Source organism: Diadema antillarum, unplaced genomic scaffold (assembly GCF_040938485.1).
Source record: "Diadema antillarum isolate AM-2024a unplaced genomic scaffold, OU_Dant_1.0 seq00000481_RagTag, whole genome shotgun sequence".
NCBI lineage: Eukaryota > Metazoa > Echinodermata > Echinoidea > Diadematoida > Diadematidae > Diadema > Diadema antillarum.
The window spans coordinates 54,343-126,431 of record NW_027271445.1 but is presented as its reverse complement, the minus strand read 5'-3'; the positions used below and the strand labels follow the sequence as shown (position 1 = coordinate 126,431).

At 39.5% G+C, this 72,089-nt stretch overlaps 2 protein-coding genes across 2 annotated transcripts in view; one reads left to right on the top strand and one right to left on the bottom strand.

Moving 5' to 3' along the window:
- LOC139733506 (asparagine synthetase domain-containing protein 1-like) overlaps nt 1–35,317 on the top strand; it is a 64,930-nt gene extending 29,613 nt beyond the window's left edge. Inside the window, exons 6-13 of the mRNA XM_071644317.1 lie at nt 1,190–1,296; nt 9,564–9,670; nt 11,290–11,324; nt 17,913–18,078; nt 24,940–25,007; nt 30,005–30,088; nt 32,285–32,375; nt 35,123–35,317. Coding sequence (XP_071500418.1) covers nt 1,190–1,296; nt 9,564–9,670; nt 11,290–11,324; nt 17,913–18,078; nt 24,940–25,007; nt 30,005–30,088; nt 32,285–32,375; nt 35,123–35,317 — 853 coding nt within the window. The remainder of the gene's footprint in view (nt 1–1,189; nt 1,297–9,563; nt 9,671–11,289; nt 11,325–17,912; nt 18,079–24,939; nt 25,008–30,004; nt 30,089–32,284; nt 32,376–35,122) is intronic.
- Nucleotides 35,318–44,776: 9,459 nt separating this feature from the next.
- Nucleotides 44,777–71,356, bottom strand: LOC139733505 (uncharacterized). The gene is made up of 13 exons (XM_071644316.1): nt 71,261–71,356; nt 66,137–66,333; nt 65,263–65,443; nt 62,081–62,195; nt 57,981–58,193; nt 57,112–57,310; nt 55,758–55,920; nt 55,325–55,551; nt 53,829–53,965; nt 53,076–53,282; nt 50,467–51,140; nt 49,699–49,813; nt 44,777–45,277 (listed from the first exon to the last, which is right to left on the bottom strand). The coding sequence occupies exons 2-13, from the start codon at nt 66,282–66,284 to the stop codon at nt 44,777–44,779; spliced, it is 2,880 nt and encodes a 959-aa protein (XP_071500417.1). The 5' UTR covers nt 66,285–66,333; nt 71,261–71,356.
- Nucleotides 71,357–72,089: the final 733 nt, after the last annotated feature.

Here is a 72,089-nt window from a genome sequence, read left to right as displayed (position 1 = left end):
TCTGTCTCATAATTAAGTTTATTTTTGCATACACTGTAATTTGCCTTTTCCAACAGAGTATATTGTGCTTGTTTTGCTGCAATGCTCATATGAAGACATGCACATAGCCATTGAGCCTGACCTCACTAGATTGTGACTTTTGCAGACGCCATGCACATGCCCTCATAGCATAGCAAAAGAATTTGTGAGCCCAGGACATGTTTTACCAATATCTCATGTCCAATCGATATTTTGTATTGTTTGATGGCACGTACAGTTTACCATGGAAAGGGAATCATGTACTGCTTGACCGCTTTCGCAAAGGTGGATTACCAACCTGTCCATTCTTTGTCAATGGGCAAAAAGAATCTTGTTTGGGGGCAGTGAAGGATCTTCAAGAAGTGGTGGGTGGAACAGGTTAAGGAATCCTTAAAAATCTTCTGTAGAACCATAAGTAATAGAGATACATGTAAGGAAGTGTTAAGCATAAGTACATTTGGTGACTGTGGTTCCAAGCTTGCTCATGGTGGATCTGGGGGTGCCCCCCTTTTGGTCTTGTGGGCAGGACGATCAAATTTGGGGCCAACTTTCACATTTTCATCTTCTTCTTGAAAACACATAGTCACATTTGTCACCAAATTTGTCACATATTATCACCAGGGTGATATATTGTTCAAATGGACACCTTGTCCCCCTGGGTGTCCCCAGGAACCCCAGGGAAACCAAATTTGAGAGGCATTCAAAAAAATCTTCCTCTATATAACCATGGACCTATTCCATGAAATAACCTGAAATGCTCAGATTTAGAGTACACCAGTGAGTCTACTTTTTAAGCTTCAATCATGGCAGATCCAGGAGTGGCCCCTTGGGGCCAGACTAAATTTGGGACCAGTTTCACATCTTTCTGAATCTCTCCTTTTTGAAAATGGATGGGCAAATTTTCTACAAACTTAGTAGGTACCATTGCCATTGTAATACAGCAATTGTAGAATAAATGGATACCATACCCCCACGGAGGCCCCTGAAGTCCCCCCCCCCCCTCCCCCCAAGTTTGCTATACAATGTATAATCTTCTTGGGTAATAATCTGCAAGAATGCATGGACATTTGCCACAGTGTTTGACTTTACTACGGATATTGTGTGGCATAAATGTTCAGTTTTTCTTGTGGTGTTGTATCAAAATACCGATATTAGTCATCTTCTCTGGTAGGTTTGTGCCTGCGGACCATCCCATCGATCTGTTCAATGTTGCATTCGAGCAGAGGAAAAATGTGGCCCCAAGGAGAAAAGGAAAAAGACAGCAATGTACCTCTGGGCGGGCCAAAAGGTGAGGCAATTTTGGTTTGTTTATTTGTTTGTTTATATGTATGTATGTCTGTATGTATATATGTATGTTTGTTTGTTTGTTTGTTTGTTTGTTTGTTTATTTGATTGGTTGGTCCCGTTGGTTGGTTGGTTGTTTGTATAATCATTGTTGGTCAGGTGAAAAAGCAGCAACATAGCAGAAGCTGGAAACCTTTTTCATGGTCTTTGGGGAGGGGGGGTGTTCTCACTTTGAGAAGAACCTAGATTCATAAGTTCATTTCTGAAAGTTAGGTTATGGAGTGTTCGGACATTAAAATGAGTCTGCCCGTACAACAGCAACATATGTCACAACCTGCTTGCCCTGCCAATCAAATGCAAAATCCTTGATATGCAAGAGTAGGTACATATTATGTACACAGAAGTGAATACAAGGTCAAGCTAGGCTTCACCTCAATTTTGATTTTAGAGGTCAAACTATTCTGCCACAATCCCCAGACTCGGTAAAATTCAACTTGAAAATCAGTCCAGGCTGCGATTGCCCAAGGGTATCTTGAGAAGCGTGTTTGGGATGCAAGGACACGATTCGGGTGCACTGTTGCAGTGTCAGGCTGACAAAAATCACTCCATTTAATAATAGTATGAAACTTGTTTCTGTACATGTTTACAAACAAGTTCCTTCTTAAAGTCTGAAACCTCTCTCAGTCACAACCTTTTTGCTTTTTCTCCAGTCAGCAGGATGTGCGTGCCATGTTCCTCTTCCTTATCTTAAAGCTAGTGTTACAAAGTCCGCCCAGTTTCCGCACAATTCCTACTGTAAACTTGTGGCAGCACACATCAGAAAACAGTGTGCTGTGCCAAAAAATTCCAAATTTCAAAGGACTGAATCTACAGTTTGTGTACATTGGACATTTACAAATCTTGGGAGGCCTGGGGATGTAATGAGGAATACACATGTTTTCTGCCTTTGCTCTATTTCTGTAGAATGCTTGAGGCATTTACCAGTCCCTTCAGTGTTGGAACGTTCCGGCTTGTATGTTGTTTTTTTGGGAGTGTGTGTGTGTGTGTGTGTGTGTGTGTGTGTGTGTGTGTGTAGTATGTGCTTGTGGCAGTGTGCCAATGAACCCAATAATGTGTAATGTATGAGAGAGAGAGAGGGAGAGAGAATGGTGAGTTGAGCCTTAAAGTTGCACACCCCATGTGAAAGTCTCCTCACTGCTTGACAAATGAGGGCTGCTTGATGCAAAAAGAGAAAATGGAGTCATACATTTTTTTTTTAAAGATTTCAAATTCTATTACTATTATCCATATGACATGGACTAGTTGCACCTCCTTCATTTCAAATTGTATGTTGATGCACTTTGAGGGGATTTCAGTGCAATCCATTCTTTTTCCGTCTTACAATTAACATTTCTCGAATCTTTTATTTAAATATACTGTATACGCTATATATATTTAGCAAGTCTAAAATTTTGCAAATTGGGACTTGCGGACGATTTCGCGAGGGGTTAAATTCGCGATCGTAGAGTACTGTACTGAATGGAGAAATGTATACGTGTGCGTCACATTCATATAGGGATCAGAGTCATTTATTTTCGCGTGTCTTTAATTTTGCGAATAGCACCCGACTCGCGAAATATTCGGCGTATACAGTATGAGGGATCGATGATGTCATACAGGAAGGACATTCAAGAATATTTGTGTCAATTCACATGAAATCAGTATGATCTCCAGTCGAAACCAACCTGTTTTACTCTCATTGGTACCTTTTTTACACATTGTACCTTTGAGCATTGAAACAAATTTCATTGAGTCATCTCAATAAGCCAGTTTGGGGTTCCACGGTGACTTCTTACACATTTGAGGAGCAGAAAAAGGTCATTTGTATCAACAGGCATATTAGTTCTTAAATTTACTTAATTAAGCATCTGCGACATAATGGTTATTCCTGTAGTCCTTACAAATGGTGCCTGCAAGCACATCTACCTGACAGCAGGCGTGGTATGGTATACCCGAATATTTCGTTTTTTGCAGATTTCGCAAGTCAGGTGTTATTCGCAAAATTAAAGACATGCGAAAATATTGACTCTGATCCCGATATGAATGTGACGTACATGCATACATTTCTCCACTTTAATAGTACAGGACTCCAGGATCGCGAATTTAACCACTCGCGAAATCATCGGGAAGTCCCGATTCACAAAAATTTTGACTCCCAAAATATATTGTCGCTGGGGCGACAAGACCTGGTATCTACAAAATGTCAAATGTTCAGGAGAGCCAAAAAACATGGCGGCCAAAGCACTATAGCGAATGGGATAGCCTTTCCTTTGACAAGCCGTGGTGGCTTCATTTTTGGAGTAAGACAGTTGGGATTTGGACAGAACATCACTTAACCCATTATTTGACTATTAATCCAAAAAAAATCATTTTTAACAAAATTGCAGATACAAGGTCTTGTCACCCCAGCGACGATATGGTGTATACAACAGGGTCTGATCCAAAAATAGTGTTCACTTGGACTAAATTTTCATATTGACACTTGTATTTCATGTTATATATCATATAAAAGCTGAGAATCTGCAGTTTTCAGAAAAGTACGTGTCTAATATATTTGACGTCAGACTTTTCCGTAAATTACCGATAAAACATGAAAAGCGCCCTCTTTGCGCGACGGGACGGACTTTACTTTTTCAAGTAATTTGCACAAAAACTACAAAAGTAGGGGAAACATCAATTCTTATAGAGTACCCTTCCTAGGAGCAATTCATTTCTGGTATTCATTTTTCTCATTATAGTTGAATTTTGGGTCAAAATCTTCATTTTTTCTTTAAAAAATATGTTTTTCAGTACTTTGACACAAAATTATTATTTTTTCTGTATGATAGACTTGAGTTTGGTCACTCATATTCCATAATGTATCAATGAATTAGTGGGGCTCTATATCCATGACACTAAATTAAATAATTCGCTATTCAAAAGAAAATTATAACTGTCCAACATAATGTCCGTCCCGTCGCGCGACGGGACGGACTTTACATAATGGTAGGCGCGACGGGACGGACTGCACATGTAAACAATGGTAGGTGCGACGGGACGGAATTTTTATACCACAATGGGCTAGAAAAAGATTGTCCCTAACTTGAACAGAATAAAAAGACTACAATGAAATTGGCAAACTTGTGAAAAGAGTAACCATTGTATGTGGTCAAGGGGTTTTATGGATCCTTCATCTTCCCTTCAGTTCTTAAATTATTATATGTATATCTCTACCCCCATCCCATGATCTGATTGACTAGTGAGGTTGACCAATTGAAGTTAAAGAGATGGTATAGTTTTGGTCAAAATGGGGCATCAAGTTTTCATCTATTTTTGTGAGGTAATGAGAAACCTTTTATGAAATATAAAACAGCATGTAACTCTTGGAGGGATTTAAAGTTTATTTGATGAAAATTGGTTTTGAAATGGCTGATATATGCAAAACAAAGTAAAACAAAGCCAGGTGGGTTCCACCTTTTTCGGCAGTGGATATTATTTGTTTTACTTTGTTTGAGATATTGTCAGCCATTTCAAAACTGATTTTCATCTAATAAACTTTAAATTCCTCTTAGAATTGTACGCTCTGTATTATTTCATATAGTGGTTTCTTAGTATCTGGAAAAAAAGAAGGTATCAGTGTAAAAGCTCAATCTTCATCTCAACCAAAACTGTACTCTCCCTTAAAATTTGATGTTCTGCTGATTTGTAGTTGCATTCATTTTACATACGTACATGAATAGCCTTTTACTGTTTGGAGTAATGTACTAAGATCTATGCTTATTTTTTGTTTCATTTTGTCCGTGATGTAATTCACCAACTTATTCTTAGCAAGGCAATTCCCATTTAGACATTTAAAAAACAATTATTGTAAATTACAAATGCACAGTCTACTCTGGTAGTCAATACTGCATTTTTAGATAAATCTGATTCTCTTGTCCATGTGTTCGAACTGTATTTTTTTAAAAAAATGAGATTACTATTTATCAACATGCAGATTCCTACCCTGTCTGAGAAATAGGGAAGAAAAATTGCCACAAAAAGTTTATGAGAAAAATGGGGAAAAAAGCATTCTTAGACAATTGTTTGAATTTCAATACTGAAACACTGATTTTGAGCATCCCCATAGTGGAATGCACATGGGGAATTGACAATTCAAAATTCTTCATCTAAAAAATACATAAACCTGTTTCAATTCTTAGACACTTCTGACATACAAGTTTAAAAATACAATTTATATAAAAAAAAGAAATGTCAACAGTATTACTGCAACTCAAAAAAGAGGTGAAGTTTTAAAACTGAAAAACTACAGCATGGTTATCAAAAACTGTGATCCTAATATATGATGCTCAACCCCTTGTGGATGGAAATGGAAAAAAAAAAACAGCATCTGGATACTAAGATAATCAGAAAATTACTTCCCCAAAATGATTTGCCACTACTCTGAGTGGCACTGTTGCTGCTGAAAACTTGTATAGACTTTATAGCACAGTCAGTCAAATCATGGAGGTAGAATCAAAGCTTGTGCAAATGACGTGCAACGTAATGAGTCTCATTTTCACTCATTAAAAAAAAAATGTTCCTAGGAAAAATATAATCAAGGATTACTACACATAAGTGCAAGGATTTTTGTGTAATGAAAATCTTTAACTATGATAGTGATAACTGCTACTGAAATTTTCCATCATTTCTCAGTAGTTTAAATCTTGGTACTCTACACTAAAATGTTATAAAACTGTTAATTACAGGCTTGAACACATTTTGATAAAAATTAGTCAGTGTTGAAAATTTCCCATTCATTTTGTACATAGTGCATATCGTTTCGTCCCGTTGGGATGGAATTCAACACCTTTCGAGGAAATTACTTAAAAACTATAATATATTAGATCTGTATATTAGCTCTTTTGTTGAAGTAATGTAGGGAATGGTAGTAAACAATGCCACATAGAATGGCAAGTCTTGCTCATCAACATTGATACAATTTTCCTTTGAATTTTGTTTTAAAAAAAAACAGTGATTTTTTTAATTCCGTCCCGTCACGCCAGTAAAATTTGTTGTTTCCATGGAAACAAAACAAATGTCTGCCTTGTTTATTGTGCACTTTCATGCTTTCATGTAAGCTTCTATCATGCTAACATTTTTTTTCTTTTTTTAGCAAAAAAATCTCTTAAATTCCGTCTTATCGCTGTCCCTTGATTTTTGGGATCAAACTCAGAGCCACATTTTTGTTTTTCTCGCTGGAAATTGGAAAAAAAAATGGAAGAGAATACGAAGAGTATCCACAGTTGCCAAGATCGTCATTAAAGACAGCCTTTGCATTGGTGATCAAATCTTGGTGGAAAGATTCAATCTTTGGGCAAATGAAATGCCATTACAACATTATTACTCATGAAAAGTAATTTTCCTCGAGAAAGAAAATCAAGGATTACCGCACCAAAAGTGTAAGGATTGCTGCACCAAAAGTGTAAGAATTCTTGTAAAATGAGAATTTTTGGCCTTATGATAATAATTGTTGATCAAATTTTTCAGCACTCATTAGTAGTTTGACTCTTGGTGTGCTTAATCTACACTAAGATGTTATGAAACTGTGTTTTCCAAAGTTTAAATACATTTTGATGAAAATTAGCTGATTCTCTAGAATTTCCCATTCGTTTTGTACATAGTTCATTTTTGTCCGTCCCGTCGCGCGACGGGACGGACTTCAACAGCTTTTGAGAAAATTACCTAAAAAATAAAATCTATTAGATCTAGATGTTTCTCTATTTGTGCGAGTAATGTTTGGAACATTGACAAACAAACACCACATGACATGGTCTGTATTACTCATTAACTTTGAATTTATTCTCCTTTGAATTTTCTTCACAAAAACCAGTGATTTTTTCAGTCCGTCCCGTCGCGCTAATAAAATTTGTTGTTGCCATGGAAACAAAACAGATGCTGATCTTGTCCATAGTGCAGTGTGATGTCTTCATGTAAGCTTAACACATTTGTAGTAATAAATGGCTGCTAACACTTTAACTCTTTTTGTTTTAAATAAAAAACCCATTCAAATTCCGTCCCGTCGCGCTCCCTTGATTTTTGGATCAGACCCAACAGTATTTGGCAATGTTAAGAGAATAATGTTTGTCAGTACATTTAATGCAAAATAATGAAATGGATACTTCCCCAAGTACAATGTATTAATTGACAGACCACTCTAATCACCTGGTCTACACAAGTTTGTAATTCTTTGCTTGAACATGAATTCCACAAATTGCCACATTGGGCAAGCTTTCGCATTATGTCGTTTCGAAAATGAGAAAAGTGCCTTTCCCAACTGAGAAAAAAGAAAGGCAATTTGTACCTATTTGTAAATGGGCTATTTACTCTGAACCGGCTTGGTAAACTGCCACAAAGAACCATTGCTGAAAGATTTGATAACAGTCAAATAGCCAAAATTCTTTGACATGTATACCACAAAAGTTGTATGCCCTGCCTACGGCATCCAAAACAGATTTCCATCTGTGGGAGAGAGAGTCTCCTTTAAAGAGTCATTGCAGCATTGTTCGCTGAGTTCATGTGCAGTTTAATCAGGAGATGGATATTGGAGTGGTGCCAAGAATGTGTGCATGTGTGTGTGTGTGTGGGGGGGGGGGGAGGGGGGAGGGGGTGATGGGAGGGGTAAGCTTGTGTTGTATATTCATGTTTCCTTTTCGTTGTCATGTTTTTATTCTGTGGGATGCTCTCCGCTGCGCTAACTGTGTCACCAGATGTGAGGTTAGGGTATTCTGGAAAGCTGTTTGAAATACTTCACTTTGCGTGCTGTTGATCCATCATGTCAGCTGACACTGACAGGATCCCTCTTCTAGAGAGAGTTAAAGAGAGTTTGAGAGAGAGAGAGAGAGAGAGCATGAGAGAGAAGGGAAGAGAGAGAGGGAGAGTTAATAAGCGAAAAATTGTTCATATGTTTGAACTATTAACTTGGTAAAAACCCCTCTGTCATAGAGAGACATGTTGAAGACAGCAATTGAGGGAAGCACAGAGAGGGAAGATGGCATCAACCGGGGAACTTTTAAAATTTATGATTTGATTTAAACTTTTCTTGGTCAGAAAAAAACAGAAAAGATAGCAGGAAAGATATATGTATATATATGTGTGTGTGTGTGTGTGTGTATATATATATATATATATATATATATATATATATATATATATATATATAATGCATATATATATATTATATATATATATATATATAAGTCAAAAGTCAAATATATATATAAGTCAAATACAACAGTCAAAACTCATAGTTCTCAGAAGGGCTCAAAATTAATCTTCCACCATCTAAGAATTTGCATAGTAATACATCAAAAAGATCTACCGAGAAACATGTCTGGCTGATGTGATTTGCCAGGATAATGAGTTGTTTAGGAGAATTTTGAGATCAAAAGTGTAAAATGATTTAGATCATAAATATGCACACAATGTTTATTCATGAAATGCCCTCCCCATTCAGTAGGGGGTAGGTCAAACATTATGTGACGAGCAATCGTGCCCGGGCAATTGTATTTCCTAACAGTCTGCTTGCAATTTACTCGAACGCAACAGATCGATGGATACTGCTGCTGTGGCTTGATTTGGTGATTATCAATAATTATTTATAAAGAATATGTATTACCCACAATCGGTATACAATGTGCTCTGCTGAGACTGCAGTACTTTGGAGAACTTTTTAACTTAATATTTCACATTTTGTCATTACCCATTACAATGAAATTGTGTTATTACAGTGTTATTTAACACATATTTAATGCATATCTGTTCACTTTTATACAGCAAAAATGTTGTTTTCCCTGTGAGAATGATAATGTCTTTTTACTTCCAGTCAAGCTGATGCCCATTCACCCACTTGCAAAGATGGAAAAAGTCAAATCAGATAGAGGCAAAGAGAGAGATAAATGAGGATTGAGCTCAATATCCCCCATCTCCCTCTCTCCCTCTCTCTCTCTCTCTCTCTGAGAGATAAAGGTGTGGAGTAGGAATACACAGAGGGAGCGAAAGGATACATTTAAGTTGCCTACATATGAATGCAAAGTGGTGAAAATGGATCCATAATAGTAGTAGTGGATGGGTTGATAGATAAATGATATTAAAGAGAAACAGAAGAGAGATAGAGAAGATAGGAAGTTATATATATGTTTTTTCATTGCCTCCCTTCCACTTTCTAATGATCCACAGAGAGTGTTCCTCCTCATCCTCCTCCTCCTCCACCACCTCCTCCTCCTCCTTTGATGTCCCAGACCGGGAGACGGGCAGGGCGGGGCTGCTGGAGCTTCAACGGCTAAATCCACAGAGGAGATGGAATTTCGTGGAGGTACATGTTGAGCCAAGAGGGAAATGTTTTTGTAGATATCTGTCACATTTCCAGTGAGGTCAAGGCAACCACCAGTCCTATCATCACAGTACACACTTCTCGCAAAATGAATTCCACTTATTTATGCCACAACAGTTGTTGGTCTGTGTTCTTGACGGAGATACATGAGTGTATGTTGTAACATGATTCTCTATTACCTGTCATGAGATGGATAAACTGAAAGTATTGACTTCAATTCCTTTGTCACCCCTTTTATCTAGCCTTGTCACTTGATGTTAACGTCCATTTTGAGATGGGTAGGTTCCAATTCTTGACCTCTCCCACGTTTTATTGTACTTGACAGTGTATACCTTTAGCATGAGCACCACAACAAATCTTCACTGTAAAACCAGACACATTCGCGGCATGAAAATTCTGTACATTGATACTAAGAACTTTCACGAATCACCAGTGGCATTCAGTGCAATGTGTAGACTAACACTTTTGCATGCATTGTACTTTTGCGAATCTTGGCTCAGACTCGCAAAATTTGAAAAAAAAAATGGGAAAAAAAGTGGAAATTCATATCCAGCTTCTAAGATTACATGTTGTGCAGTGACTTTCAGATGATATAAATGTTTTATTCAACTTAGTTTGTGTAGCATGGAAATTCATCCATATAAGTTTGTTTGATGGGAATATATATATATATTTTTTCAGCATGTTGCCATGGTCAGGGGGTCAAAGATCGAGGTCATATTTTACTGCATCGCTTCTAATGCAGTAAGATTCTTGATGTAATGTCATGAAATTTGATAATGCTCAATGTAGAATAAAAGGTCTATTGGCCTTTCTATATTTAGGGCAGAACTTCATATCAATCAATCAGTCAAAGATCATTAACAAAGCAGGTCCTCTCTAACTCTATTTTGATAAATGCACCAAAAATAGAAATGACTAGATTGGAGCAGTATTAAAGGGTTTAACATAAAAGAATGAAGCTTTTCTGTGCGTGGGAAGTGGAGAATGCCACATCATCATTGTGTTTTCACGAAAGATGCAGAGTTTGTGGAAATGGACCAGACAATGACATGAATTCATCCCTACACCGCATAATTGTGTTTGTTTTGGCTTATAATATTCATATAATAGCATCATATTTTTTCCAACTGAGTGGGACCGAGAAAATAGTTGGATGGGAAATCATCTGAACACTTTTTATTGCGCTGGTTCCGAGTAGTATGCTATACCGACGCTGAAATGTTTGTTGTTTAATGACTACATACACCTCAACAACAGATGGTGCTCTACTCAATGATCCCATATGAGCACGCCACATTTTCCTTCTTCTTCTAAATGCTCTCCAACCCACCCCACCCCACCCCCAAGTTTTATGCCTGAAAAGTGTTAACGGAAATATAAAGAGAAAGTGAAAGTACTGTTACCTTGAATGAGTTCATTCAATGCCTTTCTTGTAGATTCCAACTGCAATGCAATTTATTCTTTTCTTTGTTGCTCGTGACAAACAATGCTGATTTTCTTTTCTTCTTTTTTCTTTTGGTGTTGTTTGGTTTATTTTTGTCCTTTTATCTTCTCTTACCCCCATCTTTGCACGCACCACTTTCCGTGAAACCATCCAGGTTAATGTCACGTTGGACGAGCTCCAAGAAGCAAGGTGAGGGAACAATGCAACATTTCTCCTTTGTTTATTCTTTTTACGAATTTGGAAAATTTCTTTGGCAGCAGGTCGCAATGGGATGATGAAGTGACGAAAGGTGGGACAGTGCTCTGCAGAAGACCAGATGTTAACAGATGGAGCTTGTATGATGCGAATGTGGTGGAATGTTTCTTTGGAGGAAGGGGGGTGGAGGTATTTTAGAATATAGAGGTGCCTAGAGGGGAATAGTATCTATGAAGAGCATAAGGGGTTTTGACTTAGATTTGGCAAGAACTATGGTATCTTTATGGGGGAAGGGGGAAATGGGGTTGATGGGGGGCTGCATTGGATGGCTGGTAATGAAGAAATATGGTCCATGCATCGATGCTGGTTAGGAAGATATATGGTCCATGCATCAAGTGGCATTAACCCGCTCCTGTCCTCTAGGGGGCTGCGGATGTTCATGTTTGTAGTAGTGATTGTGAGATGGAGCCAACTGATACCCAGTGGGGTACGCCCCGTGGGTATACCGAGTGGATTTGCCAACTGAGGCAAAGGTGCTGTGATGGCGAGGGAGGGAGTTTCATGATGTACATTGTAATTGTGATTTCTGCATAGTTTTCTTGATAAAAAAATGAATAATAAACTATGAACGTCCTTTTTTATCAGAATTTCTTGATACCAACTATTAATTTCAAAAACAAACAAGAAAGTCAGGCATTTGGTGGTATGCAATGGCTACTCCAAATCTATACCACCCTAAAGAAGTAGCATGAACTATAGGGTGTGGATATGATGCTGACATCAAATTTTTAATGCTAATGTCTTCCTCTTGCAGTCACATCAAACAAAAAGAGTGAGGATTTTTAAAGCAAGTGAACTTGAGACTTATGAGGCTGTAGCAATAATTATGACATTGTCACATCATCTAATTTGAATACCACAGGGCATGTGACTTTAACTGATACCAGTTATTTGCTGTTATTTAGAAATTTGTGAAACTTTTTAACAAATCCATGGCTTCCTTCTTTTGGTCCAGTTTTACTCAAACTTTCCTCCAGTCCCCTTGTTTGATTCTACTCTGTCTACAAGAGTCAAATTGAGCATACTGTGCAGATTCACTCTAAATTTCATCACCTTGCTTCAAAAAAAAGAAGAAGAAAAGAATAAAGAGGTGCTTCAGTGTCATTTGTTATTTGAAGCAGCCACCGCTTTGCCATCTGACATGCTCTCATCTTCCTGTTTTGTGCCATTTTCCAGGAATCCATGTTTAGAGCATGCCAGATATTTCATTTCCCGCGCATGTACAAATCTTCTTCTTCTTTTGTTGGGTGCGTGTCCGTGCTGACACAAAATTTGGCCAGAGTCAAGGAATGATCCCGTATAAAGCCCAATCTCCCCTTTCTCTTTCATTTTCTTACCACTTTCTCTCTCTCTCTTCTGTAAAGAGCAAAGAAAAAAAAAGAAAAAAAAAGGAACAATGTACGAAAACAAGCTAAAGTAAGAATTCCTCCACCCAGAAAATCTTGGCTCTCTTACCACTAGCTGGCAAGGTGGTTTAAGCCGTGTGTAGTAACTTCCAGCCTGTTGGTGAAAGACACTTCTAGAATGCTGTTGACAGGCGAAATCATGCGATATGCCGGTTGTAAAGTGTGTCTTGTAAGAAAAGCTGTCACATGTCCTTGATTGATGAAAAAAAAAAACACAACAGAATGAACAAACATGGCTTCTAGGAATTTGATTTAGATTCAGTGATTGAAACATTCCCATTTTTGATAGTTCCACTGCGTGAAAAATATGAGAGAGAGATAAAAAAATAATCTATTTGTTGCTACAGTCACTCTCTTTACTTACATACAGCTGCCACAACATAATCAGGACATTTTTTATAGGAATATATCCTTTGTCCAGATTTTGCAGCTATCCTGATTATGGATAACAGATTAGAAAGCATTACAAGAAGGTTGGAGCACTGGTTGGCGTTTGATACCCAGCTACAATTTGTTCTATTAAATGTACTTTTATATGGTAACTTTAGTAATACTCATGTCCATATTTTCATCATAATTTTCAAACTTTGTATTAGAATTTTGAGTGTTGTCATATCTATTTCAGCATCATTACCCCGCTGTATAGTTGGCAAAGTTTGACAATTTTCCTATTATTGAACCACTGCAATGTTATTGTTTAAGTCAGCCAATATCTTTAAAGTATCATTTTATGTGTTTATGTTTGGATGAAAGTAGGAATTATGCTAATTGTTATGATCAAACCAGAAAACAGTATAAAAATCACTTATTCGGGAAAAAAAAAACATTTTTACAGTTTATTTTGCAGTTGTGAAAGAATTTGAATGAGGGTAGGCCAGAGCAGGTGGTAGATCTGATGAAGGTCAAGGGTCAAGGTAATTTTTGAAATTTCATGGATTGACCTTGACAGCATTTTTTTTCTCTAAAGGTCATAATGAGTTTGATATCTCTGGAGGTCAAGGGTCAGACATCAAGGCCAGTCTTTTTGTTATTTCATTGCGTAGCTGTAGAAATACATGTAGTGAAAGAAATGTCATACTAGCTCAAAGTATGAATAATTACAGAAAGCGTCACTTGTCACACATCGCGAGTACAGTATCCGATGTTTTATCAGAACACCTGTTTTCTGCAATAGTTTTGTGAGGTTTTTTTTTTCTTGCCTATGTTATGACGGAACCCCTCTCACACAGCTCACGCTCAAAATTGTGTATACTCCTGTATGGGAATTTGTGGTGCACTGCACACGCTTTTTTGGGGGGGTTCGCCCCAAATTTGGCTAGTTCCTGAGCATGACAAACAGTGCAATTTCGTGACAGGTGTGTTTGATTCATAGTATCAGTTGTCAGCTACCATCTCTGTAACTTACAGCTGTACTTTTGGAAAAAGGGGAGGATTGAACAGAGTACATTGCAAGCGTAGAATTTTGCAGTTTAAAAAATGTTTGATGGGTATAAGAACAGGTAAAAGAGAAAGAAAAAAAATTGCTATTGATAATTATATATGTATGTCTGTAACACTTGCATCTTTCTTCATTTACAGTTTTAAAAACTGTGTTAAGTGGAATTCGTAAAAGCTGTGAAATCTTCAAATGCTTTCATCATGAAAGCCCCAGTTTGGAGACGTGGTGCCTCATTTGATTTTGAGCCTACCAACCCTGCCCTCCCCCCTCCTATTACCACACCCTCTCCACTACCCTCCCTGCCTTGTCCAACCCCTACCCCCTCCCTCTCCCATCCCCCATCCCCCAATGGCTTATTAATGAGGCACAATCATTCATCTAGCATTGTCTTCAAGACTTGCAATTTTTTTCTTCTTCTTTTGACTGTGTTTGCCAGCATTGTGATTGGATTATGTTCTTGAGTCAATAGACGCTGAGTTATGCCCATTGTTCTAGGGCTCCCCAGTAGGGGGCAGGTTAAATGTTTGCATTGAGAGGAGATCCCGCCCAGCTGGACAGATGCCTGGTGGTGAGATTGCAGGAGGACAATAACAGGATGAGTAGAAATCTAGCTGTAGCAGAGAACTCTGATAAAAAATGTCGCAGCAATCGTACTAGAGAAGATTTTGATTGCCAAAAAAATGTTTCCCAGGTAGTTTTGCAGGGACGTTAGCCAGTGAATGTCACCATGTTGTCTGACCCGTCGTGGCCCTTTTATCACAAAATGCCATTGTTTGTCCTGCCACTCTTCAACCAGCTTTATTATCCAGGACAGTTGCAGGTGTTTTCTTTCAGGGTTATTATGTTGTTTTCGGTCACATTCTCTGCTGCTTGCTCTCTCTGTCAATCTACCGCCCATCTTATCACCCCATTGTGCATGGAGACCGATGTCTTTTAATCTAGCAAGCAGCTTGTGTCAGAATGATAGTCACTGCCTATAACAATAGCCTAACTGTGTCAATGCCCTATGTGTTGTTGGTTTTTTATTGTCAAAAGAGAAATGTATATGTTCCTTTTGTTATGGGTTACATATTCTTTCCTGTCGTGCTTTTGTGCCAAGGGAGTAAAATCGATTTTCTCAAAAAGGGAAGTATTACCAAGAGCACTACAGTGTAACTGTTATTACGCTCCGCCTCTCTCTCTCTCTCTCTTTCTCTCAATATAACATGGATTAAGCAAGCCGAAACACAGAAAGGAACTATTTTATATTGTAGTGGCAAATATCAAAGTGACTTTAATTCACATCCATTTTCAAGAAAGTGCTGTTTGTTTGAATGTTGGTACAGTAGTCACCGCTTAATCAGGTAGTGGAAGAGGATTTTTTGCACAATTAACCCAACTAATTAGGCCAGGCTTTTTTGGCTATGCTAAAAACAGGGGGCGGATTCGATTGTTTTTCGACTTTTGATTTATCTTCGTTTTTTTATTGGAAATTGTCACTGATCACTTTTCTACTATGATTAACATAAAATCAATCAATCTACATGTATTACGTGATTAATAGTAAAAATAAGCAGGTTTTTATGAGTTTCGTGACAGAGCACAGTTTTCCATAGGAAATGTACACAAAATCACAACAACAAAAAATTGTTCCTGTTTTGGGGTGACATGCCATGACAAAAAATGGGCGTGGCTTTGTAAAAATACGCACTGACATTGCAAATTTGGTCTCAAAAGTTGCACATGACTTGAACAAAGAAAGTCAAGAAGCCTCATGACGAGGCCGCCTCGCGTTTCAGAATTATTGCGTGAAACGTTGAGGAGGGCAGGCAGATTCTGCCCCCCTTCCCCCGCCCCTTTTAGGGTCAAGCGGAGTGTACCCAATTAAACAGAGAATACTGTATATAAATTCTGATATTACAATATGGTTGGAGCAATAACTGGGATCTGACAGAAAGAAAAGTTCCATGCTGACTAGAAGTGAATTGAAAACTTAGGTGCAAGGTTGCAGCATGACAATTTTACCTTCATGCACATAAGTAACAGATGTATTCGAGTTCAAGGGGTGTGATTCATTTAACACCTGAATTACTTAACACCAGAGAGCTGATTCCATACATTGTGGATGCACCCTGATCCTTGCAATTGACAGTGGGGTTCATAAGTACTTTAAAGACATTGGGGTCAAGAAAACACCCCTTAAGATTTTTTGCAAAGATTTCCATTGGTTTCTGCAGTGTTGATCTGTGAAGTAACATCTGTGATTGTAGTTGTACTTGCGGCTGCTGCTTAAACACTCAAGATGTGCTCCAATCCACTGGAACAGTTTCCCAATCACTGCTGAGATGCTGTACTACAAACATTGATATTAAAGGACAAGTTCACCTTCATACACATATGGATTGATTGAATCAGCAATACTAGTAGAACACATGAAAGTTTGAGGAAAATTGTTCATTCCATTCAAAAGTTATGATTGTTTTTTTTTTAAGTTTATGCGCAGTCACTGCTGGATGAGAAGACTACTACAGTTTTTTATGTCACATGCGAAGAATGATATAAGGAAAATACACAAAGAATTTCACAAAATTTCTTTCTTTTTTTTAAAGTACACATTCCCTATACATGTCACATGTTACTGACGCATATCAAAGGTAATGTCATTCCCCTTGCCTTCTGAAAGAGCCAAGTCATGAGCTCTTTCATTATGCGAGAAAAGTGAAAATATGATGAATTTTCTTGATATTTTCCATATATCTTGCGTTCTACATGTGTGACATTACAAGCTGTATGTAGTAGTCTTCTCATCCAGGGATTGCGGCATTGAAGCGTCAAAAATTCATAACTCTTGAACGGATTGTGCAATTTTCCTAAAACTTTCACTGAGATGGGTTCTATTAATATTGCCACATTCTCTCAATTTAGAAGTATATGATTGTGAACCTGCCTTTTAAAGAGGTTTTTGGGGAAAGGAATCTAAACTGCTTGATAGCTCACCTCAAATCTTTGCCTGCAGTGATTCTTGTCTTCCATCCATTATATTCAGCATTTCCTATCAACATTTGTCATTTCCCTTTAGTTTTTGTTGGTTTGTTGTTGTTATTGTTGTTGTTGTTGTTGTTGTTGTTGTTGTTGTTTTGGGGGGGATTAAAGATGGGGAGAGAGTGAGGAAAAGACGCAGAAAATAGTGGTTGAAGTTTTGTAGGACTTCTAAGTCTTGCTGATTTTGCAAGCTGCTCCCTGAAAACATAGTTACTGTGGTTGTATATACTTCTCCGATGTTGTATGATTATTTGAATAAAAAAACTGGAAATAAACTCACTTGTTGCAATATTTCACCAATTATCAACTGGCTTCTTTGATCTTGTACTTTGACCGGATGACTGAGAAGAATTTACATCAGTCTATTTTTCTAAATATGTTCTTGGTCAATCATGCACTTACCTGAAGAGAAGTGGCACTCTTTGTTTTTCCTCAAACCATGTGTACTACAGACAACTACATTAACGAGTCATTGAATGCTGTTTTGAAATGCTTAACTACAGCATTACGAAAGCGAACACAATAATGTTCTTTTCTTTAAACATTACACTTGTAGATCTCGCAACAAATTGTTGTCTTTGTGGGTAAAAATTCTTAGTATATTTTTCAAACAGAAAGAGAAAATCATTGGATACTTTGGTGTGTGTTGAACTGCAGGTCTCAGAGGCTCTGTCACCTGGTCTACCCTCAGCAGACAGTCCTGGACGACAGCATAGGGTGCGCCATCTGGTTTGCAGCCAGGGGGCGGGGCCGGCTCATCGTTGCTGCTGGTGGCAAGACGGAGCGAGCACCTCCAGGGATTATCTACAATAGTCCAGCCAAGGTACAATATCAATTTTGTCTTTGTCCTTTCTTTTTTTTTTTTTTTTTGAAGCCACAGTCTATCTCATCTACCCATATACAACATACAGTTAGTGTCCCTGCACATTTATACAGCAATAGTGTCCCTACATATTTAGTGGCGGATCCAGAGGGGGGCGCACCGGGCGAGCCCTCTTTATTTTTTCGATAAAACTAAAGAAATAAAGAGGAAAAAAATGGGGGGGGGCGCGTATGCCTGCCCCTTTAATTTTGTAAAGGCGCCTCCCCTTTACGGGATTCTTGGATCCGCCTCTGACATTCATCCAGCAACACTGTCCATTTTATTAAAATCATAAGGTGATGTACACTGTATATAGTGAGAGTGTGACACTTTTCTGAGTTCATTAGCTGATCAGTGGCAAACCGAGAGTTTGAAGGTCACATGTTGCAAACTTCATCAGGTGACACCCTTACACTGGGGGAGATTTTTGGTCTCTAGCAAAACAGTTAAAAAAAAATAAAATAAAATAATTCCCTGTCTGTTGTTTTGTCCTTTTTCCCTTTAAAGTTTCTTAAACTCTCTCTCTCTATCTCTTTCTTACTACCCTCTTCCTCTGTCTGTCTGTCTGTCTGTCTGTCTGTCTGTCTCCCTCTCCAATGATCACAACTCCCCCCCCCCCAATTTCTTATTAATCACTACCAAAATGCAAACCCTGGTTACATTCATTAAAAGACTTTTAATGTACTTTACAACTTATGCGTGGACAGGGAGTGATGCTACAGTTATACCTGAGTAAGTAAGCGCTCATATCATAGGCTTTTGCAATGAATATAAACTAGTAATTATTTGTGGTACTAAAAATACAGGGTCAGTTCAGTGATATCCTACAGGAGACTCTGCTGATGACGAGCAATCATTAGCAAATTTCTCCCACTTCATTTAGCCTCACATGAGATGTGAAAGGTGAATCAAACCGCCAACAAGTTTATAGTCTTCCCTGTGGAAAGTATATCATGATGACATGACATTTTCTCCTGCGATCTTATTTTCTCCAAGGACTTGGGGTTAGGGTTTTGGTTGTGATAGGGTTTTAGGTTCAGTGTGATGTGAGGATTAGGATTAGAGTTTGAGTCATGTTTGTGGGTAGGTTTTTCTGTTTGCTTAGCGTGCAGATATTTCATGAGAGCAATTGTCGCAGGAGCAATATCATAGAACCCTGTATCATACAATATGGCAATAAAGCCTCAAAGCTCTGGGAAATCAGCTGGTCAAAACACAAAACAAAGGAAAACAAAAGAAAACAAAACATCATTCTGGGAGAGAGAGTGTTCAAGGAGCAAACCTCTTCCTTTGGGTCAAGGGATGTCTGACCATACAGATGTCTTCTTGGAGGTCATGTGACAGGAAGTAGGAATAGAGATGGGGGAAATCATGAGTGACAGCTATCTGTCAAGAGGATCTCATTGAGGTGTCACATACAGGCCTCGACAGGTCATTCTATGGCCACATCATTAAGTATACAACTTGACTTTCCACGACTCAAAATATGTGAGCAAGGGGGGATATACGTTTTTTTTTTTTTTTTTTTGGGGGGGGGGGGGTGATTTTTGTCTTCCATGCTATCATTCTTTTTTTTTTTTTCATTTTCATTTTTCAATAAAAGAAGACCAGTACAGACACACAGAATGCTGAAGAGTTTGATTGACATTTATATACATTCATCCACAAAAACTGTAACAAAATACAAAGTCAATACATTACACAACTGTTATCTTATAATTTTTTAGAAAATACATAATAAAAGTGTCATAATGATGATATTATCGTGAAGTATAGTGAAAGTTTGTTTTCGCTCACTGTAACTATGTGTGTGTGTATTGACACACACTCATTCTATAAGATGATGGTAGTACTGCATCTACAAATTATACTTGATTTTTTATGCAATTAGCCCTTGATGCAGCTTACAGGTGAAGCTATATTTGGATGATGGACTTAGGCTAAGTTCCTTATTAAGCAGGAGGTATCATTTGGTACGTACATACATCAGCTTCACGTATCATACAGGAAAATGTGAATAAGTGCTCTAGTGCAAGTAAAGACAGCATGGATCTTACTACATCATGCGGATCTGACAGGAAGCCGCATTGCTGTGAGAGTGGGTATAGCAGCTCCTCGCAATGATGGTGGGTCAGCAGTTACATTGTATGTAGTTTCTACAGGTCCTGGCAGGCGATTCCGCAGTCTTGTGGAATCGTAATTGTAATCGTGATATGTGACAAAGTCATAATGATGATAATAGTAGAAGAAGCAGTGGAGGTAGCATGGGAAGAAAAGATAGTGGTAATGATATCAGCAAGGATAATTCATAATGATGGCAATAATGATTGTAATAATTCATGGTTATGATAACATAACAGTTGAAACATGAACCAGCAAGGGGTTTGCCAATGATGGAAATTTAGGGTTGGACAGATGTATTACTATTTAAAAATGAAACACATAGATAGGAGTAATGCTATGACATCTTGAAGGTAAAGAGTAAGACATGAGCCACAAGTGAGATTTTAGTCAGGGTGAGGCTGGAATACAGTGCAAGCGTTAAATGTGCCCAGTGTATGTAAGAGATTGCCAGCTGAGATGTTCAGCCAGCTTGAACCCTAGTCATCAAGTGGGTCAGTGTTCAAACTCCACCCCTCTCTATGTTCTCACTGGGTGACTGGAGATCACCAAGCTTTATCCCCTGGCTTCCTCTCCACGTACCCCTCCTCTTGGGTGCGAGAGCTTACTTGTCTCTTCTCGTAGGATTAAAGTCGGCATGCTTGCAGGTCTTTTCATTTCATTCTTTGATTCTTTGCTGTTTTGTTTTGTTTTGTTTTGTGTGTGTCTTTGTTTTTGTATGCGTTATACAAGCTGCTCAGTTTAGCAGCATCCTGTTTCAGAGAGGCACAAGATTTATAGGCAGGGGATGTGTGCGTGTTTTGACATGTGATTCTTCATCCCCTCATAAATTTGATGTGCAAAATACAACTCAGCCTCTTTTTTTCTTCTTTTTTTTTTTTTTGTCATGATGTAGCACTTGGCTCTTTGAGGTGTTGGGCAACCAACGGACCCACTGCACCTGAGTGGATTGCACCCCTGGGCCTCACATTCGCACTGTCACCGCTGAGTCGTAGTGATGTGTCGCTAGGCGCTGCCTCCGCACTGGACATGTTGCCTGGTTCCGGCAGTAGTGTTACCATTCTCCGCTTGTTGTTTTTTTTCCTCCAGCTCCAGGGCAGGTGGTGTTTGCAAGAAAGATAGCAGGAGGGAGCAATGGTTAAAAGACAAAAGAACTCAATTCAAAGTGATCCTTAGGAGAGTGATTTTCATTCTCATTGAGGTCTTGGGTGCACTGCCGTGATAAGTCCAGTCGAGAAAGGATTCATCGTAGCGGTTTTGTTTACAACCTCTCCATAGGGAGATTTGAGCATGAGTGATGAGACATATCCCTTTTAACTGTGTTCGTGTTTATTCACCTCCTTCAAAGGGCCTGCAGTCATGTATTCATGGCGGAGTGCCAAATTCATGTTTTCACACAGTCGGCACACAGTCTTGGCAGATTGCATTGTGTGCATGACTGATTATATACTTTACGTCATCCCCCGAGAGTCTCAAATTTACTTGTTTACCTATCAAATGTAGTGAGTCTTTTTTGCAGGAGTCAATTACTGTCATTCATCTGGAGTCTTTAAATAAATCAGGCATTGGAGGCTTTGAGTCGTGGTGCTAGCCAAAGACTCGGCGGACACATTGAGGATTGAGGGAAGAGCAGTTGTCAAACCAATCCACTTGGGGTATCTCTCCGCTGTGCGATGCTGTTTTGATTAGTTTGAAGAAATACCAGAGACTCCAACTCTCCCGTTTTCGACGGGAGATCTCCCGCCGAAAACCCATTTTTGCAAAATCTCCAGTTCTCCCGTTTGAGATTTAATTTCTCCCGCCCTGGCTCTGTGTCTCCCGTTGGAAAGGATTTCTTACTTTGCTATTGTATGTTGAAAAAAATAAGCCTTAGATAGCACCAGAGAGCATCTAGAACCCTAGGAACTTTGCGCTTCGCACACATCAACTTGGAGTCTCCCGTTTGCTAGGGGTTTCAGGCAGGAGAATCTCCAGATCAGAAGGTGCTTTGGGTTGGAGTCTCTGAAATACTGTGCCTGCTCTCTTCGTTTCTTAATCAAACTCTGAAACCACAGTGCCTTTGGTCTAGATAGGTTGAATCTAGTTGGTCATGTTTTGCATTTTACTCTGTCATTTAGAACATGCTAATTGATGAAAGTAAAAGTCATAATATTCAAGCCACATTCATGTCTCTTTGCTGAGTTTAGGGATAATGTCAGTTTAAAAATGTGACAAGCAGTGCTGTTGTTCAATATTGTCTAATTATCTATGCCATACACATTTTATGTCATATGAAAGAAATTTAAAAGGAAGATATAATATATCCTAATCCGTTTCTCATATTATGAGAAATGGATTAGGAGTTCATAGATTGCGCTTCCATAAAGTGTATGTGTCCCACAAAAAAAAAAAAGTGAAGATGGAATCTTAACTGTAAGTGATGCAAATAACGAGGGTATAAAATGTTAGGTCAGAGATTAAGGGCAATGCCTCCAAACAGGAATACAAGTCGCACATGTTCCAGATTGTAATCAAAGTTTGAATAAAAGCAAGAAAACCCAGGAGCAATGACAATTTATGGTCGAAAATGTCACAACTGGCAGAATGATTCAAAAGACATTTCATTACTTTCCCTCTGCTCAAAGTACATGTGCAGGGCAGTTATATATCACCCACTGTATTTATTTTGCTCTTTGATCACTGTCAGTGGAATGTAAAAGAAAAAAAAGAAGAATATGAGTCCTTTTTGGTTCTATGAAACAAGCAGTTTATTTACAACCTCTGCTTTTCCTCTGAAGAATGTTGTCTTCAAAAAGATTGGTAGGAACGGGGAGATGGTTTTTGAGGCTACCCTCGATAGGATTGCGGTGCCAAACATACATGTGTTCCCAGTTATCCAGCAGGCAATCGGCTGTGTTTACTGCCACGGCTGCTTCCCCTACTAACCTCCGTAAACGTCCGATGCATTTCATTTCCAGCCGTCACGCCGAGCGTTTATGGGCCTCCGAAGTGTAGTGAAAATCCGGGCCGACCCATCTTTCGCACCTTCGGAGCGAGCAGGGGAGAAACAAACTTTGAGGCAGAAGCCCAATTGGGGTTTCCCCTTCCCCCCCCCTTCTCTCCCCTACCAGTGGACCCATTAACAGTCAATCCCACTTGGATTGTTAGATTTTTGTTCTTCAAGAGCAGCTGATGGAAAACAGAAGACATGATATGTGTGATTAAAGGGAAGGTTTTTGTGCTTGGTTGAAAGATGCATAAAAAAAGCAGGATTAAAAAAAAAAAGATGTTAGGAAAGAAATAAGATTGCTTGTACAGTAATGTGGAAATGTGCAATTAAGCTGTTCAAGCACTTCAAATGTTTAGTTTATATGGTTTTTGCAGCCGTGATTGAAACAGTTCGATGCCTAGATAGGGAAGCTGGTTCTTTACACATTGACAGATTAAAATGACGGTATTGTGGCCATCATATTGATAATCTTGTGATAACACTTCTATCTCCTGAAAAATAGATTTGTATGCTTTTTGATATTTTGAACTAGTGCTATGCTGCAGTAAATAAAACATCTACATTGACAAACCACGTGGTAGACACTGTGGGGGAAAAGGGGGATTTGTGTGATATATGGAAATCAGTATATCATTGATTTGATTACTCAGTAAAATTTGCTCTTGTATTCTTGATTTTTTTTCTCAGCTATGATATCAGTACATGTATCATGTTCCCGTAATGATTGATGTCCAATGTACTCGTACAACTACACTAAGAACCCCAATAGTTGCTACGATGCTTGAAGGTGATTTTGTGATCTAAGACAGAATCAACCTCCTCCAGAAAGTATCCCCTCACTTTAAAGACAAAATGATGTAAGAGAAACAATAGTCCCGCAGAGGGTCACTCCCAATTAATAACTTTGCCAAGGTGACGGAGGCACAGGGGGAACTTGGTTTTGAGGATCTTGCCCCAAGTTCATTGCTCTCATGCGTGGATGGGCCCAACTTCCCTCCTTCCGTTGGGAAGTGATAATGTTGCGTGCGATGCGACTTTGGCCTAGCCTGGCTTATTGTGGACTTCTCTTCTTTTCTCAAGTGTAGTTCAGTGTCTTCTGTAAGTCGTTTTGATTGGTTCAAAATCGTTTGATTTTACTACATGAGTTGTATGTCATTTTAAAGCTGAGAATCTTCTCTTACAGCATCTGACCTCAACGATAAAAGCAAATCTGATCTTGCAGCTTATTTCTGTTGTTCTGATACAAGTTAGAATATTATAATTTCATGGGTTTTTGATGTCCTGCGTTCCAGATTACAGATTTATATGGACAAAATACAGTATACAAGGCATCTGCAAGGTTTTGTTCATGCAGTGGTGTCATACAGTATGAAATGTGCAAAACTGTTGAAAAAAACATGTCAAAGATGCTGTGTGCAGTTGTACACTTATCTTTGTTTTGTTTATAGATTTGCAAAAAAAAAAAACCAAGCAAATCTCAGATGTTTGGTGAATGTTCGACATTGAAGTGACAGCAGCATTTTCAGCACATCAGGTGAACATGGGACAAATTGGGATTTTTCCTTCAAAGTGACTTATCCTCACTGCATCTCATCAAACCTAACATTGAATGTGATTTGCATGCTACGGTGAGCCCATGAGTCCCGTCAAGAGCCAAATAAATGTCGCGTCTAATGTGACTGCTCTGTCATGATTCATTTCCGCCTGCGCAGGTCGTCCTCGTTGGGATGGGTGCCGATGAGCAGCTGGCGGGGTACTCCAGGCACAGGTCAAAGTTCAAGTAAGTAGACCAGATGGCAAACACCCTCTTGTCTTAAATAGAGAATGATTTCTCCTCAGAATGGTGCCATCATCACATGCACCGTCCTTAGATCTGTGGACTGCAATTTCTTGACAGATTAAATCCTATGAAAAGCCTTTGGTGTGTGACTGACCCTCCATGGTTCATTTTGTATGGTGTCCAATTCAGTTAGTGCTTCAAAGAGTTAAAAAACAACAACAGCTCTTTAACCACTTGAGAACGGACTGATTTTGCTACAACACGCATTTCCCATAGACACCTGCCCGAGTATACTCAGGACTTGTCCTCAACAGGTTAACAGTGTGCGGCATCATACCTCATCGTAACTGGTCTCAGCAGTCGAGGCACATATAGATATGTCTATTGTTTACTGTTATTGTTGTGAAGTTGTTACCATCATCATGAGTAGTAGTGATAGTAATGGTAGCAATAGTAATGGTGGGACAAGCGATTGTATCATCAATTTCATCGTCATTAGTTTGATGGTCTTAGAAGCAGAGCTGCATGGTATCTACCTACGTACGTAGCTGTCTTTTATTATGAATGACATATTTTGATATTACACATAATTATTGCCATCATTGATATAGGTAGGAGCAGTAATAACAGTTGTAATGGTAGCAGTAGTAGTGGTAGTAGTAGTAGTATCATTACCTTAATCATCTGCCTCATCATCATCTTCATCATATCATCTTCATCATATTATCGTTAAGGCTATAATGATAGAAATACAAATTCAAACACGAGATATGAAACTCGTCACGCTGACGAGTTAGGTGATACGCTTGGGGTCATCAGGTGTCAGTCATCTGTGATCGACAAAGAAAAGAATGTGATATAGGCACCTTGAAGTTATATTGAGCGTGCATGCAAAACCGTTCCTCTAACCACTCGGCCACGGGACATCCCCGGAAATGGTAAGGCAAAAAAGAAATGTATGGATATTACAGGGGAAAAAGTCAATACCCACTCAACAATCGTGGCCGCGTGAACATGTATTGCATTGTTAGAAGGAAATGCGGCCTTGTAACGACTGATGTCGCTATGCCATTTCTGGCAACTTGGGAAAAATACGCGCCGTAGACATAAAGCCTATAATCGGCTGGTTTTGATACCTTGCCTTTAATCACAATTTTCAGTGTGATGACGTCATCAAAGTACAAAACAATGACATGGTCTTGAAAGACAATTGTTCAAAGTACAACACCTCCGTCGTCGTCATTACATACTATGATCGGTTTGACAAAGTCAGCCTGCAAAATTTTGCAGCAGTCGAAGCAATGTGGTCTCCAACACAAAAAAGAGGGATATGGTGTGTGTCTGTGTGTGTGTATAGGTGCGTTTATATACGAACGTGATTTCTACATGGACGAATATGTAATACAAAATTGAAGAAAAAAAGTAAAATAGCTAAGTATTTTGTTTCGTGATCTTGTGGGGTTCGAACCCGCAACCTCACGTCATTGAGACGTCGCCTTTAACCACTCGGCCATACGTCTCGGCGAGAAAATATGAGGAACGTAAACTTATGTATGTGAAAGCTGAATCGGGAATCGTTATGTCCACATTCCATTCTCATTTTCAGTTTTAAACTGCAAAATTGTCAACCTGATGATGAGATTTCAAAAAATAAGATGCATGATTACTGAAGCTTATTGTCTCAGCTACAACATACTTAAGTTTCAGAGGAAATGAAGCAAAATCAGCTGAGATAAAGGTGCTTAAACGTTGTCAAGTCAATGCATGGTTTAAAAAAAAATCACCTCCCATAGACATAACACGTAAACTTGTCCGATTTTGCATCTTTACCTTTAATCACAATTTAAGGTATGATGACGTCATCAAATTTCAAAACCATGACTTGGACTTAAAAGGCAAATGTTCAAAGTACAACATATCTGAATTTGGGATAATATTGAGCTTAAACAACAGAGATACGAGCAAATGAATGTCAGAAACAGTACCTCAAAAAAATTAATTCCACTTTTTTGATTTCAGATGATGATATGATGACGTCATAATGTATTTAGGGAAATATTGATACTTGAAACGTTATTTTCAATTCATATGCTTTTGTAATATGCAATAAAAACATAGGGTCACCTGACGTTTTAAAGAGCTATGGCGAAATAAACAAAGACATGTTTTTCGCTATATTTCCACAAAAACGCGCACACGAAATTTCAACTTTGACGTCAGCGCATTCCTTTGTTATAGGTCGAAATTGATCGGAAATCAATGGATATTGTTACTTAATGTATCAGGAATCCAAATCTGTCAAAAAATGTGCATTTTCATGTTGCTTGCGCGCGGAAATGCGCGGACGGACGCGAACGCGCGGAACGCTTAAAATTGTCTAAAACTTCGAGATTTCCCATTGGGAAGTCGTTTTAAGCATTTAAAAACTTTGACGCGCGCTAATGCGCGCGTAATGATGTCCTAGGTAATTAGCACTAAAATGTAAGATAGAGCGCGACCTGAACTTTATGTCCAACGAAAATGATACAGAAATGACCTTTAGTTATGAAGTTATGATCGATCATGTAACATGGTCCGAAAATCACAAAATGGCGCCTAGATGACGTCATAGATATGTTACTGTCATGAAAACCTTATTGTGGCTAGACATTGTCATGAGACATGTTGACTGAAAATGTCATGTTATTCCGTCATGTCAATGTTGAGATATTCACGACACAAAATGTGCCAGAAAGAAAGAAGAATAACGAGACATGAAAACTCGTCACATTGAGGACGAGTTAGGTGATACGCTTGTGGTCATCAGATGACAGTCATCTGTGATCGACAAAGAAAAGAATGTGATATAGGCACCTTGAAGTTATATTGAGCGTGCATGTGAAACCGTTTCTGTAACCACTCGGCCACGGGTCATCCACGGAAATGGTAAGACAAAAAAAAAAACAACAATGTATAGATATAACAGGGGGAAAGTGAATGCCCACTCAACCAACGTGGCCGTGTGAACATCTATTGCATTGCTAGACGGAAAAGCGGCCTTGTAACGACTGACGTCGCTATGCCATTTCTGGCAACTTGGGAAAAATACGTCCCACAGACATAAAACCTATAATCGGCTGGTTTTGATACCTTGCCTTTAATCACAATTTTCAGTGTAATGACGTCATCAAATTACAAAACAATGACATCGTCTTGAAAGACAATTGTTCAAAGTACAACACCTCAGTCGTCATCATTACATACTATGATCGGTTTGACAAAGTCAACCTGCAAAATTTTGCTGCAGTCGAAGCAATGTGGTCTCCAACACACAAAAAAGAGGGATATGGCGTGTGTGTGTGTCTGTGTGTGTGTGTATAGGTGCGTTTATATACGAACGTGATTTCTGCATGGACGAATATGTAATACAAAATTGAAGAAAAAAAAGTAAAATAGCTAAATATTTTGTTTCGTGATCTTGTGGGGTTCGAACCCGCAACCTTACGTCTCTGAGACGTCGCCTTTAGCCACTCGGCCATACGTCTCGACGAGAAAATATGGGGAACGTAAACTTATGTATGTGAAAGATACATGAGGAATCGTTTTGTCCACATTCCATTTTCATTTTCAGTTTTAAACTGCAAAATTGTCAATCTGATGAGGAGATTTCAAAGGATAAAATGCATGATTACTGCAGCTTATTGTCTCAGCTACAACATACTAAAGTTTCAGAGGAAATGAAGCAAAATCAGCTGAGATAAAGGTGCTTAAACGTTGTTAGTAAGTCAATGCATGGTTTAAAAAAAAATCACCTCCCATAGACATAACACGTAAACTTGTCCGATTTTGTGTCTTTACTTTTAATCACAATTTAAAGTATGATGACGTCATCAAATTTCAAAACCATGACATGGACTTGAAAGGCAAATGTTCAAAGCAAAACATATCTGAATTTGGGGTAATATTAAGCTTAAACAATAGAGATACGAGCAAATGAATGTCAGAAACAGTACCTCAAAAAAATTAATTCCACTTTTTTAATTTCAGATGATGATATGATGACGTCATGAGTTTTCCTGGCAAAATCGGTACTTGAAACGTTATTTCCAATTCATATGCTTTTGTAATATGCAATAGAAATATAGGGTCAAAGGACGATTTAAAGAGCTATGGCGAAATAAACAAAGACATGTTTTTTCACTATATTTGCAGAAAGACGCGCGCGCGGAATTTCAACTTTGACGCCAGTGCATTCCTTTGTTATAGGTCAAAATCGATCGGAAATCAATGATTATTGTTACTCAAAGTATCAGAAATCCAAATCAGTCAAAAAAATTGCATTTTCATGTTAGTTACGCCCTCTGCGCGCGAAATTGCACGGACGGACGCGCACGCGAGAAAATGTTTGAAATGCTTAAAATTGTCTGAAACTTCGAGATTTCCCATTGGGAAGTCGTTTTGAGCCTTTTAAAATTTTGACGCGCGTAATGATGACCTGGGTAACTAGCGTTAAAATGTAAGATAGAGCGTGACCTGAACTTTATGTCCAACGAAAATGATACAGAAATGATATCTAGTTATGAAGTTATGATCGATCATGTGACAAGGTCCGAAAATCACAAAATGGCGCCTAGATGACGTCATAGATATGTTACTGTCATGAAAACCTTATTGTGGCTAGATATTGTTATGAGACATGTTGACTGAAAATGTCATGTTATTCCGTAATGTCATTGTTGAGATATTGACGACACAAAATGTGGCAGAAAGAAAGAAGAATAAAAAAAAAGAGAAATTTTGACAATCACAATAGGTGATACGCTGATAGCGTATCACCTAAATATATGGTGATGATGATGTTGATGTGGATGATTGAGATGATGAAGATCATGGTAACAAGGAGGATTATGATGCTGATCATATGTAGGATGAGAAGCCACAGTATTCCACCTGTCTCAGTGGACATCATCCAACTCTTCTTGTTATTTTGTTTTTCTGTATCTTCCCTGTATGTTTAGTGCTGAAGGCTGGCCAGGACTCCTGGAAGAAATCCAGATGGAGGTGGACAGGATATCGGCCCGTAACTTGGGAAGAGATGACAGGTGTGGAGACCAAACAAACCATCTCAAACTCCTGCGGACGCGACTAACTTTAACCTGTTGAGGACGGACTGATTTTGCTACACCACGCATTTCACATGGACACTTTTCCAAGTGTACTCAGGACTCGTCCTCAACGGGTTAAAGACCTGGGCCCTGTTTTATGAAAAGTTAAAATTGATTATATAGTTGAATTCAACTGTAAGTCTATGGCAGCCCGTGTTGTAAGGAAATTTAAAATTGATTTTATCTTTTGATAAAACGGGGCCCTGGTAACGTAGGGAAACATGGATGGTCCAATTGAATCAAGCTTCATGCACTGCCCACGGTGTAAATTCATAAACCGCGTATAGGGCCCATAGGGAATACATGTGCATCAAAGCATACAGTCATTGGTAGCAGTCAACTCCAGTTGAAATTCTTCAGCTGTGCATGTACAATGTACTTACAAAGTACATAGAAATCGGTGATAAAGCTGTACAGTGTACTCCCGTTAAACAAACACGGTTGTAACGAAATTCCGGTTACAAGGAAGTAAAAATTGAGGCTGCAACATAATTGGCTCTGTGTTTTTTTATTGTCTATTTGTTCAGTTATAACGAAATTTCGATATAACGAAAGAAATCTGGCGGTCCCAAGGACTTCGTTATAGAGGGAGTCCACTGTATACAATTCATTATGAGGATTTTTAAATGTATCTGAGCAAGGCCAGCCTTTCCACTCCATGGTATGCCCACACTACAGGGTCATTAACACCCTCCTTTTGCTGCAGCTACTGTGTATGCAGTGTGGTATTCTGCAGAAAAAGATAGAAAAATGCATTTTTACACCCTTAGGAACACTATATCAATGTCTAATTGGCAACTTAATCCCTGTAGGATGATGGTTGTCTGCAAGTGGAACCAACAAATGATTTGCACCACCAGAGACAAGCGGGCTCCTGTGGAAACCTGAGTGCTCTCGCTCTCTCTGCTCTTTTATCGTGCAGCTTTCTGACATCATTTTGAAAACATCAAAGCTGACTATGATTTTACTAAATCGAGTTATTACTCCCATCATTTTTTTATCTATTTATATGAAAATGAAATGCCATACTTCATGTATGTAGTGAGAGGTGCAAATTTAGGTGTAGCAGTTCTCGGAGAATGTTGCGTGTGGTGTGCAACTGTGGCTGCCATAAAAATGGTCCATCTCTAAGGGGGTAGCATGCTTGCTTTTAAAAGGCGTCGTCCCCAAATGGTTAGCCTATGCAATGGTCCCTTGGTACTGAGCACATTAAGGGGAACCCTTGGAGAAACAATCATGTTTTGGTTAATGGACACACAGTTGATTTATAACCATATGAAAAGGAACTCATTGAAAGAGTACAAGTGGGACTACAGAAGTTTTGTGTTTCCCGGATATATCAGAGGAAACGATCAGGACAGGGTTGAGGGCAGTTGCCGGTCTACGGCAGACTCAGTTCCTGCCCACCAGATCATGTGCTGGGGTGAAGCTGGAGGTTTAGCTGCGATAAATGTCATCGTAAAACTCCCGCTGATGGCCAGGATGTGCTGTAAATTGATAAGTTGTCCTGTACGATGAAATTTGCACAGTATGAATGTACAGTATGTGTCTGCGTTGAAACACCCCACCCTGCCTGAAACAGTACACATGCTTGTACACATTCAAGTATTCATCTTGGCAAAGGATATCTTTGTTAAAAGATGTAGCCTTTTGAAAAATGATGAGAAAAATTCCTAGATATCCATTTGTCAATCTCACCATGTGATTTTCCGTGGGTTATGACTTATCATTGTTTCTTTTTACGTTCAAACCATACATGTATTACTCCACCAAATTAACTTTTTCTCAAGATAAGGTTTTGTTCTCAAATTCTTTTTAAATGGAAACATGATATCAAAAATATTACATTGAATATCAGCTCAAAAGTTTTCGGTGAAGTTTTGATTAATGTGTAAAGTTGTATGCACTGTCAAAATAAATGGTAAAGGCACATCACAGGTAACAATGTAAAAGTTGTGTATGATGAAGTGCAAGCCATCAGTTTAAGTGAAACATGACCATTTCAAAGTTAAATGACTCGATGGCAGTAAACTGTACAGACTGTATGTAAATATGTTTACATCTAATGCATACATTTTGTATCTGCTCTGATCTTGTTATATCTTCCTTCTTGTATGCCCCTTGTGTATCCAGAGTGATTTCTGACCATGGGAGGGAGTCCCGCTACCCGTACCTGGACGAGAATGTCGTCTCTTACCTCAATAGTCTTCCCATCTGGTTGAAGGTACAAAAAATCTTGAGTGTATTTTACCATAATCACCACCGCACCAACTCGTGTCCATAGTCTTCTACAGCAGTACATCAGGGCCCTGTTTTATGAAGAGTTAAAATTTATTATATCGATGATTTCATCTGTAAGTCTATGACAGCCTGTGTGGTAAGGAAATTCAAAATCAATTTCATCTTTTGATAAAATGGGGCCCAGGTTGAAAACATTGTATCTGTAGTCATGTCATGCTCATAATATTCAGACTCGGTGCATGCTGTCATGTACCCAACCCTAAGCAACCCCAGGGTTTGCCCAGGGGTTGCCTGAGCTAGCGCTAACTCATGTCGGCAAAGCTAATCCTAGTCAAGGAAATAGCATTGAGAACAAGTGACATTAATAGCTCATCATAGACCTTTGAGGATCTGAAACAGCCACAGCTTCAAAAAAAGATGCTTTGGTCTATCGTAGTTCAAAGTCATCCCTATCTCCTATCCTGCATTTCCCCTCCCCTGTGAAAAAAGAAGAAGAAAGAGTAAAGGTTCAGGGATGTGGCTATCATCATGAACATTTTCAGTGCCCATTGTTTTGTGTGTTTTCATTTCCCCCTCCCCCTTTTTTCATATTTGGCTAAACTATTTCTCTGCTTTATAGGCCTGTCTGCTATGATTTTGCTTTCTTCAACATTGGCATTGGATGTCCAGACTCTTAAATACTGTCCAGAGATTTTACATCCAATATTTCTTGTCCCCATTTTATTTCATTTGTTTAAATTCATTATAATACTGGTGCATTGTTGCCTTGGCCATCACGATTGACGTCAGCATCAATACACTTCATTTACTTAATACAGTAATGTAAAATCTGTGGAGAATTTATTGAAAGCCAATGAAAATTCTAGCTTTCATTCTCAAAACACTTGTTTGTTCATCTTCTTCTTTTTTTTTTTCTTTTTTTTTTTGCTTTACACAGATAACATTTAGAATGCATAGATTTACTGATGCCACAGTTGGTCAGGAATGCTTTGAGCAATCAATTAGGCTAGTTCTTCACCTTGGTGAAGGTTGTGCATAAAAGTGACATAAATTGATCAGCTCCCCTACAAGCCAAGAGTTCTGACTGTAAAAACAATGTTGACTTTGACAAGATGTGGCAAACAACAATTTCTCTAAAGGAGAATGCCACCATTTACTGTAAAAATTGACATTTTTGTACTGCTGGATAAGATGGATTCATGTATTTTTAATTCAGCGGAATCAAAACACTAAATAGTCCTATATTTAACAAACAAACAAATTTGCATGCTTATATTCTCATGCTAGTTGCTTGTCACTTGAAAATTTCCACACCAAGAAAATTTCCACTTTTGTGGTATCAGATTGTGGGAAGTTTGTTTAATGTGTTACATGTACGTGGTACTATCATAGTCCAAGGTAGGAAATTACTAGCTTCTCACCGAAAAAGGATATTACTTATTCCTCTTTCTGTTACTGTGGTTCTTGATCTTTAATTAATGTAGTCACTAGCAAATTGTCTTCCAAGTCCCAGTTTGCAAAGTACGTATTACATTCAAGAGATGGATGGCATATAAATGTGCAGTACCATTTACCATATTTAGTTGTCCCCGCCGAACGAGTTCGAGCAGGGGACTATGAAACGGGCTCCGTACGTGTGTGTGTCCGTGTGTCCGTCCGTCCGTGTGTCCGTCCGTGTGTCCGTCCGTGTGTGCGTCCGTGTGTGATCAAAATGTTCAAAATGCTACTCCTTCGCCATTTCTAACCCGATTTTGATTCTGTTTGCTTTATATGATAGCACTACATGGGAGCTTTGAAACTTCTATACAGAATTTCAGTTGTGACCTTTGACCTTGACCTTTGACCTTTGACCTATATTGTACATTTTGCTTCAAAATGCTACTCCTTCGCCATTTCTAACCCGATTTTGATTCCGTTTGCTTTATATGATGGCACTAGGTGAGGGCTTCAAAACTTCTACACAGAATTTTGACCTTTGACTTCTTTGACCTTTGACCTTGATTTTTGACCTATATTGTACATTGCCTACAAAATGCTACTCCTTCGCCATTTCTAACCCGATTTTGATTCCGTTTGCTTTATGTGATGGCACTAGGTGAGGGCTTCAAAACTTGTACACAGAATTTTGACCTTTGACTTCTTTGACCTTTGACCTTGATTTTTGACCTATATTGTACATTTTGCTACAAAATGCTACTCCTTCGCCATTTCTAACCCGATTTCAATTCCGTTTGCTTTATGTGATGGCACTAGGTGAGGGCTTCAAAACTTCTACACAGAATTTTGACCTTTGACTTCTTTGACCTTTGACCTTGATTTGTGACCTGTATTGTACATTTTGCTACCAAATGCTACTCCTTCGCCATTTCTAACCCGATTTCGATTCCGTTTGCTTTATGTGATGGCACTAGGTGAGGGCTTCAAAACTACTACACAGAATTTTGACCTTTGACTTCTTTGACCTTTGACCTTGATTTTTTTACCTATATTGTACATTGGCTACAAAATGCTACTCCTTCGCCATTTCTAACCCGATTTCGATTCCGTTTGCTTTATGTGATGGCACTAGGTGAGGGCTTCAAAACTTCTACATAGAATTTTGACCTTTGACCTTCATCTTTTTACCTATATTGTACATTTTGCTACTAAATGCTACTTCCGGCGGGGACATATATTACGCACCGCGTAATTTCTACTTTTCCTTGTTTGTTCTTCGTCTGTGTGTTCTAGGCTGATCTCAGTCTTCCCAGGGGGGTTGGTGAAAAGCTGCTGCTTCGGGTCGCCGCCCAGCAGCTTGGTCTAGGGGCATCGTCACGGTTACCAAAGCGGGCCATCCAGTTCGGCTCCAGGATTGCCAAGCTGGAGAACAACAAGGAGAAAGCGTCTGATGCCTGCACTAGACTCGACCACCAGGCTGGGAATTGATAATACTTTGTATCAGTTACAATACTATGCGCAAAGCATCAGATATTCCCATGGTAGACTCTCTCACCATGCTGGTAAACCATCAAGCTGAAATTATTAGACCCTGACAAGACTCATTTGCCAGACTACAGAAATAAAAGTTGAAATGCACTATCATTAAGCAACAACATTGGAACACATAGAGTTGGCAATGGACTCGAACATCAGTTGAGGAATTAAATTACATTCGGAAAGACAAACCATCAGAGGAAAGCAGTCAGCATGTACATTTAAACTTCAAGAAGATGATTACAAAGTAATTACAAAAGAGTACTGCATAAGCTGTTATTTTGATGTAGAGATGTTTTTGCAAATGAGGTCACCGACATTCTGGCAAGATGTTGTTTTCACAAATTTGCACTGAGGCTATTGTAAGTGCGCTATTACCCAAGCGCATGGTGCCATTTTCGCTTGTTGTTCAATTCGCGGTCCAACGATGATTCATGCAATTTCTGGGTATTAACCCTCCTGAATACAATAGCTTAAACAGTACACAATGAAGAAGAGCGCACAAAACTGGTAGTCGCGGTCATCAGTCTGTAGAATGAAAAGATATTGGATATTGCTTCAGTCAAAAGCATCAGAATGATACCGTGGACTTACCTGGTAGTTACCCTGTGAATGCAGTGATTGGATGCAGTGACTATATGAAATGCCATCTACGAGCAGAACATTCTCTTAGGGCTGCGTTAACCTTGATTGCCAGGCTGTGCATCGGAATTACGTAGAAAGTTTACAATTCATTTGATGGAACATCAGCATCACTAGGCCTATATGAGAAATGATGAAACGGCATTGGCTGATGCTGGTATCAAATTCAGTCATGGCTTTTCCCTTTACCAGTCCTATATTGGATTATGAGGTCCCCTGTATGCTGTTTTTGTCTATTTCATGAATACTGTATCATGGTGCAGAATCAACCAAACAGGGTGAAGAAAATTATTTGTACATCTTTGTACATGAACATGCCCAAGTGGTATTCCTGTATTAAACTGTACATTTGATTATGTGTAATAAAAAGAAAATATATTTTTCAGTACCCATGTGTGCATTTACCTCCTTGTTGACTTCAATGTTTGAAGCTTTCTGTGTTTTGTGGCACAGTTTTTAAAATGTCTGTAGGAATAGGTAGAAATAAGGAGCATGGAGTGTAACCAACCTTCTTTATCTACTTGACCTCAACTGTAAAAGTGGATATTTTCCCACAAGTAATTTTTCGCGCTTGACTGTGTAAGATGAATTTCGTATGTTTTATATTGCACAGAATCAGGATATTAACTACTGGAATATACACATTGTAGGTTATGCAAAACTGTTTGTGTGCTTTTATTTTCCCACAAACTTCTGCTTGCATGAAATGCGTGAAAATTTCCACCGCAAAAATTTCCACTTTTACAGTAATTTGTCTAAAAAGTCTGCATTCTACCCGTATCACCCTGCCCCTGTGTGTGGAGACAGGGTCGACTGTGGGATTATTGTTTGTATTAGGGGCTCTGAAGTCTCTATGATTTGAGTAGTTTTTGTTTTTGTTTTTTAGTTAGTAAATAGCTAATTTGTAAGGCCATAATCTTTGACATGGTTGAGGTGTCATTCCACAATCTCCAGAGAGGCACAGCACTGTGGCTGCTCATTCCAGCACATTCCCCACCCACCCTCTGCATGATTTCTGTGCAGTAGTTGCAGAGACTTTCCTGGCGACTGCACCTGAGATTGCTCAATCTCCACACAGCCTGCACCCCTCCCATCCTTCCACCAGATGTTTTCATCTTTTTCAGTTTCTCCCGTTCTCCCCCTCCTTCACCTTTCCATGTTGTATTCTCTCTCTTTCTCTCTCTCTCTCTCACACACACACACATACACACACACCTAAAAACACATCTACACGCACACACAAGCACACACTTTCATGTACACCCATCACATTTATGCATGCACGCTAAAGTTTGTTTTTTTCTTTTTTTTCACAAGACCTTCCAATCCTTACATATTTCACTCTGCACCCAATCTTTGAAGCATGCAGATAGTTAAGGTACCAGAATGTGAATTCAGAGAAAAGTGCTTGTGTGAAATACAGGTTAAGAGTTATTGCTTAGGTACAAAAACTGTATGTGTTTAAAGGGATGTTTCAGTTTCCGTTGAGATGGCCGGGCATCAGGTTTCCAATGTTTTTAGAAGTAATGACAAACCTTTAACGGAATACAAAAGAGCATATAATTCTAAGAGGAATTCAAAGTTCATTTGATGAAAATTGGTTTTGAAATGGTTGAGATGTCCAAAACAAAGCGATCCTAATAAAAGGTGCGACCCACCTTTTATTAGGATTGCTTTTTTAATATTTTACTTTGTTTTTGGATATATCGGCCATTTAAAGGGACTGTACAATTTTGGTTGAGACCTACTTTCAGGTTTCTAACATTTTTCGGTGAGATAATGAAAACACTCTAATGAAATATGAAAGAGTATGTAACATCATGAGGAATTCAACGTTTATTTGATGAAAATTGGTTTTGAAATGGCTGAGATATCCAAAAAAGAGGATTCCAATAAAGTGTGGGACCCACACTTTATTACGATCGCTTTGTTTTACTTTGTTTTTGGATGTTTCTGTCATTCCAAAACCGATTTTCATCAAATAAACTTTGAATTCCTCTTAAAATGGTATGTTGTGTACTCTATTATAAATGTTTTCTTGGTATCTCACAAAAAGTTAAAGGCCTAATTCTCATCTCAACCAATACTGTACTATCCCTTTAAAAACTGATTTTCTTCAAATAAACTTTGAATTCCTCTTAGAATTGTATGTTCTTTTATATTTCATAAGTGGTTTCTAATTATCTGACAAAAAGTGAAAATTTGAATCCCCATCTCAACCAGAACTGTACCATCCCTTTAAATGTAGAAAAAATCCTGGCTGTAGTCAAAGGATGTTTACAAAGGTCAACTTTAGAATTTAGTAACATTTGCCACACATTTAAAAAAACTTATGAGACTATGAAACTGACATATTTCTAATACTGTATGTCCCCCCCCCCCCCCTAAAAAAAAAAAAAAAAAAAAAAAATTACAACGGGACCCTCCGCGATGATATCTTTAAAAATAGTGAATCAATCTAAATACAAATTCAGGGTATGAAACTATAACTCACTGCCCACATCTTACAGAAAACCCCATCTGATTTGCTTCAATGGTCGAAAAGAAATGAGGAATTTTGTAGAGGATGTCAGGAATCCCTTCTCTCCAAGTTATGTCTATGGTGTTCACACACAAGAGCTAAACTTGGAAGAATCAGACATGCTTTACAACAATCCACATTTCTCTGTGACCGCTCAACTAAATTGAATGGGGTTTTCTGCAAAATAGAGCTACATGTACTAAGATGTTATATTTTAAGACCCTGAAGTAGCATTTAGACAGTTCAATCATATTGGTTGTTGTCGATGCAAAAATCTGATTGTATTTATTTATTTTTTTTTTTTTTTTTTTTTGGGGGGGGACTGTACTGTACATGTACATCATTGTGGGGTTGATGAAATGCAGCAGTTGACTTTTGAAATATGCTGTGTTATGAATAGGTTTCTAGAAATTGTCCACTCGAGATGGATCCAATTACTAGTACATAGTACAGAGCACATATGTACACAATTGTACAATATGTGGCATATATATATATATAATACAGCACATAGACCAATCAGTTTATGCAAGGTATAGTGATTATTTACACAGTTGTACTGTGTGGGTACACACAATAATAACACATGGTTTGAGCTTTACACTGTGATGTGAAATATAGCCACATACAAGTGTATAAAATCTTTATTCTCTTCAAAGGGCTGACACTCACAAACTTCACTAGACACAGGATTGTTTCCTATAACCAAGGAATTCCTGATTGTCAGAAAGAGACATTATTTCACAAAGAGCAGTTCTATGGACAGCCATACTAAAATACTTTTTTGAATCAAACTTGTTCCATACTCATTTCACAAACAACACGAAGTAAATTCAACACAAAATATTAAAGTGACACATCACTGAGAAAAATATATGGTTACAGTATCCCATGGTTGCACTGAAAGTATGATAAATAAATGATGCATATAACCACATCTTACAAAAAAAAAAAAAAAAAAAAATGTACGTCCACATGGCAGCAAAGATATGGGGAGCACACATACGCTTGTACGCTTGTCTCAGAGGAACACATGTATTCTCAAAACTCATAATTTGATCAAGGTGCAAAAACGGTGCAGCAAGAGGTCACAGTCTGGCAGATTGTAGTACTACTGGATACTTGCATACAATTCGTATGTTGAAAGCATAGGGCCCTTATTCAAGTGCTTGGGAAATGCATGCAGTATTCTGTCAACCTTGCCAAAGTAGAATCTATTTGGACTGAAGAAATAAATTTGACTTTGTTTATAAGAGAAAATTCGACTTCATGAGGAATTAAAACCAATAGAATAGGAAGAGAAGAGGACTTGAAAAGACCTTCGACTTGGGTGATTATTCAACTTATGCAAAGTCAACTTAAATTAAGGATGACTGTACAGTACGTACATGTAACTTTTGTCATGTCCTCATGTACATGTAACTACAGCGTATCTCCTAAAAAAAACCCAGATGTATAATTCTGATTTACATGTGGCACAACTTGCGGCATGTACAGTGGCTACAAGCACCACAGCAAGCATCGTTTAGTTTATTAGGCAATAGGGATTTAACACTTTCATTCCTGCAAGCCACACTTTTGTATTTGATATCTATGGAATTTGAGGTTGTTGGTCCAGAAAGGGTCAGCCATGGGTACAGGGACACAAAATGACCACTGTCATAGTATTATCTGCACATTTGCATAGCATACTGACCTATGGGCATAAAAACTGGGCAAGCAAAGTGGGGAAATCTACAAGAGGTTATGACCTTGTCAGAGGCAATGGATTAAACACTATACATTTAAAAAAAACACACAAAGAAAACCAAACAAAGGCTGCCAGTCAGCATTATTCCCTTCTTCTCTTTATTCTAAATTCTTTAGTACCCAAAGTATTGCATCTTTAAGACCACTTTCTTGTGCATGTACAACAAGCATGTGAAAGACCCAGTAGAGTAGTAGTACAAGTAGTTTCAGTAGTAGTAGTAATAGTATAAAAGTAGTAGTATAAAGGCACAAAGTACTGTATATGCCATATATTTTGCGAGTCTAAATTTTCGCAAATCGGGAATTCCAGACGATATCGCAAGTGGATAAATTCGCGATTGTGGAGTCTTGAACTGAACGGAGAAATGTACACACATACATCACATCCACATTGGGATCAGAGGCAATATTTTCGCGTGTCTTTAATTTTGCGAATAACACCTGACTCGCGAAATTTGCGAAAATAAAAACCTCGCGAAATATTTGGCGTATACAGTAATTGCCACTTTTCCACTGACACATCTTCAGAGGCATGGTTGGTGAATAAAATTGATATTGCGTACACAAGTGCTGATCTAAAATTCTAAATTTGAACAATGGGGAGCTTTCGCTACATGACGGGAAGACCGAGAGTACACAGAGGCAATCAGCTGTGACAGTCCCCGCACTCAGACTCTCGTCAACGTATCTAAGCAGTTTCGCTTTCCGTGGCGACGAGATCACTGATTGGCTGTCTGGCTGGCTTTATCCTGCCCAGCATCGGGTCCGAACGCTATTTTGGCCGAGTACCGTTCTCGTTTTCCCCAAGACGGTATGTTTGTCGGATTTGATCATGCGCAGAAGCAAATTTTGCACACGGCACGCTCAACTCCCGGCCCCGTCGTGCTTGCAGAAGCTCACTAATGTCACATGCAATGCACTAGGCTTTCTTTTACTCAGGTCTCTAATACTTTACATCTTGTATATGCCATAACAGCAAGGGGATTTTGCAATTTGAGAATCGAAAGACAATTTTGCATGTGGTTTAATCTCCTTGAAAACCACAGTCACTTTAGAGAATGATAAAAGTTAGCAATCTTCCACTTTGGAGACTCTTGGTTATAATTCTATAAAACACATTTATGTTACACGAGGCATGTGGTTTCATGAGTTGTTTATATGGTGAGTATCAGATAACTCGGGGGGGGGGGGGGGGGGGGGAGTGGAATAAAAACAATTTGAAATAAACTGCACCTATACACACTATGCAGCCGACATGAAATTTCTGTACTCTGCACAGTATTTACCTATTCTCGATGGCAGTCACAGTTAATATACACATTCCAACTCGGACAAGTACAATTGTATCACAAAGGTCTAAAATCTTTTGACTGATATTGTACATTTATATTGTCATAAACATCTTTTTCTTCCTGACACACAACACACAACAGATACAATACCAGTTCATCGAACATATGTCATTTCACATGAAGTCAAATCAATACTGATTTCTTGAGGACCAATCAACAATCCATTCATTTCACCTGTCTGCAGTTAAAACATTCTAACTGCCATACATTAGTTGTTGCCATGTGAGGCAAGTCTCATGCAAGCTTTCTGGTTGGAGTGGGAGGGGGAACCTTTTATTTTTGGAGAAGTGTATGTGATATGAGTATACACTTTGTCAGTAACCTGGGCTAATTTCCCCTCATATGTACAATGTACTGCCACAAGTTAGAGATTTCATTGGAATGTGCAAGTAGTCTGCATCAGTTACCCAAATCATATTGCATTTTACCTAATCTATACATCTGTACATGGGATGTCCTGAAAATGCTTTCCCTGTATACAGACAAATTTGTGTTCAATCTACTATGGCTAACTGAATGTACAATCAGGCAAAACATTTAAAACTACAGGTAGAAAAACACTCTGAGAGCGCAGACCTCCGCCAAGCAGCTACATTCCACCGATGATCTTGCTCTACCCAAAGAGATTTTTCTCCATTCCACCACTGGGGAAAAGTTCGTTGGGCTCTTCCATAGAGATCACTGATTTCCACCCATAGGTTGACATGCTGAAAAATCGCCAGATTTCCCAATATAGAAACCTTTGTTACGTCATAAACCCTCAGCTGCACGGCGCGCCTCGCCCTAGCAGAAAGTGGAGCACGCACTTTAGTGCGCGCATGCAAACCTCAAATACGCGCAGCCTGAACTCCCAAGTTAATTGACCCTACCTGCCAAAATATAAAAAATCCTTCATAAATTCCCCCAAAATTCTCGGATAACTACCAAAATTTAATCATCTGCTACTTGTATCATTTTATACCTTTCCTGCAAGTTTCATCCAAATCCGATGACTACTTTTTGAGTTATTTTGCACACGGACAAACTAACTAACTAACGAACAAACCAACGGTAACGAAAACATAACCTCCTCCCTTGGCGGAGGTAACAAAACAAACAAAAACAATGGAAATTATTAATTACAATGAAATCTACCAAAAAATTAAAAATATTGAAAGCAGCAACCACACACCTGGAATGTAACATTAAAAACAAAATGGGAATATACAGTGTATATAGTTAATGCAGTTATACAAATGATGGCTTGGACCCTAAAATGACATGAAGAAAAATCATTCACAATAGGAAATATGACTTACAAAAAGAAGTGTATTCTCTGAAATGATAATGGGCCATAGCAATGTTACAATCAATGTGACTGCCAACATACACAACTTAAATAATACTGTGAAAGTGGAAATTTTTGTGTGACTCACTTCTTGTGCTCAGGCAGGTAAAGTGAATTTCCCATGTTTTTAATTCCACAGAAACAAAATATGAACTAGGATTACAAATAGGAAGCAATACATTTTTGCATGCTTTTATTTTCGCGCTAGTTGCACGTCACCGAAAATGCACAGAGATTTCCACACCATAAAAATTTCCAGTATTAGAGCAAATGCTACCATTTCTACACTTTGTGAGACCATCAATGTGAGACTCTTCACATTACAAACATACTTAGCTCTTGAAGACATGATGTGGCAGTCTATAGGAAGAAGATTTGAAGAAGGAAGAAGTTCTGATCTCCCTGATCACACCATTGGCTTTCTAAAAAATCATCTCAACAAACATATTTTTGCGCATACATATACACATTGTCGTTACAATATAGATATACATATGTACACTTGCACACATGTCGTTCCTAGGGGAAAAAGACTTTGCCTCTCAATCTCAAAATAACCTCCTAACTCACTTTTGAATATCAAAAATAATTATTTGTGCTTTAAAACATTACACTTGCAAATTTTTTTTCTACATTATATGTTCAAACACTGTTATTTCACAAAAACGATAAAACGTTTTTGCTCTCCTGAAAATGCATGATTTTTTTTTTTAGATACAAGGTTTTGTCACTCTGTGACAACATGCACAATGCAGTGGTCACATTATTTAACTCTTCTTTGATAGGTCATACACATTACATAAATACTGCAACCTGCACTTATACTGCTCATTTTGTATAAACTTAAGTTGGGATATCCCAAGTTCTTGGCATAGGTCTCGCATAAATTCAGTCAATGCCAAACCACATGTAGCACATCTTACAAAAGGAACAAAATAAGATATGTTCAACAGCAAGGAAATATATATCACATCATATAAATCTAGAAATATAATTCTTTGAATAGACTGCATGACATATTATAAAGAGAAAATATACATTAAGATGTTTATATTCCTAAATGTTTGTATATACATAAGAGCAAAAAACGTATACAAATCTATGAGAAAGACTGCAGATGACATATACTTGTTCTACAAATGGTAAAGTGAAGAAAAACAAAATAAATCGACGCAAGATCAACACAAGTAGCTCAGTAGGAGCTTATAAAACGTTTGCAAGCTTGTTCTTATCTATTGCACGAATCATTGAGAAAAATATATTTAGAAATTTGTACATGATTTCAATGGTTATCACAGTAATAGAACAGACACTATGTCACATTATAGAAAAAGCAGAAAATCTCACTGCTGATTCTTACACCACATGTGTTTTGTTTCTCTTTTCGCAATTAATTTCGGCATATTCAATACTTGCATAAAAAAGAACCACATGAAGTACTCATCCTGCCACATATTTTCAAGACTGTTGTGACAGAATTCAAACAAAAACAAAGACTAACAAACAACATAAAACAATAAATCAATCATTTCTTCCATGTAGTGTGCATATTATTAGCACAAAAAGATAGTTGATAAGGTGCAAGGATGTACCTAAAATGCCCTGAAACTATAGATGTTCACTGCTCTTTTGATGTCATGAAAACAGAATGCCATACAAGCAGCATTTGTCAGATTGTGCAATTCCTGCCTTTTATCTGTTTCACTTATCTTACCCTGATGTACATTTCAGCTTTTCATAAAGACACTGTCAGCATATTATTTGACCAGCAAGCCAAACATTCAATGGGATACTCACAAAGTTTTGGCAACTTTCAACCTTTAGATCAAATGACATGCAGAAGATTTTGGAGGCTCATGTGATTGCCCATCGCCTTCAGCTGTGTCCCCCTCCTGAGGGTCTTGGCCCTCTGCATTGCTCTTTGGTTTCGCCTCCTGCTCCTCACTCCCCACATCACCTGCATCCTCTTTTGCTGGTTGCTTGGCAGCAGCCTGTACATCATTGGACCCACTGTCAATACTAGTGTGATTATCTGGTGTGTCTATAGTGTCCTCTGAAGGTTGGGTGTTGGGTACATTGGGCCCACTGTCGCTACTGGTGTGATTATCTGTTGTGTCTATTGTGTCCCCCAAGGGTTGGGTGTTTGGTACATTGGGCACACTGTCCTTGCTGGTGTCATTATCTGGCATGTCCATTGTGTCCTCTGATGGTAGGATGCTGGGTACATCCGGTAGATCGATTCCCCCATCATCAGAGTGGAGGGACTGTCCCTCTTTTCTCCAGCTCTCTGGAATGTCACTCAGATGCAGGTCGACCAAAATCTATCAGGTAGAAACAAAAGGCATTAATATGATACCTATTACTTGAACTGGAATGCTCTTTCTTTATTTTTCTATCCTGTATTCACTCCATAACGATATTTCATGCATCAGTCTTGGTTCGGAAGAGATTTGGGTTGTTTTGTTTTTTTGTCTTTTTAAGAATCTGATTACATAATATGTTCACTTGAAGTTCATGCAAACAAATTTGAATATCTATTGTCTAGTGTCACAATTTTATTTCATAGTCCTGAAGTTCCTCATCTTTCTTTGATCCAGGGACATACAATAATATATAAAAAGTAGCCTTTACCAATCAGGCATCAGAATCATGATTACTGTCAGAGTGGAAATTTTTGCAGCGTTTACATTTTTGCGCATTTGACCACATGAAACTAGCCTGAGAATCAAGTGAAGGAATGATTTGGCTTTTAATATGTAACAATAGTTCATCTATTCAATTCTGTGGAATCAAAAAGACATGAATTAATTTTACCTGACTGAACGTGAAAAATTACTCATGAAACTGTGAACTTTTACTAGACAGTACACAAGTAATTGAATCATACATGCTACAAGTGTACATTGCCTGAACTGGTTCACTGAAAGCTTCTGTGCCCGGAAGCATAACGTGAGCAAACCCTGGCTAGACATTGTTGATCACTGCATGAAGTAAAGTCTAGGACATTTTCTTGTATTGTGTCTCTCAATATCAAAAGTGTACAGTATACGCAGTGCGGAACACAATATTGAGAGGGTACATGAAATAATTCTTGCGACAAGTTTTCCATTGATCATGCCTTCATACAGCCACATCACCAACTCGATAATCAGAACACTTATACAATACTTGCAGAACAGAAGCAGCACAAAACTTTTAAATAAAGTCTGATAGCAATCATTTCAAAATCAAGAGAGCACAAGGATTTATAGATGCTTTTGGTTGCAAATGTAAATAGTAAAAACATTCAAGTATATAAACATGTTAATATCATGCAAACTTGTAATGCCATGCATAATTCCATCTCATCCTTCCAACTCAAAGATGCAGGGTCTCGTTAATTGCAGTGGGTATAACAGCATATGTGTATACATCATATGCTACAATGATTAACATGCAGCTTACATCTAGACATCTGGATGAACTGAATGATACATTTTCATACAGTCCTTCACACAAATGTTTCAGCTATGTAGCGAAAAGGCAAACAAGACATTCCTTTACAAAAGTTAAAGTTGATAACTGAACCACACTTTTGGTTCAGTTATCCTTATCAGGAATCTCCAAGAGACTTGTGACAATTCATTTATCATGCACTTTTTACATCTAAAAGAGATTTAGATCTCAATTCCAAGCTTCAGCACATTATGCGGAATGGATGGAACTCAATGAATGCAAAAGGTAATTCCTTTTACCCTCACTTCCTTCTTGTTTCCTATTGGCCCACTTTTGATTGACCACTACAGTAGGTCAGTGGAGGGGTTAAAGGTGACAGGTAAATCACATGGCATATCAATTATAAAGAGAGGAAACATTCACATGCAAATAGTAAAATGGTTCATTATGATCATGCACAGATTAACCCTAAAAAGGCCGGGGGGGGGGGGGGGGGGGGTTGAATCAACCCCCCCCTCGACATTTTTCGCCGCTTCTCCTTCGCATGAAATTTTTTGACCGCGCCGTTCGCTGACTTTTTACTTTCAATTCTCGCGCATCTTTTGACACCATTTTCGCGAAAATCGTGCATACCGTTACGACGCTGCATAACGTTTTATACATGCCTGTCAGACCGAAAATGGCTCAAAAACGTGATTTTGTGTATAAAGTCTATGCAAATGGAGTTTTCTCTTCTTATTCATAAAGATATTATTATTTTCACTTTTATAGGCTGAAACTAATTAATTTTAGCATAATTATGCTTGATATAGGTTCTGTCATAAATTTTGCGGGAAAAAACTGATAAAACAAAAGGTTGAAAAAACAAAGAAATATATAAGAAATTCATAAAACAATAAAATACATAAGAAATTGATTTTGATACCAAATTTTTTCTTCAAGTACATTGTTAGGAATGCTACAAAGAATGTTTTCACCAAAAATTAGGATTCTAGGAGCTTTAATTTCTGATTTAGAGCATAATGTATGATTTTATGCATATATTAGCATAATTAATTATTATGACGAAAATTTCCATTTCTTTTTGTATAGCTTGGTAGATTACGCCACAAGTAATGCACGTGCCAAATTTCATGGCGATTGCGCGATCGACGGCCGAGATCTCGGGGGGGGGGGGGGGGGGGGGGTTGAATCAACCCCTCCCCGGCCACAGAACACCCAAAAAAGCCCGGCCTGGTTAGGGTTAAACACAAAATCACCAACAGAACTGGTAAATGAACATGCAGGTAAGTAGTGAGGAAAACGATGGGGAGGGGGAAAGAAAAAAAAAAGACAAGGAGACCTTTGCACGAACACTTAGGACTTGAGTGTGAGGTCCAGCAGAGTCTGAAAAAGATTTTACAGATGATGAGAAAAAAAGGAGAGAAAGATCACAAGATGGCACAGATGACATGGTTCACTTCTAAGGGAAGCTAGTTACAATCCATATATTACATACTAGTATATGATTTAGCCATAAACAGCCTATCAGACCAGTTCCTCATGAACAGATACTTGCTTCATTACTAAATGTTCATTTTGAAAAAAATACAAAAATCCCCTTTGTGCCCAGTAATGCCATTTCAGAAAGAATATAAGCCTGAGGGGTGAAATTATATATATATATATATATATATAAATATGTGATATATATATAAATATATATATATATATATATATATATATATATATATATATATATATATATATATATATATATATATATAATATTCTGTTTGCTTGTCAGCTGGTTCTCCTCTTGGCAAGATTCACTCCTAGAACTGTGAGGACTACCTACCAATTCCTTGTCACAAAACTTGACATAGACCTTGCATTCTTTTAGCTACTGACCCCTTGGGTGGGCCCAATTGGATACCCTATTGAGAGTGAGACTTTCAAAACTTACATGACGAAGTTGTGAGCCATTTTATTGAAATCTATCTGCCATCTACATTGCAAAGATTGACACAGAATGTCTTCTCAGAGGTAGTTCATTGATGTCTTCTCTACATACAGCGATTGTGAAATACATGTAACAAAATGGATTTTTTACAATACTGTATACGCCGAATATTTCGCGAGGTTTTTATTTTTGCAAATTTCGCTAGTCAGGTGCTATTCATGAAATTAAAGACACGCGAAAATATTGACTCTGATTCCAATGTGAATGTGACGTACACGTGTACTCTTCTCAGTTCAGCTATCAGTACAGGACTCCACGATCGCAGATTTAACCACTCACGAAATTGTCGGGAATTCCTGATTCGCGCAAATTTAGACTTGCGAAATACATGGCGCATACAGTATATTGAAGATATTCTCCCATGACCTGTTCAAGACCCTGTGTAAAGTCAAGGAATAAGCCTTCACACTGATTCATTCAAAACTGGTCGGAGTGCCTGAAGCAATACCACAACTTATGACATATGAATGCGATCTCATTATAACAGAATCAGAAAGCCCAATCATCTCTGCAAAAGACAAATAAAGTTTTGCCCCAAACACTATAAATCATCAAGAGACTACTACACAACTGACTTTTATTGACTGAAAAGAGTTATTTGAGACTGACAGAACAGTTCAAAGAGAGAGTGTAAGAGACAATGCAACATACACGGAACTGTGACTGAAACTTTGATTAGATAATGTACAGTGTATATATTACACTAACAAAGAGAACAGGGGGGTGTTTCACCAATGTTAGTCAGCGCTCACAATCACCATAGTAGCAGTCGGTGACCAGAGCATCTCATCCAATCAAAACCAAGGATTTTGCTGAAATTGTCAGCGCTGACAACTTGTCAGCGCTGACTAGCGTTGATGAAACACCCCCCAGAGCACACCATGACACTCAACTTTGTACATACAACAGCTGTTCAAAGCTACTTTTTTGTGTGTCATGTAGTTAGAAATGTTAAAAGGTAGTTCAGAATTGCTATCAACTTACCCTGATCTCTGTATGACTTACAATTTGTAAGTGATATTTTTCTCAGGTCCATATGAGCTTAAGAAGTTAAGGAGCACCTTATGAACAGCGTGTATACATTCATATTGACTTAGCAAAGCAACTGCTTTGTTTAAACTCACTGTGATTGGTATCCTCTTTGTAATCACACTCTAACACCAGGTGTAAAGACATTCACGGTGTGGTGTTTGGTGTTAAACACAATAATCACAATGTACACTATAAAATCTTATTGGCAACATCTTTAAAAAAAAAACAACAACAACAAAACGGTGTCAGAAGTTTTCAGCGTGCATTCCTCACCTGGCTGATTTCTTCCGTGTAGTCGGGCCATGTGACACGCTTTGTGTCTGCCTGTAGTTTGAGCACATTGAATAATGCCGCCTTGGGTGAGTAGCCATCCACTGACTCAGCCTCTCTACAGACAGAAAGAGGAAGACAGTGCAATGTCTATCAGATCAGCATGTCTGGACAGTTATCACCAAATACAGGTAATGTTGCTCCTAAAAGAGTCAGTGGGTCCAAGTGTCCTACTGGGATAATTGTCCACCAGATACCACCACAATAACCATGAGGGGAAAGGGGGGGGGGGGGCTGGGGGAGGGGGGAAGGGCATTACCTGGGAGGTAGGTATTTTTTCTACCACTGGGCGGGTTTCTACCACTGCAAAAGAAAACAAAAGACACTTCAAGAATTTCAATGATTCACTGATACAGTGATACAAGGATCAAATGATTCAAACACATGGGGAATAAAAGGCCAGCTGCATATCATTACTTTAAGAACGGTAATTTTCATGCAAATTGTGCGTGTGTGTGTGTCTGTGTGTGTGTGTGTGTCTTTTTTATCCAGTGTAGCAACAGAAAATGGCAATACACATCTTCTCCCCTATTCACTTTGGGTTTTTGCGTCTCCAAATCATATCAAACTTTTCCTATCACACTACCTACATGAATGAATGGTTTGAAGTGATATATACTTGATATCCTTTTCAATTACACCGACATCACTTATCTTCTGAATACCAAAAGGCCAGATTATATATAGAGATATATATACACTGCAGCTCACCTAGCCTTGGCAAATCTCTGCAGTATCTTGTATGCTGCGACAAGGATGGCCAATGCATCCGCTCGAGACAGCTTGGCAAAGCTCTGTCTCATCTCCTCGATTTCTTCGGGCAGGCCGACGTGGAGCTTGCCCACGAGCAGGGCCCAGATGTCGTCGGTGAGATTGACGGGGCAGTCCACCAGGTGGAAGTAAGTCGGCTTCTGCGGCAAGATGTGGACGACGAGCGGCATCAGGAGCGGGGCGTCGGGGTTGGCGATGCGCTGCCTCCAGATGGCAATGTGGAACTCTTCCACGCACTCGGGGCTCTCCAGGTAGTTTGGGGACAGGATGGGGACGATGCAGTCTGACCGCTCCAGGGAGCTCAGCTTCTCATGCTCGTTGCTGGCCACCGTTTTCACCTTCAGCGCCGGGGCGTACAGCTTGAGGATGGAGGACGTGAAGTCAGCGTACTTCTGATCGTCGCTGTGGTGACTGAAGATGATGTCGCAGTCTGCTGCCGAGCGCGGACGCGCGTCCTTGTCCGTTTTAAGCAACACCTTGTCCAGTGAGGGAGGGAAGGTGGGCTTGGGTGAGGTGGGCTTGGGCGAGGCGAGTTGATCCATGGTTCCAAACTCTCGCTGAAATTGAGCCTTGCGAAAGGCTACCATCTCTTCGTCTGGTGACAAAACCGAGATCTTGAAAAACAAAACACAAAAAGTGCTAACAGTAAACATTAAAAGACAAATACCATGAAACACTGAGATTTGCAATCTGCAAAGCCAAATAATTCAGGCAAAGTATAACACACACTGAGTTGATAAGTTCATCTAACCTTCTGTGGATACAAGTACTGTATGACTGTATGCGACTACACTGCAGTTTAAAAGTTTTCCCAGTGTCTCCCCAATTAAATGTCTTTCCATGTATTAATTATCATATTCCTGTAAAACTGAAATGATACTACATTCCACAACTGTACCAGCTAATTAAACACTTTAAACACCTTTCTCACAGCAATTAGGGTTCAGTATTGATTGAAGTACACTTTACAATCTGTAAAAACCGTAAAACACTATATTTTTGCAGCGTGAAATTTTCTATCTATCTTTTCTTTCTATCTATCTACATGCTATATCGTATGTCTGCACAAAAATTACAACGGTGCCCTCTGCAATGATAACTTCAAAAAACAGTGAATCAATCCAAACACAATTTCAGGGTATGAAACTATAATTCATTGTCCACATCTTACAGAAAATCCCATTCAATTTGCTTAACCCGTTGAGAACGGTTTGATTTTGCTACAACATGCATTTCCCATAGACACCTGCCCGAGTATACTCGGGACTCGTCCTCAACGGTATAAAGTGGCCAAAGAGAAATGAGGATTTTTGTAGAGCATGTCAGGAATCCCTTCCCTCCAAGTTCTGTCTATTGTGTTTAAACATTAATATGCAGTTCCAAGAGCATCAAAGCGCCAAACTTAGAAGAATCAGACTCATGACATGCTTTTAAACAATGCACATTTCTCTGTAACCACTTAACCTAATTGAATGGGGTTTTCTGCAAAATAGAGCTACGATGTTAGATTTCAAGACCCTGATGTAGCATTCAGACGGTTTCATCATATTGGGCATTATCAATGCAAAAATCTGATTGTAATTTTTTTTTTTTTTTTTGGACATACAGTGTACTGTATATTGTAACTGCACTCATAAAAAGTGGTGGATGTCACATTGTGGTTCAGGGAGATACAATTGCACTAGCAAGCACATTGGAAATTAAACTTTTTCCCTCGTAACGCCTCTTTACCAAAGCTTTGAAAATAAAGATTTCTCAATCAATGGTGTTACTGTCTTGGGAAATGTAGGTTTCTCTGTCACCACTTTGATTCAGGTCATAATACTTTCTGGCTGCAGTAAAAGTTCAAGCACTGACTACTAGTAATCACTTCTGCTACTGATGTAGTCCCCGCTATTATATATCTACCATGAACTGGTGGTATATTGCATTGGAGATCTCTCATGACTTATATATAGGACAAAATCAACTGTATCACTAGACAAGGCTATTGTCCTTTTATGTGTGTGTGTGTGTCTGTATCCTTTCATGTCGCCCTCTTGTGTTCACTATCCACATAAGCCCAGGAAAAAAAGGACAAGGAAACTCTGGCACCGCCGCTGGTTCTAATGAGGTTCATTGTCCCCGCCCACTGGCCTGTCTGTCACGTGCATCGTTCCAAAATATGGCTTGCGCATAAAAGCGCTTTTCATGCTTTTTGCAGTACTCACATTTGGTACTGTTGACAGGCACTTCAGAGAGCAAATGGGAAATGTTTCCTTTGAACTTTTAACTGCCCACGCATATAATCTGCATTGCCATCTTGATGCAAATCGTCCAAAATATACTGGGCGGTTTTTATGAAGCTGCCCTTTTTGTTATTGAGCTACAGATGGCGTTATTGCTAATTGGGGGGGGGGGGGGGGGGATGGAAAATATTGCCCGGGCAACAGGCTACTATATCGTGAGCATCGGTCGTTCAGCACCAAACTTTCATGTCTGAGAATGGGCCATGCCTGAAGGAGAGGAATCAGGAGGTATAGGCCGTAGTGAAAATTATCCAAACTTACCTTTTCGTCGTCGAAAATGGTGGCAAAACTTTGGCTTGTCTGCACCTTCTCCCCCTTGAGCCACTGGACGACAGCCGGACAGAGAGTCTTGACTGTGTCTTCCAGGATGTCTGGAGTAGCCTTGACCATTGGGATTTGAGTGAACTCTGGCTGGATGGAGTCCAGATCCTCCAGACAGACTGGGATCAGCTGCAGGTGCTGCTTGCCCTGGATTGTTAAAATTATGGGGAAAAAAATATAAATATGACTAAAAGACTATCAGGGCTTAAACAATTTGCTGTAAGTATTCTTAATATATTGCTATTAACATGGATGGTGAACTAACAAGAATCATCCAGAATTGCACTGAGTTTTGTGACGTAGAATATTCACAATGGTGCAGAGAACTGTATTGGGAAACCTGAATCTAGTTATTTTGAAGCCAAAAAAAATCTTCACAACACTATTCAAACAGTTGATGTAGAATCAATCAAAATCAATATCATTTGATATCCTCTGATATCCTCTTATAAAAGGCAAGATAAAATTGCAACATATATAAGCAGTCTCTCCTGAAAGGAATTATTTGATATGTAATACATGGCATATGGCAACTTTACAAAAGTTATGTTTTGCATCACAGCAAAGCCTGATTCCAGGCTACGCTACAAGGAAAAAGTTCATATCTAGGAAACCGCTTGACGTGAGACTAGTGTGTATTTCCTCTCATAGTTTTTCTACACAAAAGGTCACTGCACTAAGGTGACTGCCCACCTTGGAGAAGTGTTTGGCCTGTGCGAGGGCAAACTCCTCTTGGCAGACGGCAGACTTGAGGTAGGGGGCTGAGATGAGAGCCACCATGCAGCGAGATCCATCGATGGAGTGGTACAAGGTGCGCTGCCAAGATTTACCTGTAAAAACACATCAACACCTGAATGTGTTAACATCAGAGAAAGCTTCCCTACATGCAGCATACAGTTACTGGCAAATTCCTGATTCTTAACCCTAATCAGGCTGGGGGGGGGGGGGCGGAATCCGCCCCCCCCTCAACGTTTCGCGCAATATCTTCGCAGCGCGATAAGCTCCCGCCGCGATGTTTCATGACTTTTTTCTTTCAAGTATCGCGCAACTTTTGAGACCAAAATTGTTGCGCCCGCGCGTACCATTTTGACGCGACGCCCGTTCGAAAAAAATTTGTCAACCCCAAAATTGCTCCAAAACGTGATTTTGTGTACAAATCCAATGCAAACTGTGTTTTTTCAATTAATTCACATAAAAATTCATATCTTGACTTAGAATGGACGAAATTAATTTATTTTAGCATAATAAAGCTTTGAAAAATGTCTGTGACAAATTTTGGCCAAAAAACAAACAAAAACAAAGAAACACATAAGAAATTCAAAAAACAATCAAATACATAAGAAATTAATTTTGATACAGATTTTTTTTTATCCTATGTCTCAGGAGAATGACACAAGAAACATTTTTAAAAAGAAATTAGCTTAATTAGAGCATTAATAAGTGAATTAGAGCCCAAAACTGATCTTATGCATAAATTACAATAATTAATTAATGTAAAATATAAGAAAAATTTTTCGGAGAAAGCAACCATACATTTTGACAGTATACGTCGCGGGCGTCGCATGTGCCGATTTTCGGCGCGATCACGCGTTCCATAGGCGAGATCTGAAGGGGGGCGGAATCCGCCCCCCCGATATAGCATAGCCAAAAAAGCCCAGCCTGATTAGGGTTAAAGGGTGATTCTTCTGGGAAAGGCTAATATTGCTTAACTTTAACATTACTTCATGCATCTTATAAGAAAACAATTGATATGGTATTTCAATGTGGAATTCCTGAGAGGTTTCATTTTCTTTATACTAAGCACCCCAAGTGCAACTATCACAATTCCAGTAGCTACAGAACTTTGATACACAACACTGCTCTACAATAAGCATGTGGAACATATTAAAAGTACTGTAGTGTACTGTAAAAGTGGATATTTTTGCGCGACTAATTTTTCGCGCTTGGCCGGGTAAGAAGAGTTTCACGTGTTTTTAATTCCGCGGAATCAAGACATCAACTACTGGGACATATGGCATGCAAAAATTTTCGCATGTTTTTATTTTCGCGCTACCTTCTGGTTGCGCGAAATGTGCGAAAATTTCAACACCGCGAAAATTTCCACTTTTACAGTACTTAACAACTGTTGAGTGAATCAAAGGTGGCATGCAAAGACATAAAGCAATGAAAGACTACCACAAGGTGGGCACCTGTTTTAAGCTCCTGTACATCAAAGAAGAGCTTCAGGTCCGGGGCAAGCTTCTGAAGAGCCTTGACAAAGAGGTTGGCCTTCTCTGTGTCCCGGTGTGAGTAGGAGAGAAAGACGTCGTAGCGGAGGGGGTCGAACTCGGCTATCTGTAGCTCAGTGTGGAGCGTGATGGACAGGGAGACTGTCAGCTGACTACAGGCATCTTGGATCTTTTCTGCGTCGTGAGGTCTGGAGAAAAGAGGAGATACTTCAAATTGACAGATGACCCTGGCTTACCATTAAACTTATACTTCGATCGCTGATTGATTAGCCAATTACAAGCTTATTACAAAATTGTCTCTAAATCTAAAATGACACACAGATAACACACACACACATTAACAGATGTGACATCAACACCAGAACCTGTGTAAGTCTGGGAGACGGCAGCTCACCTGCAGTCCACATACTGCACCAGGCCCATGTACGTCGGCATGAGCTCCACGTCGTCCACATAGAAGGGCGCCAGCATGTCCCTGTGTGCCCTTCGGTTGCAACAGAGGGCGATGTTGTACTGCTCAATGCACGCTTTGTTCTTCAGGTAGTTCGGACTCAGGACTTTGGGTAAAAAATATGGGCATAAGTTGTGGGTTAATGATATTGCATACAGCCTCTGTACAACTCTTCTCAATTCACATTTGACTTCTGGGGGTCACTGGCTATATTAACAATCAAAAATGGAGGAGGGGGGGGGGGAGTTAGTCAGTTCTGAATGTTACTAACTGGTTCATTAGGTAAACTACAACATCATACCTGCGGTGCCAAATGCAAAAGCAATCCCTTTGGAGAATGTAAGCCCCTAAGGCTTACACAGAAAACTTTCTGGTGTGACAAGCATCTAGCACCTATCGGCAGGCATGTGTAGCAGACAGACATTGCTAACCATCTGTCTGCAATGTATTGTAATTTCCATTAAGGTTCAAACCAGACGCTTAACTAATAAGACAGGAAAGTGCGCGCTAATCCTGTACAAAACAATGGACAGCGCGCGGTCCTCAAGCCTATACGCACATCACCTGAGACGCGCTGTCTTGACACTTGATAAACAACAGCAGCGGCTTCAGGGACAGCGCGTCTCAGGTGATGTGCGTCTTTGCCTGAGTCTTTGCCGCGCTGTCTTTGAAGATGTTGTTGTTTATCAAGCGTCTTTGATTGTGAGATCATGTTGTTGCCAACTTTTACCTCCACGAAATAATCCTTATTACTTTAAAATCTCGTTCTTCAAACTAATCCCCTTAATCGAAAAATAGCTACGAGTATAAATTTTTAAATTTTTTTAAAATAATAAAAATACCACTACCTTTGGAAATGAATGATGTTTCTAGGTGTACTGAGTTTGTACTTACATAAGCTCTCTTTTGTATCGTTATGTAGGGTAGCCAATTGTGTCCATTTTTATCGCGTGCCTTTGTATCTTGTTATCTCTACTATCTTTGGTTCAAACCCTGTACCACGGTACAACAAATTGTGTAAGCCCTAGGTTAAGCCATCTTTCCTGTTTGTCTTTGTGTAATATCTTTAAAGGTGCATATGAATCAAATACTGACTGGCTTGATATTTTCAAGACAGGGGTAAATTTGGCTATGACTTAGGTCATATCATGATTCTGCAAATACCATGAGCATTCCAGTTTAACTATGGCTATCTCATCGGTCATCAAAATTTTGAAAGCATGATACACAATCCCGCACACTAAACACGATTACGTCATACAGCCAGGCAGGTATAGTAGATGACCTTTGACCTCACCTGTCACCACCCGTGCACTCTTCATCATGACAGAGTACATGTCTTGCTGGAAGACATTGTCCCGGTTCAGGTTCTGGTTGGAGCTGTCAAAGATGCGGACGCCGTCCTTGGCGGAACCCAGCCTCTCCCTAATCACCTTGACAACCTCCTCATCTTCCTTGCTGAAGGAGAGGTAGACGTCAAACTCCAGGGGCACCGCCTGTAGAGTGTGAGGCACAAGGAAATGGGAGCATGTGAGTATTTTTAACCCTTTAGCACCCAGGGGTTTCTTTGAATGTCTACCTCTACTGCCTGAAGTAAACTAATATATCTCACACTTTTGCAGAAGTTTTGACGCATTCATTGTGTATCCGTAGAGATTGATTAAAAGAGGAATATGATACATGGAAGTAAAGAACCAGATTAAGAAGGCCAACACATTTTCGCAAACACACATGCACCTACACCCTGTCCACACATGCATACACGTCATGGTTGCCCTAAATGGCACTAAGGTTTAACAAAAAGCCAACTGCCTGACATGACATATCTGCTCAATGTTTCAACATATTCTTGCCTCTTGTGCACATCCTTGCAGTGACAGAGCCTGTAATCCTACCTCATCTATAATTTTTATCAAAGTAACTATCATCACCATCCCTATCACCATTAATCATCAGTCCCATTATCATCATCATCATTTTCATCACCATCGCTATCATTTCCATCATCATCACTGTCTTTATGATCATCATTCCCATCACCATTAATCATCAATTTCCCATCATCATCATCATCATCATCATCATCATCATCATCATCATCATAAACAACATCATCATCGTTATTTCTATCACCATCATCATCATCTCCATTATCATCACCATTACCTTTGGTATCAGCAGCTGCATCTCATATCTCTCCTTGAGTTCGCCAAACTTCTTCAGGACCTCGTCGAATCTCCTCAGGGTGTGGTTCTGGAGCTTGCCACCCTCGACCTTGGCGAAGAGAACCAGCTTCATGACTCTGAGAGGAAGACCAGCCTTCATCCAGTTCACTGCAGCCTCCACCATGCCTTTCAGCATGCTCACTTCACCATAGCCCTGGATGCACAAAGGCAGAGCAAAAATATGCACCAAGGACACTGACTGACTGATGCTTATTCATCACCATGAATGAATGAATGAATGAATGAATACATAAGTGAACAGAAAATCTAGCAAAACATATACCATTAAAGGGGAAATCCAGTTTGTCTGATAAGAAAGAGTGAAATATTACGAGTTCATATTACAATTACATAGGAAAAACACACCTTCCCTATTCAACTTCTCTGTAAGTCTGGATCAGTTATTGGTCCAGCAGAACTCTGGCAAATTTCCCTGTGTCAAGAAGTGGTTTTCTGTAAAATTTCCTGAATGCTCATTCTGCTTTTGCCAATACATCAGCAATGGGAACACTCAGGCTGTCTGCCACTGAGATTACTGAGGCTGCTCTCACGGAGTGAGACTTGTAGATCTGAGTATTCACACCTCCATCATCCAGAACTTACTTCACTCATCTAGAGATAGTTTGTGATGGATGCAAAATGATGTGGTTTCTTCACTATCAACAACAGGAATTGCTTTGTGCCTCTAAGCCTTTGCGTCCTGTTGAGGTAATCTGCAAGATGGTTCAGTATAGAAAGTCTCCCTGGCCTGGCTTCTCAGCAGGCAGCTGGTTCCATCTGGGGACAGTTGGGCATCTGGAGACAGTTGGGCATCTGGAGACAGTTGGGGTGTTTGTACATGGCAGTGGTTGTTGTTTCTATCAAGATGGATGTGGGCCTAACAAAGGCAGTGGTCATCGCTTCTGTCAAGCTTGACATTGGCCCAACAAAGGCAGTAGTGGTCTTTTCTGTCAAACTGGATGTGGGCCTAGCAAAATTGGCGATCTCACACGGCCAGCATCTTTGACAGCGAGATGACTTAGCTGTATGGTGGTATGAATAGTACAGTGGATGCGAGTGCCTGACTGCCTTCATAAACCCTGCAGGAGCCTTGTGCTGGTCTTCAGATCTTTAACATTTTTTCCCCTTTATCATCTCTAAAGAGACATTTGGTCATTAGGTTTGAGGCCTTGCAAAAGTGTGTGAACTTGCTGTTCCCAAATCTGGTTTGATAGGTTCTTTACATCCGGAATGAATTCAAGCACTTAGTTTGCATTTCAGAGGAGTAAAAGAGCATCTTGGTGGACCTTTGATATTTCCCGAATGAGTGAGTGAAGGATTGTGTTAACAGTGTTAACACTCCACATCAAGGACATTTACATCTTCTGAAGCCTTACATCACATGTTAGAGTACTCACGCTAAGGTTGTCAAAGATCGTCTGGGTAAGGTGCAGCCAATCTATCAACTGACAATTGGCAGGACTTGAGTAATTGTGTGCTGTATCCCTGGGTGTTTTCTCTTGAAGGTTGGTGCTCAAGAGGTAAGTCATTGCACTTGCGAGCTCTTTGTCAATAACCTGCCTGAAACCGAGGGTATCGCAAAATTTAGCTGCCAATGCAGCCACCTTACCTTGTTCGTCACTCTGCTCCCCGCAGCGCTCAATAGGCAGCACACATTGTACGTTCATTGCATGACATACGTTCACTGCATGACTCAGTGAACCTGCTCGCAGCATGCAGATTCGTCACATGCTATCAATATGTATGTCACTCAATCATTTTGCATACAAGTTAGTACATCGAAGAGCCCTGCAGGGCATCAACGACTCAGTAAAGAAGATTTTTGAGCTTCATAAGTCTCCGACTGAATTCAGCTATCTCCGACTTGGAACTGTAAGTGGTAGAGGACTATGACCCAGCATCTGAGCAAGGTTTGACCTGTCCTTGCTGGGATTCTTCTTGCTGCTGCTAAAAGTTTGTACCTTCAAGCATCATTACACAATCAGCTTTATTTAGTACAGGTACTTCCGTAGACACAACCCCGCTGCTGCCTGCATCCCACAGCGCAGGAGCCTTGGCTTAACAAGACAGAAGGTGACAGAGAAATCGAAGAAGCCGAATGTGTCTCCATCGTTTCTTTCAACTTCCCGTGTGACTATACATTGCAGGAACTGTAATAATCCTTGATTAGAATTGATGAAATTGTGGTGTAACTGCAAATTTTGGTAGAAATCAAGTCAAATCACAGGCTTTGCCCCTTTCTAGAACACAGCTGCAATGAATTGAATGAGAGCGGACAAGATGTTATTCTCCTTCGGAGTTATATGCGCAGTCTCAACAATGAGTTGATAAACCAAGCGTACAAATGATATACCTGCTTCCTCTCTTCTTCACGGATCATCTCTTCTGCAGACTGGTCAAACTCAGAAGCTGGTCTATGCGAGAAAACTGAGGGCACATTTTTGTCTTTCAGCAATCTCCATTCCCTCCTCTCTTGCAGTTTCGTGTGTAAGTCTATGGTAGTCGACCTCTGTAAAATGTATATTACATATGGCATCATTGTTCCTGCAGAGTTTATATTTTCGATCCGTAAACTTTTCCCTCTGCATGGCAGCAATCTATGGTTGATAGGATTATATTTTCGCACTATTTACAGGATCGGGAAAATGATGACATGAAATTCCCTTTGTTCTACACAAACTAATATGGCATCCAAAATACCCAGCAGGGTGCTAGTGAAAGTACTTTCATATCCATCTTACACATCTAAAACTGCCATCTAAAGTTTGCCATCTAATTTTGGCTGGCAAAGTACTGGCACACGTAAAATTAGATGACTTACATGTATTTCAGTTCAGCTTCAGATTGTGTAGGCAGCATAATGCCGCAAAGCTCGCAAAGGAGTTGTTTTGAGTGACAACATGCAATTCATTGGTGATATCAACAGTTTCCGATTATCAATATTGTTCAAATTCATGTAAGTGACTAAAAATAAGACTTCAATGATTTCCTGTGCAATTTTGGTTCAATTTGATATCATGGAATTTAAAATATGTACAAACTCCTGTATATGGATATGAAAGTACATTACAACCCCTGGCAGTACACCATCTTGCACGCAAAGCAGGTAGGCTTGCAGTGCCGAGCCCACTTCAGATGCAACAACGTTCTACATACACTACTACATCACAATTGAGAAATAACGAGCAAACGACCTTGTAGATACCTTGAAATTGGGTCTCTTTATTCTACTTTATTTTTTAACCAATTGAAGCATATCATGTCAAATTCATTTCTTTTTAAAAATTTACAACATGGTACCGCTGTAAATTTGCAGTTTCTCTCTTCTCTTGATTTATGTCAGTTTGGAATCATGTAGTTATATGTACATGTACATGCAATGATAATCAAATGAACATTATATGCGTAAATAATATTGCATGTTATTCTAGAGTTGAGATGATATTACATAGTTTCCTGTAGACAGATAGACATCCCCAAACAGTACCCCCCACCTTGCTTGTGGAGACACAGAATCAGGAATTACCTTATGGAAAGCTGATATCATGTATGTAATACAGGGCTTGACACTATCTTTTTCTCTTTTAGCACACTTACACGACTGAAATCATATCTGATAATTTGGCAGCTTCAAAAAGTAATGAAATGGTCCAAAATAAAAGGAACAAAATAATTCACTTTGTATCTTAGTTACTTGATAGGGCCACCAAAAGATAACATCTTTAAAAATTTTGGTGGTCCAGCATCAGTTTTAAGAAGCACTGGGCCACCGGACCACCATTTCGCTGCTTTTACAATGTCAAGCCCAGCAGCATAATGCCGATGCATGATTCAAGAATTCTTTTGAATCTAACTGGAATCAACCTGAGCAAAGGATTTCATGAAATGATCAGTAAACGCAATTACAGTCACCATGGTAACAGCCAATGAGGTCCAAGTATTCACAGGAAGTTTGTTTCCATGACGTTAGCTTTTTAATGTGTTATAACTAAGGGGGACTGTTCTAATATATCTGGGCTTTGAGTCACTCTTGCTACTAACCTGATCTCCCGTATTGAGGAGGGGGGTGATGACAGTTCCATCTTCATTGTTGAGAATCGGCACCAAGCACCGGAAAACATTGGCAACCAGCTCTTGGGGACGCCCATCCATCATTCTAAGAAAAGGGAATGAAATGTGCAGGAATGACAAAATGTATTCTTACAATATCATTGGTACGTAGGACACAGCATGATAACACATACATCTGTCTTGAGGTGATTAATGATAAATTAATCTGAACAATTAAATGTCATGATGAAAAATAAATACAAAGTAAAATAATTATGTTTCATGACAGTTAAAATCAGAGTGCAGATTTTGACTTCACATGTTCTTAAAAGTCTCATTAAATAAGTTGAACAGAGAATTAGACTCAGAAAATATGTACCGGTATAATATGATGCCATTCCCAAGCTTAGGTACACTGTAGTGATATTTAAGTATTCTTGCCTTCACATCAATGTTTTAAGTACAATGATAAGTTCAACCTACATAACAATCAAACAACCAACAACAGACATTCCATTAAAACTAGACAAGTGATAAGTTACAATAGTTAGAGAGGAGTTTCAAATGTTTTCACAAACAGTGACATTAGCCTCAATCACACCTTCTTTGCATCTTTAAATTCACGAGGTAATATTATCACCTCATTGACTAGCACACAAATCTTCAATTTTCTATCCTGACCTAAAAAAAAAAAATCTGTATCTGTATCAAAATACTGTAATTCTGTGATAACTCTGTAGTGATAACTTGTACAAAAGAAAGGGAAGTACACATGTGTGTGTACAACAAAAGAACTGATTATTTTGAAGATTTGTCAACAAACAAATCAGAGAGCTGTACAGTAATGTCATCACCTCATCCAAAATCAATGCACGTGGTTGTGACAATTATCACTGCCTGAGGAAAATCTGCCAAACTTAAAAATTCCACAATTAGCATATTTTATGTCCCACTCTGATGGAATTTGAACTGCCATTTTGCTTGATGAAATCAGTTTACCCTATAATTTGAAAATACAAGTATCAAATTTGAAGTCAACTTGACCATGTATTGGAATTTGCACTCCAATGAAGAACAAACGAACAAACAACAAAACTAGAGAGGGGCCGTCAAAGGCGGCAGACCCACGCCTAAGTACAAAGTCGGGGTAAACATAATGTGCATTCGGTCATCTACCAGAATTCGGCCACTTAATTGCCAGTGTGCTTTATCACCAGCCAGTGAGTTCTACCAAAGATCGTACACTGAAGTGTACGATCTGTGGTTCTACAGTCACATCACACGCAAATCACATCATTACACATACGGTATTGACACTCATTCACGTACAGGAAAGTCCTTAAGTCTCCTCCAAAAATCCATCGAAAATCCCAAATTCCACAGTCAAAAGTGCAGAATCGGAACTTTTCCAAGCGCGTGCGAATTAAGTCCAGTTTTAAGAGTATTGTCTACGCGACGGGTCGCGGAAAAAGCGCTAAAAATCGAGAAATACGCCGTTTTCTTGCGGGATATTTTGATTATAGCAAGCCGAGAGTGTGATGATATCAAAGGTCATATGAGTGTACGATCTTTGATGGTATCCACAAAAGCGCAAAAGAAAAACAAAATTTACGTACCCCCTAGGCAATTACCCCTATGATTAGTGTCTACGGGAATTATTCAATGCAAGGGTTGAATGCAAATGTCTACTGCACCATCATTCGGTCACCAACGAGCGCCGCAACGTCCCCGATGCAATTTTGCACCAACAGGGTAGAGCGCGATGCATTTTCAGCGGCCTTGCACACGCATTGACATTGAGCACGCATATCGTGCAGTGTGACTGCCACCGAGCAAATGCTCCTCCAACGAAAAAAACAATCAATGTTAATTTGAAAAATCATCAAAATACGGGCCAGTTTGTGATGACGGAGAACGAACTTTCATAAATCTAGAAGGACATAGTCCCTCAAATAGGCCTAAACGTAAATTTCGGAATTCTTACGAACATTTGAGCAGCGAAGTCGGATCGTTTGGGAGTTTATGTTTTCGTATGGTAGCGGAAAATCGCAAAGTGAGAAACGGGAAATTTTAGGAGTGGTCACTATACCATGGGGTCAAAACTTCAAGGTCACACAGAATTTGCAAGGGTCAACCGATTATCACCAAAATCTAATCGATTCTTTCCTGCCATTATCCAAACATCCCCATAACATTTCGTGCAAATCCGTTTACCCGTTCTCTTGTTATCTTGTACACAAACAAACAAACAAACAAACAAACAAACAAAAAAAAAACAAACAAACAAACAAACAAACAAACAAACATACGGAACCCTTTACATAACCCCCTGCCGATTTTCATCGGCGTGGGTAATTACTATTTATATTCCTTCACAATTCATTAACATGCTTAAGAGAGTAGTTGTCTGGTGTGCTCACCCCCCCCCCCCCCCAAAAAAAAAAAAGAAAGACCTTGTTCGATATCAACTGGGCAAGGAAATTGCTCAATATCATTTCTCTGAATGCCTTCACACATCACATCATTGTTTTCTGTGTATTGCTATCATTGTTATGAGGTCTTCAAACAAACACATGTTTGATATGATAATACTATTAAAGAGTTGTGACTCTCTGGATGATGTAATGACCCAAGATTACTACACAGATCCCAATACTGTACTCTAGCCTATCTCTTCCTATGGTAGTGATGGCATAAATGCAAAATCAGACAAACAAAATCTGCTGGTGCAGGTGGTCAGGGTGCTCATTTCCTCGGTTTTTGGATCGGGACCCACCGAATGACCTCAGTTTTTCTGAATCACATCCTGCCTTTGTTGATCCATCCAGCGATTGTTGCATGTGAACCATCTGTGTATCAGGGTTTATGCTGTGCAGCATCTGCCATGCAGTGGTCCCCTCTCTTAACCTCTTTAGAACCAATAGTTTGGCAATGGCAACATATTCATACTTATGCATTTCCTGTAATAGATTGCTCCTGATAGCAGCAAAAGCGTGCCCAAGTCTTGCCCAACATGGTAACAACTATATAGCATTTGAAACTTGATTCTCAATCTCATTATATTTGTAAAAGTGCATTACACGTGTCATACACATGGACGGGGAAGCTAAAATGCCCATGGATTTAAATTACACTGACTATTTACATGTACATGCCTATAATTGTCCACATACCTCCTGGTCTCAAAACAGAGCAGTCGCTTGTAGGGCAGCTTCTTGGACATAGGCTTGGACCACCAGCAGGAGTAAAGGTTGCGCAGATCTTCCTCCTTGTCCTTGGCTAGCTTCCACACCTCCATCCCCAGGTTCCTCTTCAGGGCTCCGATCACGGAGGTCGGCGTGGGGGTGTAATCGCCTGACGAGATTGAGTTTATCAAAGTGAGAATTATCCATTATTCAGTGGCCAAGATGTACATGTACACTGCCGGTAGCTCTGAATGTCCATCACACCACTCTACAAAACCCATGCCTTTCCAAGGGTTACTCCCCCAATTTTTTTTTTTTTCCCCCATTGAAAATATTTTTTATTCCTTATCAACAATATTCTACAGCCCCTGTATATGAACAAACATAGACACATCCCCCATCCCTCTATATTGTACATTGACTCACACAGGTAGCTGAAACAACTAGTGTCAAACAATTGTGAAATAGTACTCAGATAATGTTGTACATGTGTATGAAATATTAATCAGCCAATGAAATCATATCAATTTGGAGTTTCAAGTTTTGCAGATGCATGATGGCAGAGGCATTACAAAAACTTTTTGTCTGTTATTCTAAAATGAAACCAGCCACCAGCCAGGTAGTTTTGAAAATGCTTTATTGTGCACATACCTATGTGTGACCTAAATTGATCATTTAGGGCAACAAGCAAATGAAGTCTCTATTTTCAACCAGTGATCAATATGAGGACTGGCTGATTTTGCTGTAATACCCATTTCCCATAGACACCAGCCCTAGTATGCCCGGGACTAGTCTTCAACAGGTTTAGGAAAATATCTCAGCTATGGGAAATCTTGATTCTGAATGGAAAAGACAGGCTTACCTCTAAAGGCTGACACAACAATGACATCCACTTTGTCCTTCATTGGCAGTTTGGTGATGTCGCCCAGGCACAGGTCAATTTGACACTGTCCATTCTGGGTCAGAACTTTGATGGAGTTTGACACAATGAGTCCTTCTCCTCCCCCCATCCTGGCTGAACTCAAGATCTGGTCCTGAAGTGAAGACTACCGGTATGACCTACAGAGATCAGCAAAAGAAGAAAAAAAAAAGGATACCGGTACAAAAGATTGCCAGCAAAACTGGTAATAGTCATATATAAATCTTTGTAGTACCTCAACAAAAGCAAAAGATCCATTTGGTCTTTTGGTATTTTCAAGAGCATTTACATGGGGAAACTGCATACTTGCTGCAGACCCTCCATTCCAAAATTATGAAGCATCCTCAGGCATTAATTACCACAATTTTGACATGGGTCACCACTGCTTCATCGAGTCAGCTACCAGTAGAGCCCATACTACAGACCACACCGAGGGAGTAATACTTGGCTATTGCATGACATACTGTAAAAGTGGATATTTTCGCGCAATCAATTTTTTGCGCTTGGCCAGGTAAAAAGAGTTTTGTGTGTCTTTAATTCCGCGAAATAAAGACATCAAGTACAGGAACGTATGGCCAGCAAAAATATTTGCATGCTTTTATTTTCGCCCTAGTTTCTGGTTGCGCAAAATGCGCGAAAATTTCCACTTTCACGGTACACTGTAGGTCCTGGGTATATATAACTTCTTTGAGCGTCCAGGAAGAGTGGCTCATTTCCTGGAGTTTTATTAGACTTAGAGTAAGGTGTTTAAAGGTCTTCCACACACATAGTATCATGCATTTTATTTGTAATTCCAAGTAGTGCAATGTATGTACTGTACAATATGTACGTATGTCCAAACTCCAAAGATAACTAGTTGCATTATAAATCAAGGTGACACATGCACAACACACACACAAACAGCAAAATCTACGAAATTAAATGAAAATTGAGTTAGAACATGTCAGTATTCAGAGACACAGTTCTAGATCTCATGTAACTTGAAAGTTGCAACTGGATCTGTATCAAATCAAGCAAGTTCAATTTGAGCAGCAGTGGGAGTTCAAGCTGGCCATAATTATTTAAACAGCTTTCATCAGTTTCCTACTAGAATGCACAATAGGTGCCTTTGATGATCAGGGTTTGATAGCGCAGTGTGAGCAAATGTAAAATCATTTTGTACTATAAATGTCAGGTGGTTATAGTGAATTACTTGTTTACCTTCATTTGAAATGAAATGAAATCTCACATAATGATACAACACCAACTAGAGAGGGGCCGTCAAAGGCGGCAGACCCACGCCTAAGTACAAAGTCGGGGTAAACATAATGTGCATTCGGTCATCTACCAGAATTCGGCCACTTAATTGCCAGTGTGCTTTATCACCAGCCAGTGAGTTCTACCAAAGATCGTACACTGAAGTGTACGATCTTTGGTTCTACAGTCACATCACACGCAAATCACATAATTACACATACGGTATTAACACTCATTCACGTACAGGAAAGTCCTTAAGTCTCCTCCAAAAATCCATCGAAAATCCCAAATTCCACCGTCAAAAGTGCAGAATCGGAACTTTTCCAAGCGCGCGCGAATTAAGTCCAGTTTTAAGAGTATTGTCTACGCGACGGGTCGCGGAAAAAGCGCTAAAAATCGAGAAATACGCCGTTTTCTTGCGGGATATTTTGATTATAGCAAGCCGAGAGTGTGATGATATCAAAGGTCGTATGAGTGTACGATCTTTGATGGTATCCACAAAAGCAAAAAAGAAAAACAAAATTTACGTACCCCCTAGGCAATTACCCCTATGATTAGTGTCTACGGGAATTATTCAATGCAAGGGTTGAATGCAAATGTCTACTGCACCAGTATTCGGCCACCAACGAGCGCCGCAACGTCCCCGGTGCAATTTTGCACCAACAGTGTAGAGCGCGATGCATTTTCAGCGGCCTTGCACACGCATTGACATTGAGCACGCATATCGTGCAGTGTGACTGCGACCGAGCAAAATGCTCCTCCAACGAAAAAAACAATAAATGTTAATTTGAAAAATCATCAAATATCAAAGGTCGTATGAGTGTACGATCTTTGATGGTATCCACAAAAGCAAAAAAGAAAAACAAAATTTACGTACCCCCTAGGCAATTACCCCTATGATTAGTGTCTACGGGAATTATTCAATGCAAGGGTTGAATGCAAATGTCTACTGCACCAGTATTAGCCCACCAACGAGCGCCGCAACGTCCCCGGTGCAATTTTGCACCAACAGTGTAGAGCGCGATGCATTTTCAGCGGCCTTGCACACGCATTGACATTGAGCGCGCATATCGTGCAGTGTGACTGCGACCGAGCAAAATGCTCCTCCAACGAAAAAAACAATCAATGTTGATTTGAAAAATCATCAAAATACGGGCCAGTTTGTGATGACGGAGAACGAACTTTCATAAATCTAGAAGGACATAGTCCCTCAAATAGGCCTAAACGTAAATTTCGGAATTCTTACGAACATTTGAGCAGCGAAGTCGGATCGTTGGGGAGTTTATGTCTTCGTATGGTAGCGGAAAATCGCAAAGTGAGAAACGGGAAATTTTCGGAATGGTCACTATACCATGGGGTCAAAACTTCAAGGTCACACAGAATTTGCAAGGGTCAACCGATTATCACCAAAATCTAATCGATTCTTTCCTGTCATTATCCAAACATTCCCTGAAGATTTCGTGCAAATCCGTTTACCCGTTCTCTTGTTATCTTGTACACAAACAAACAAACAAACAAACAAACAAACAAACAAACATACAAACAAACAAACAAACAAACAAACAAACAAACAAACAAAAAAAAAACAAAAAAACAAACAAACAAACAAACAAACAAACAAACATACGGAACCCTTTACATAACCCCCTGCCGATTTTCATCGGCGTGGGTAAAAAACAAAAGTGTAAATCAGAGCTGTATGCTGTGAAAGCATTTGCAACTGTACCCTCTGGTTACGTAAGATTCAGACAAACTGACTAATATGGCATGATCTTTAAAACGACTTATTCATACGTTCTATTTCCAAGCAGCACGAAAAGCATGGCGTACGCATGTGCTTGTCACAACACTTGTGTACAGGGACAGGGCAGGGCTGGGTATAGACAGGAAGATCCGTCTGTCCAGGAGTCTTTTATTTTTTTTTAATGTTATACATGTAGCTCTCCTCCGGATTCATGAAGCCAGACGCATGTCTCCACGGAACATAACCCTGACGACCAGATAGCCATCGTACCGTCAGACCGATCTTTCAGTCAAGGCTGTGTACTGTAAACTCCTTTCTCAACAGTGTCATGCCCTGAGACGAAGTTTGTAGAAACTTACTATCAAATTTCCATGTTTATAGTACTCTTCTGACGCTGAATACATGTAGCAAAGGCACTGCCTCTGGTAACTGCGACAGCCGCCACACGCAGTGTGGCGGCTGCACCGTGCTCCCATAAAAGATCTTCATGTTGAACAAACGGGTGCCTTTGCGGCGCTATATTTCCTTAATTTTTCAACAGAAACTACTAGGAATACTTACATGGGTCGATGAAACCTAAATGACTATCATCGGCGACTGTTTGATGCATTTCATTGCTTGTGATGCACAAAATGATTGATCATAAGCAGCTCACCGATGTTCACAGAATTCACAATCACTTGCACAAGCGCACAGAATAATTGAACTAACATAAGCGAAACTGCGGGGAAGCCGCCAGGACCGCGCCTGGCGGCGCGGTCTCCGGGGCTATGCCTCTGGCAAACTCTTTATAGGCCTACATTGTACACTGTAATACTAATACAACATGTAGCCCGACAAGACGCTGTAAGTACGCTGTGTCGCGACGTACCTACGTACAGCGACTGGGCTGTGTATAGTTACCGGTACTTAATATGGTGATTTATACAGCTCAATTTATATAGTGTAATTTCTTCCACCACAATATTACACTATCATCAATGTCACTGCACTGTTCAACTGTGTAAATTTTACACTTTTCTATGACACCGAGCCCGAGAGCAGAGCTACCAAGTCTCACGCATTCTGAGTGAGACTCAAGCATTCAGGGGTCGTCTCATGATCTCACGCATGGCACCCATTTTTCTCACGCATCGGGCAAAGTCTGCAATTTGGGCCCATAATAAGGAACACAGCTCAAAGGATTAAAGTCATAGTTACAATTGAAGGTATATTTTCCTTTTGTCTTTCAAAATAAGTAAAAAATAGTCACTTAAGTATGCACCTGATCGCACCATTAAGAGCTAAAACTCCCTACTGTGGGAGGCCGGGGGGGGGGGGGGGGGGGGGCCTCGCTTGCGCGCACATTCGCTCGCCGAGATGCGCCGAGTCATGAAAATCTCACTCATAAAATTTTTTTGAACTTGGCATCCCTGCGAGAGGTCCCCGCCCCGGGCCGCTCCACTGTCTTCGAACGCGAAGGACCTCGCTCAAAGTGGCTGATATCGAGGGAAAAGAATTGGTCGTACGACCAATTAACGATCAGAAATGGCAGAAATCCCATATTAACTCGGAAATAGAGCTACTGAATCCCAAAGTAAGTTGACAAAGTAACTAAATATATGATCGGGTGGACCAAATACATGGGGGAAATCATGGCAAAGATTGTCGCCGTTGCGTTGGTAACACAAACTGCGAACCGTTTGGTCGCACAGCTTGATCGACGAGGAGATCGGTCTGTATCTTGTCGTTGTCTTCAGGGATATGATACGTCTGGCTTTGTGGAATTTCCTCCTATTGTCTACGGAGGAACCTCCGTTTTGTAAAAGTAAAAAAAAAAAAGATAAAAACTCCTCCGGACAGACGGAGTTTTCTGTCTAAATTAGGCCTAACGTAACAGTCGTTAAATAACTACTGAGTACGCTGCTTCAAGCGGACGTGCGGACCGACCCTTCCGTTCGGTTCGGGCCTTCGCTATCTTCTTCTGACCTGTCATGTCTGGCGCGGGTGTGAGCTAGAAAGGTTTTGTATGTCTCACCTCTCATGATATAATTAGGCCTAAAATCATCATCATACATTCTAAACGAATATACGGGCAAAACTCTAACCTGGTAGAGATTAATTTGCAGTTGATGATTCGTGCTCCTCTCGTCAACACGGTCACCAGATGCAGTTTTGTGCTCTCCGTCCGCTTCCGATCCTCGCGTCTCCTGGCTAGTGGTCTCAGCTAGCTCTAGCTAGCAGTCTGACATCCAGTTTCCTGTATGTATAGCGCATTTATGCATGCGTCGCATGCATACATATGCGCATTCGTACTCTTCTCTTCTCTGCATGCGCTGTCAACTTGTCAGTCGGATCGTCGCGCTCGCGTCGAGTCGCTTTTTGTTCTTGTTTTTGTTTTTGTTTTTGTTTTCTATGTATGCAACGTACGTACGTCCGTTCTACGACTGTTCAGCTCGCATTCAATTTTGTTTGCGTCGGATACGGTGGTCGTTTACTGCATGTCCACGTACTGTACACATAAAAATATCCGGGGGAAGGGTCCTTTGACCGCATCCGGGGGATCTCCCCTACTTTTCAAGGTTGCGAAACTGACAGAAGGCAGACTACCAGTGCTTGAATGCATGCTAACTAGTAAGCTACCACTTGAAGCATTCTATTGTTGGGTTTGATGTAATTACATGTACTAGTAAACCTCTCGAGGTTATCCCCATCTCGCAGGGCTACACCCACACGATGTAACAGTTACAGATACCAGATAGTGGTGATGTAGGCCCTAATTATAGGAATGGTTCCCTCAAAAATATTGTCATATCATAAACTGATATGCAAGTAAGTAAATGCAGGGATCGAGAGACGGAGGGACAGCTAGTAGGAAGACAGTCACATGGCATCTGCAGGGCTCGGGACATAGGCTGCATCACGTGTGTAATCTTC

Coding starts and splice junctions, on each gene's coding strand:
- LOC139733505 (XM_071644316.1), bottom strand. CDS start 66,284: ATGGGGGGAGGAGAAGGACTCATTGTGTCAAACTCCATCAAAGTTCTG. Junction 62,196..65,262: donor CTCTGTTTTGAGACCAGGAG/GTATGTGGACAA, acceptor CCCTTTTCTTAG/AATGATGGATGGGCGTCCCC. Junction 53,966..55,324: donor TGTACAGGAGCTTAAAACAG/GTGCCCACCTTG, acceptor GTGTTTTTACAG/GTAAATCTTGGCAGCGCACC.